General features: G+C 39.0%; 1 protein-coding gene across 1 annotated transcript; it reads left to right on the forward strand.

Moving 5' to 3' along the window:
- Positions 1 to 21819: 21819 nt before the first annotated feature.
- On the forward strand, positions 21820 to 45133 carry YWHAG (tyrosine 3-monooxygenase/tryptophan 5-monooxygenase activation protein gamma). Its single transcript, XM_026708521.2, has 2 exons — positions 21820 to 22259; positions 41660 to 45133. The coding sequence occupies exons 1-2, from the start codon at positions 22173 to 22175 to the stop codon at positions 42314 to 42316; spliced, it is 744 nt and encodes a 247-aa protein (XP_026564306.1). The 5' UTR covers positions 21820 to 22172; the 3' UTR covers positions 42317 to 45133.
- Positions 45134 to 72089: the final 26956 nt, after the last annotated feature.

Genomic DNA, 72089 nt, shown 5'->3' on the forward strand with positions numbered 1-72089 from the left:
AGCTAATAAAGGGTCTCCCACTGATTATCTGACTGTGTTGTCTTTGTGGCACACCCTGAGTCATCACACTATATTGCCGCCTATTCACCCATGATGACTCAAGGTGGCTTACAGAAATATTATAATTACTCCATGTATAATATATTCACAGATATGGAAAAGATGTAAAGACCAGGAACTCAAAGCTTAAAGAATTGGTGTATGTAGATTCTACAGAGAAAAGAGAAATATTTTTGTGGTAAGGTATTTCTTTGAACCTCGGTGAGAGAATTGGTGGCGCAATGGTTAGAGTGCTGTACTGCAAGCTACTTCTGCTGCAGCCAGCTGCCTGCAATTTGGCAGATTGAATCTCACCAGGCTCAAGGTTGACTCAGCCTTTCATCCTTCTGAGGTGGGTAAAATGAGGACCCAGATTGTTGGGGGCAATAGGCTGACTCTGTAAACTGCTTAGACAGAGCTGGAAAGCACTATAAAGGAGTATATAAGTCTAAGTGCTATTGCTATTGCTATCCTGCACAAATCTTTTAATTTATTTAATCTTGTAAGTTAGAACATACGTACGTACATACATACATACATACATACATTCCTCAAGTTACAGATAGGAGATAACTGAATCTGGAAAATATATTTCTTCTTTAATATTCCAAAGATACCTTTCTGATTTGTAGGTCAGTCTCTTACAATGTGATGGTATAAATGCTTACTGAAAAGTCAGAACCATTCAATGCATAGGACTTAAATTTAGTTGCATCAGATTTGATTGCTAGCTGCTAATGCAGTAGCTATACACTCAGCATTTTATCTAGCCCTCTAATGGAAAATGGCTCCATGAATAGCTTGCAGAATGAATAATAAAAACATTTCCTATCTTATGCCCTCAGTCTTAAAGTCAAGCAGGCACCACAACATTCAAGAAAAAGTCATTGGAATGGAAGAGGGGAAATAATGAGCTCAAGTTCCAGTTTTTGGATATGTTCTGATTTCTTTTTTCTAATTGCTTTTTCATGAACCATTGGATATGGCCAGATTGGGGCATCTTTAAGAAGAGTCCTTCTTTCCATGGTACTTACTTTCTTTTCTTATTCCTCTTGAAAGTGTCTGTAGGGGTTCATCTGATTTTGCAATGTCAAGCAAATGATTTGCCCATCACTAGCATCACTGCTATTGCTCTTATTCAAGTCTGTTTTCTTCATTTCTAAGCTTCCTCCTCCTCCTCCTCCTCCAGTGACTGTTGATGGGAGGCATTTGAACTTGGAGGATAAAATGGTGCACTAAGTTATGAACATGCTCTTTCATTGTGGTGTCAAAGGACCAGAGGTGGTATTCAGCAGGTTCTGATCAGTTCTGGAGAACGGGTAGCAGAAATTTTGAGTAGTTCAGAGAACCAGCAAATGCCACCTCTGACTGGCCTTGTCCCCATGTATTCTCTGCCTTCCAAGTCCCAGCTGATCGGCTGGGTCTTCTTTTGTTGCCCTGCACAGGAGAACAGAGCTGGAAAGCAGGTTAGTGGAATGGGGTGGAAATGGAAATTTTGCAGTATATCCTTCCCCTTAAGTGGGGTGGAAATGGGGATTTTACAGTATCTTTCCACTGCCATGTCCACCAAGCCACACCATGCCCACCAAGCCATGCCCACAGAACCAGAAGTAAAAAAAAATTGAATACCACCGCTGCAAAGGACATATTATGTCAGGAGGAAACGTGGTGTCAAACAGGTCAATCAAGATGCCAATTTACTTGATGACATGACTCATCAGCTCCTCTCAGGAGCAGACCTTGATAGAAAGGCATCTGGCATCATCCTTAGCCCATCCAGGAAGGAGAGATGAGAATGTGGTTTTCTAAATCCTGTTCAATTGCAGCTGCCAGTGGATCAGAAGTTGAGAGAGGCTGCTAATGCTCCTCTGTCATAATCTGATCACTCTCTGTTGTCCCTGGATTTCTCTGGTGCTCCCCCTGCTCTAGGCAGGCTGGACTTATTCAGTTGGGTGGCCCCGTAGGATCTAGAGAGCTCAGGATTGACCCTGAAAGTCTGGTGTTACGGTCTGACTAAGGACTTGGTCACTGTATGAAACAAGAGAGCAGTGGGAGCTATTTGGATTGTTTCCAATGGTGGGATTCAAATTTTTTTACTACCGGTTCTGTGGCCGTGGCTTCGTGGGCATGGCAGGGGAAAGATACTGTAAAATCTCCAGTCAGAAGTGGTACTTGCCGGTTCTCCAAACTACTCAAAATTTCCGCTACTGATTCTCCAGAACTGGTCAGAACCTGCTCAATACCACCTCTGGCATGGCAGGGGAAGGATACTGTACAGTCCCCATTCCCTCCCCACTCCACTAACCTGCTTTCCATCTCCTTCTCCTTTGCAGGGCAACAAAAGAAGACCCAGCTGATTAGCTGGGACTCGGGAGCCAGATAATACATGGAGGCAGGGCCAGTCAGATGTGGTATTTGCCAGTTCTCTGAACTACTCAAAATTTCCACAATGGATTCTCCAGAACTGGTTAGAATCTGCTGAATATTACCTCTGATTGTGTCCCTAAGGCCTCTCTTTGCTTTAAAAGCCTGAAACTCCCCTTGAATTACCAAGGAGTTGAGGGAAACAAAATACCTGGAATTCCACTGTAGGACAATGAGGAATGGACCTGACTGAGTAGAAGCTGTAGCTGCCATTAAGGACTAACTTACCATTGTAAGAATGGTGAAAGGCCAGTAATACTTTGCTTTTATTGCCTCTACAAATAGGCACCCAGCTGCCCTATTTAAAGTAATTTGGGCCCACCTAGGGAGGACTGATTTGTAGGTTTACTTGTGGGGCTGTCATGAGGAATATGCTTGGCATCTGTTGGATACAGTGGATTCAATTCAGGTTGGATTGTAGACTTGAAGCAGGTTTCCTGCAGGGGACAGTTCAGTCTAGCTTAATTATCTGAGAAGCATTTGATCCAGCTGTTCCTGATGAAGTAGATAGTTCAAGAAACTGCTAACTTAGCTGCTTGCTTATTGGACTCATGTCCCTCCTGGCTGACTACAGTACACTGGAAGTGACATGTGATTGAGTTCTGGCAGTGGTCAATTGTTTCTTGAGGAAAAGGGTAGCCCCTCTTCAGGAAGACTTTTCTGGACCCAACCATGCTGGACAGTATCTAATTTTTGTCCAGTATCTAATTTTCCCTTTTTAGGGAAGGAAGTTGAGATGGTTATAAAGCAATTCCAAAGAAATCTCAGAGTGGATTATGTGGACCTCTTCAAGTTGGTTTTTAGACTTGGCCATGAGACTGAAACAACTTTGATTGCACTAGTAGATTATCTCTGGTAGAAACAGAATTGAAGTGATGCACCCATTCCTGCTTTCTTTCATCTCAATAATTTGTGATATTATCACTCATGATGTCCTTCTGGACTTGTTTCAAGTTTGATAGTGGGTGGCACTGTGTTGTGCTGGATCTTTTCCTTCCTCTGGGGACAGTTAGGTGAGGTCTTTCCCATGGCCTTTTCCACTCCTTTTTAACATCTATATGAAGCCAACAGAACAGGGTGAGATATTATCAATTTGCTGATCACATTCAGCTTTGTAGCTCTGCCCTGGATCAGCCAAACAATGCTATTCAGGTTGTGTCTTGGTATCTGGAGGCTCTGGAACAACCTTATATCATGCTTTGGACACTATACCTCTGCTGGATGGTTTGTACCTTTATGACCCAATGTATGACTTCCTGGAATTACCTGTCATCAAGATTTGAGCCATAAAGCAGTGGTGGTAGGAAGAATCTTTAGCCCAGATAACAGATAATCAGAGTTGGAAGGGACCTTGTAGGTCATCTAGTCCAACCAAGTGGGAGACGCTACACCATTTTTGACAACTGGCAGTTCAATTTCTTCTTGAAAGTCTCAAGTGAAGATGCTCCCACAACTTCTGAGGGCAAGCTGCTCCATTGGTTGATTGTTCTCACTGTCAAAAAGTTTCTCCTTATTTCCAGGTTAAATCTCTCCTTGTTCAGTTTCCATCCATTGTTCCTTGTCTGGCCTACAGGCGCTTTAGAAAATAGCTTAACTTGACCTATATAGTCCAGGGGTCTCCAAACTTGGCAACTCCCAGAATTCCCCAGCCAGTATGACTAGCTGATGAATTCTGGGAGTTGAAGTCCTCAAATCAAGTTCAGAGACCCCTGTTTTAGCCGATGAATCAGAAATCTTGTCCAGTCTTCTCCCTTCTCTGCAAATGCCCTCCCATCTTTTTATTTCAGCTTTGTTTCTGGCATGGCTCATTGGGCATCTGTTTTTTTCCCTTGGAGATTGGTGCCATGTATTTTTAAAGCCTTTTGAGGATGATGAGTGACTTGGAGTTAGTGTCCTGAGGACAGGTGGCTGTTGCTTATTCAGTATGGTTCCCCACCTGCAATTTTACCACTCAAGCAGCTGCCAGATAGTCCAATTATCCTTATTTTCGACTCCCCGCTTGGCCCCTGCTTTATCAGTGCTCAGTCAATTGTAGAGTTTAACCTGGGATGTGCATGTGCATTTAAACCTGTAACTAAGCATCTGTGGATGTGATGAGATCATTCACAAGACCAATTGGAAGGGGCCATGATCTAAGGAAAATATTTTTAACACCCCTTGTTTGCTCTTTTGTTTGTTTTTATTGTTTGGTAAACATTCCCATCACCATTGATCATTGTCCAGCAAAATTATTATTAATTTATTTTTCTCTAGTAAGCAAGCAATTCCTCTGTACATGCATATTTTAAAGTGTACTTTTTCCTTTTCCTGGGCTCCTCAGTCTGTTCTGTTTCACGTACAGGTCAGGGAAATGAAAATTGCATGATTTCATTTGAAGCAAATAAACTTTTCTGCACTGCTTGATAGAAATGTCACCTGAAGCTTTTTTTCTAGGACAGGATAACATGGCGAAGCATTTAAACTCCCAAGGGTGGCAAAATCCACACCAGTTGCTAATTTGGGAGAAGGTATGTAAGAAACTCACTGTTGAGGACATTATAGCAGGTGAAGAGCTAGGTTAGTCTACAGTGGCAAAAAAATCAGGATGGATATGATGACGTGAGCTACAGTTCATGGAAAGCTTTTGCTTTTTAATAAAATGTATTGGTTGGAAACCATGCCACCAGATTCCTGATTTTTCCCCCATGCTGTTGGATCAAACTCCTTACTCTTCTATTACTGTTCTTAAGTCTTCAGTTGCCTCTTTCTTTGTCTCTATCCCTGACAAGGCGAGAAAGAAAGTACTTCTCCTTATTTCCTCGGAGGAGGCAAGTTAATAGTCATGGACAACAAAGAGCTTTGACAGGTTTAAACCAATTGGGACCTGGCAGGTGACTTTGATGCTAACATTAAAAGATAAGGAGACTCTTAAGGCTGGATTGGGGTTCCATAAACTCATAAACCCGGGCAATAGGAAGATGGTGTCTTCTCAGCTTACGTTGTATTACTTGTGATTCAGGAGGTAGCCCAGAATCACCAAGTAGAATTATCCATGAATTTCTTTGCTCTTCCGAAAAAGTGGCTGAGCTATGTACTGGATAACAAAATGCTTGCTTTTATTAGGTTTGAGTTTCCAGTCATTCACTTTAATGGGATGAGCCAAATCCCAACATTATTTATTTATGCCATTTATCCTCCACTTCAATCCAGATGGACTTTAGGCAGTTTATGCTTATAATAATACATACAGCATCAATAAAACAATATGAAAAAGTAAGGGGAAAATTATCCCAACTTTCTATAGCATGCATGGTTTTATCACGTTTTCACATTTTCACCAGTCTCACGTTTTCACTTACCTGTCTTTCAAGCCAAGCAACTCTAGATGATATATTGTGTTTCCCTGTGCAGAGTTGCTGTAAGTTGTCTAATTTATTTACCCTGTTTTCCAAATTTCCTAGCTCTATGTTTATGAGGTACAATGGGGTACTTACATGTATGGCATTCAGCTTTGTTCGGGTATTTTCCCATGTCATAGTAGTTGTGCTTTTAAAGTTGTAGCAACGTTTCAGCAGAATCTCATCTGCCATCATCAGGCTTCTGTATAGTGTTCATCTGTGATATATATATATATGCAGTTTTATCTTTAGCTTCTTCTCTAATGGTTACAATAATAAAATTTGCTTTGTTTTTTATAGCATTCCTCTTATTTGTATTCGCACAACAAACTTAACCTAATTTTTGCATAAACCCGTTTCCTAGGTTTATGCAATACATTGATCCATAAACTAACCAAACCTGGTTTACCCAGCACATTAGCACAACTCCTTTATGCCCATTAAACTTTGACCATTATGCAAAAATAGCCATTTGGTGTGTTTTTCTAACTAATGAGACTAAGCATGTTGTCTGGATATTGGGTTGATGTTTTCATTGATATTTTCATTATTACTCAAGATCTCTCAATCATTCATTGCCAGCTCAATCCATTAATGCAGATGAGATAGTCCTGGTCCAATTGTCAACAGAGACCATCATGGGCATCCAAAGGGGCAAATGAGAGGTGTGTCATGATGTCACAATGCAAATATCACAATGCGTGCATGTAAATGGGAAATCCTTACGTAATTATATACTGTAATTTGCATGATACAGGTTTCATTATTTTGACTCTATCAAATGGAACAGGCTGCCATATACTTAGATGATCATCTGTAAAAGATACTCTAGTGTATCCATTGATGTGACATATGAAAAAGGAATACTAAATAAATACTATCATGGTCATCCTCATATCACCCCACAAACGACATGAACTGTGTGATTTGTGCGGTGCATTATTTTGCTTTGGCTTCTACAGATTGCCAATGCAGCACAAGTGGCTAAAGCTGCTGCTTTTAATGTTCACCTTTTCCACAAATCATTGGATCCTTTGCTCTGGCTTTCTTTGGCCTTTAAACTTGAGGACTTTTGGACTTAATTATAAAGAAACAAGAGTGCCAATACATCTGGGACAAAGAGTGTAAACTACATTCTACCCTTAATAATGTTTATATATTCCAATCATAAGATCAAAATTGTCCACTCCGACTTTATAAAATTTGGCACAAATAATGGTGCTATGATCACAAGAAGCTGCCCAAATTTTAAACAAATGAATCTGATGTTATTAAAAGGGAGAGCGGGGGGACCTTTAAACTTTCTCAGAATTGGAGCCTGCAACTTATTCCCCTAACCGATTTTAGGGCTGCAGATGTTGCAAAGGGAAGGGGGGGGGTTGATATCAAAGGAAGGGACATAAGCAATTGTTTGTAAGGATGGCTTTGGGGGAGGGGGAGATTTGAGCCAGCAATCTAATTTCTTGTGATTCTTCCTTAATTTTAAAAGCCATTGGCAAAGCAGCTGTTGAGACTTCTAGGAACAAAGTGTTCCTCTCGGGACTATGTTGGGCAGTAAGAAGGGATGGGCAGGGAAGAGAGAAAGAGGAGATTTCACAGTCTTCTTGATTGGCCCTCTCTTTGAGCCTCGGTAGGTTAAAAATAAAGCTTCTCATGAATCAAGTTCAACTGCTAGTGAGCTTTGTGGATTCATCCATGTCGTTCTTCTGGCAGCAGGACAGAAGGGGGTTGCCCAGGCCGTCTTCACGGATCTTGTTTCAACTTCCCTTCAGTGCTGAGATTTCCTGATAATTAGGTGGTATGGAAAGCTATTCCCCACCTCCGAAGAATGAAATATTTTAGGAAATATTAAAAAGGCAGAATATTATATTTCCCTGGATGAGAAATTGAGAAACATGCTCTTGGAGACGGAAAGTAACCCCCACTTTTAAAATAGCCCCAGAGGTGGGATTCTACCAGTTCGTACCAGTTTGGTTGAACTGGATGTTAAAGTTACATCTGGTTCGCCAAACTGGTATTTCAACTGACCGGCTGCCCCCCCGCCTCTCCCAGGAGTTTCCACGTGATGCAGGTTAAGTGCAGGGTCCGCATGAAGGCTCTGGGAGGGGGAAAAATGGGCCTTCTAGAAGTCGTGAAACAGGCCGTCTGCAGTGGGCCTCCAGAGTCTGGGGAAGGCTGTTTTTGCCCTCCCAGAGGCCCAGGGAAGGCCTCTGAACCCTTGAGAGGGCAAAAAACAGCCCTCCCAGAAGTACCGGAAGTCGCAAAACGGGCCTGTTTCTGGCTTCTGGTGGGCTTCCAGAGTCCGGGGGAGGCTATTTTCGCCCTCCCACCATGGCCACGCCCACCCAGCAACTGGGCAGCAAACGGTTGCTGGGATTTTTGAATCCCACCCCTGAATAGCCCTCAGCAGATATTTTGTGCCCATTAGGAAAGACTGGGCCAGCCTATCTACAAAACAAAAGACCTTCAGCTCCGAAATGATAGTTTATCCTTCAGGGCAAGGCCATTTCAGACACAATAGGAATTGCCCAACAAACCCCTTCATTGCATCAGCAATCCAGGTTTCAACCAAACTTAACTCAGGGAACCTACAGAGTTAGCTATGACCCCTACAAGAGCCAAGAGAATACCTGTTCTTATACAGAAACAGGAAGTTCAAGTTGAAAGCCCAAGAGAAGGTATAAATACCCCCCCACCTCACCTCCATGGGTTCAGCTGCCCAGAATCATGTGCTTGGTGGTTCTGCCTCACCATTTTTCCAATCAGCCAAAGTTTCCAGTGTCTTTCTGTGGAAAGGGAACTTCACGAAGACAGTAGTGTCACAAAAACAGGAAAAGCCCAAGGGGAACATCAGGTCAGCCATAAAACAAACTTACATAGGAAAAGGAATCAAATAAAAAAGGTATTAAAGAATCCCTATAGACAAAAGCCTAAGTAATTAAGAAAACTAGACAAATAAGAAAAGGAAACAAAATGATAATTTAGAAAACCCTTACAGGACATACCAAATAAGCAAACAAACAGACAAAAGACACAAAATATAAATTACAAAAGGGACAGACAGGAGATTGCCACAGAACAAATATGAAAAACTATCTTAAAGCTAAAAAAGATTAGAGAAAACCAATAATACAATCTAGCCACCCCACGGAGTTTGCCTTCTGCACCCCGCAGAGTTTGCCTCCGGCGGGAATAAAGACAAACTCAAACAGGATTTGAAACATTAAGCACAAATACAAACATTCACACAAAATCAAGTTACAAAGGGAGAAAAGGGTATAAAAAACCAGGGACTTACCATAAGAAGCTAGCTAGCTCAGGAACGCAGACTTCTCGCTGTTCTCCGCCTTCTTGAAAAATAAAAAGATCCAGCTTTCAAGCAGTTGTCTGTATCCTTGCACCAGAGCTCTCCCAGCGGGAAAATCGAATCCTCGAAAGAAAGGCATTTTGACACCTTTCAACATTTTTCTCAGCTTGGATATTTCTTCCAACAGTGGATCTAATCCTCCTTCACTTTTTCAAAATCAGCCAAGGTTGACTAGATGCTACTATTTTTGGTAACCCTTCAAAAAATGTATCCCCTTCCTATTTTAAATACCCTGTTTCTCCAACAATATGGCCTCCCCCAATAGGAAGTCCCAGCATGTTTTATAGGCATGAAATGAAATTAAGCCCCTCCCCCCAAATTAAGCCCTATATTAAAACATGCGAAATGAGGGCAAAGGTGGGGGGGCTTGCCATTAGGAAGTACTTTTATTGCACACCCGGATATGGTGCTGCCTGCATTGACCCCGATATGAAGTACCCCACCAACGCCGAGGTCAACATCCAAGCCGTCGCCGCCCGCCCAAAGATGCAAGGGGAGGAAATTAAGTCACCCCTGAAGAGATGGCCTAGCCATTTTTTCAGGGCTCAAAAAAAAAAAAAAAAGGCCTTATTATATGAGAAACACGGTACTACAGTACTATAGGCAGTTGTGGAAATCTATCTCTGCAATAAAACCATCTATTAAAGAATCATAAAACAATGCAAGGGTTATGCCATGTGTGTAATTATATTGGCTACTAGACTATTGGGTTCCCATAGCTTCAGGAACTGAATATTGCAAACAACAACAAAAACAAGCCATGAATATATAGAATCAGAAAAAAAAAATCCAAAAGGCTGGAATGTTAAGTGTAGACTTAAAATCTTTAAAAAGCGGCAAAATGGTAATCAGATATGCAGCTGTTCACTGATATGCAAGAATCTCCCTTTAGCAATAATGGTTACAGTTGAAATGCACATAAACTAAGCATATTTTAAAAGGGTACTTTATGTCCAGGTGACTTATATCATTGCTTGGTTTGCTGAATAATTGGTAATCACCGATGGGCAAGATCAAAATTGTTGTTCTTTCTTAGACAGAGCCAGACAATGATGTTAAAAGTGCTATCCTCCATGCTTTGAGATACAGAAAAGTATGCCAGCAAAACATTTACTGCCCTGATTACCAAGCATTATTCTGCCAATGTATTAAACCAGAAACCTTTCCTGACATTATTGTTTTAAAAGAGAACAGGTCGAGAAGTTTTTTCCCTGTTTTAAAGTGGAACAAGAAAGAGATTGATGGATTTCCCCAGTTTTGTTTTCCCTCCCATCATTAATTTTACAGTGGGAGAACAACACTTGGCTTAATGCGGGGTGGACTGCAGTCAAGCAATTGCCTGCTTGGGCAGCATGTTTCAGCACCTATCAAATTGCCTAATAGGTTATAGATATGGAGACGGGGTTTAGCACACTTCAGAAGAGTCCTGTCTGTCTGTCTGTCTGTCTGTCGGTCTGTCTGAAAGGTTGCAAGTGCAGAGGAGGTGGAGTGAAGCAGGAGGAATGACAATAACATATGGGCTCCATCCTAGATCTAGGGAATTGCAATGCTGCTGTCTAGTCTAGTTCTGTCCTTGTAGTTGGCAGCAACCAGAAGTAGCCTGTTGATAGCTATGGTAACATAATGAAGCAGACAAAATGCGAACCTCCCCCCCCCGCGCCCAAGAATAAAAACAACAAAAAGTACAACCACATAAAGCACCTTGTAAGTAGCAGAAAATATAATGCATCCAATGATGACAGAATCATAATCCACAATTGGCAAAACGCACAGTATCTCTCTTTCCCACTTTAAATCCACCATCTGTGTAGCATAGGACTAGCACGCTCTCAAGACTGTTAAACCCATATAAGTGCTTCAGAAGGTGCCAGTCTGACATTATGGGCACTTCACTGCAGATGTCCAGATGCGTTTGCAGCCCTAATCAAAATAGCTATGTGGAAGGGGAGGGGGCAGTGTCCAGCCACAAGACTAGAGGCTATATGCCAACTGTAGTCTAAAATAACTGGGTGGAGCTAGGTAGAACCCAACCTTGACTGTCATCAGCCACATTATCAATGAAGCATCTGGGATTGCATCTGCAGTAGAAATTGTGTCAGAAGAAGAGGGAAAATACTACTAAATTACAGTACTACTGGGACTTTATGCTCCTTTGGCTTTGGGCTGAGGATAACAAGAGCAACCTCAGGAAGATATATCATATAAAAATGATTACTGGGACATGGCTATGCTGCAGTTAGAGCGCTTTTTCTTCCTAAGGAATGTCTGTATTCAAACAGGCCTAACCCGCAAAATTAAGTTTGTGGTCTAATAGATTGTCTAAGTCTAGATTCACATTTTACATTTTCTTATGCTGGGGCTTATTTATTTTGACTTAGCTTCTCCTGTGAAACCAGATACTGTGGCTTGCAAACCATAAACGGTCACAACAATGAGTGCTCCTAGCCAATTGTGTCTATTTTAGAAATCATAATTAAGCGAACCCTGGTTTAGAGCAGGGGTCTCCAACCTTGGCAATTTTTAGACTTGTGGACTTCAACTTTCAGAGTTCCTCAGCCAGCGAAGCTGAGGAACTCTGGGAGTTGAAGTCCACAAGTCTTACAGTTGCCAAGGTTGGAGACCCCTGGTTTAGAGTACAGGTAGGTCATTTTCTGGAATATTTTAATTTGATCTCATGAAGTACAGGGGGTGTAATCAATAATAGCACAATGTCATTGGAATTGGCAGGACCAAAATTTTAGGCTTGGTTTTTGTTTTAGGTCTGCAAATGAAGAAAAAACATATCCTATTTTGCTTTATTGGTGGGGGGGGGGATTTTAGGGAGAGCAATGGGAGCCTTAAACAAGGGCACCCGTGAATTTAAAAAAAATCAAGATAGTAGCCATGACTGTGTGATCAAAGTCCCCACTTGATCATTCTGACCTCCCCTTGCAGATAATCCTGACATTAAGTCTGGGTAATTTAAAGCCAGTTTGTACTCTTTCAGACATTTTTTAAAAAAAACACACAAAATGGACCCCCAAAATATGATCCTTGTCTACTTCAGGGAAGATCTGGGAAGTGCAAAATGGATGATAAAAGTCTAGGGTTGTCTTCCCCTGGGAGAAAAGGTGGTCAAGTGTGTAATCCCATCAATGCATGCTTGTTACCATTTTGGCATCAATGTGGTTTAAGGGAGACATCACTGATTGCTGGAGACCTAGGAAATGAGGCTCTGAATCATCTTTCTCTCTAATTGTGCTCCTTTAAGAGGCAGCGGCTTTTAAGAAGAATGCTTTCTTGGCCCTTTTCACTGAGAAGCTTTTAGCTGAAGATGCCGGAGATTGAACCAGTGACTTGCAGACAAGGCAGGCGTTCTTCAAAGCCCCTGTATAAAAGAATTAAAAAAGAGATCTAGTTTGATGTTTCATAGAACTTGTATGTTTTAATGTATCTTTGCCAGCGTTTGAGTTCCAAGATGGTTGACTGTTTTAATGCATATTTGTTACAGTCAGGAGAAAGTGGGATAAGAAGTAAATTTGCTAAGTCTGGAGTAGCAGGTGCCCACCCCTACTTTGCAGGTACTACGGAAAATTTAAATGGTAGCTCCAAACCACCAGGGAGTTTATGAGATTACATCTGTTCACTGTTACCAAGAGCTGTCAGGCCTGTCAAATTCTAGACATGCTCCAAAACCCTGAAAAGTAAAGCACTGATGTAAATCCTTCATCGCTTTTAGCTGCAATACTGGAGAACACCACGTTCTAACATGGAATTTTAATGAAATCCAATCCTTACTGAAAGCCATTAACAAGTACAGTTGTCTAGACGAAGCCACTAGTGTCATTAGAGTACCAAGGAACAGGAGAAACACCGATTCTTAATCTAGAGATTCTATCTAGACCAAGAAGACAGCAGAAAGTACAACTTCAGCAACAGAGTGGTCAATGCCTGGAATGCACTACCTGACTCTGTTGTTACATCCTCTAACCCCCACTCCTTTAACCTCAAACTATCCACTATTGACCTCTTTCCATTCCTAAGAGGTCTGTAAGGGGCGTGCATAAGTGCATCATCATGCCTACCGACCCTGTCCTATTGTCCCCATTTATTCGTACCTATTTCCTGTATTCTCATGTTTATACTTATACCTATTATCTTGTAAGTGATTAACAAGTAAAATAAATAAATAAATAAATAGAGGCAGGAAGAGGTGGAGCTTCTGACTCAAACCAAATGAGCCATTGCCAGGCAAACCGGGTTAACAAGTAGGCTAATTCCTTGATTCTTTTCCTATGAACAGGTTTGTAAGTAAGCCTTCAGAGTTGAAGCTACTCCTGGTATCAAGTGTGTTTATTGTATATTTGCTTTTTATGACTTGTTTCACATCTCTAAGGGCAGTCGGTATGTTCAGACGAGAAGAATTATCTGATGTTTCCTTGGGATTAATCTTGACCTTCCTGCTTTTCATTGGCACATTTTATCTATAGTCTTTGAATATTGTTCTAAAGTTCTTAGAAACGTGCTTCCATAATAACAGGGTAACATAGAATAAAAAAATCAGAAAATGGGACAAAAATGGGCAATTAAATGGCCTAACGGGTATTTCTATATACAGATGAGTGGCAGCTCTGAGATAAATTGGGAGCAGTGATAAAAAATGTAGACCATTCTGTAGAGACAGCCCTCTTCGTGTTATTTGAACAGTTCAAATAAGTTATTTGTTATTCAGTTATTTGTGAATACTAAAAGCATCAAGAGATTTTTCTAGAGTATATTTCCAAATGACATTGTGCACACCATCCATAGCTGATATAGGTAAGATTTCTGTAGGATTTTGTAAAGAGTGAGGAAAAATGGCCCTGATAGAGATATGCAGGGATTGTTGCCTAGATAAAAAGATCTGAAGCATTTTTTTCCCAGAACACCCAGATAACATTCAGAAGCAGCTCAGAACTTCCTACTTCACTGAACTATAAAAAGGTGGAGGAAATACAACATCATACAGGCTTGCAAAACTCCAATAGCCAATCTCAATAAAAGTAGTTTTAGCTTTCTTGTGGAGTTAATTTTCTAATTCAGTCCATCCAGATTAGTGGGGCAGACAGATTTGCATCCCTGTTAAGGGATTCTGATTGAATACAGGTATTTTATTTTCCTACTTATATATTGCCTTCTACAGAAGTATTTGAAAGATAACTAGCAATGAGAAGCATCTAGAAATATATCAATAAAAGAATAACAATCAACAGAAACAGTATTAACACAGCAAGCATTGCTACAAGACACAACATTGGGCCCTAGGAATAACAGAGTTGGAAGGGACCTTGGAGGTCTTTTAATCCAACCCCCCTGCTCAGGTGGGAAATTTATGCCATTTCAGTCAAGTGGTTGTCCAATCTCTTCTTAAAAGCCTCCAGTGTTGGAGCACCCATAATTCCTGGAGGCAACATGTTCCACTGATTAATTGTTCTGTCAGGAAATTTCACTTTAGTTCAAAGTTGCTTCTCTCCTTGAATACATGAAAAAACACATAGCCCACTACTAACCTGTCATAGAGATTGCTATCATGTATCCTCCTTGAATAAAGGCACTTCTCTTCCTAGGAGTGAAATCTAAATTTTGCATCTTCATTGGGGGTGGGGGTGGGATGAAAAAGTTCTCTTTCATACAGATAGGCTTCTAATTCCAGATCTTAAATCAGATTGGCACTATGTGTTTTACCTCAAGGGACAGAGCTGACTCACACAACTCATGTCTCATATAGTGCTCACCTCTCATGAATGTCATAAGAAGTCTTAATTGCTTTATTTCAGATGTTTGCTTTGTTGTGCTTACAGTAAGCTGATGGTAGTATTTTCCATCCAGACCTCAGTATACTGTAGCTCCTACTATTTGGCACAATGGCATCTCAGAATTTCCTGCCACGTTTCTAGCTTTATTATATCCATGGGTATTAATTAATCTTAGAGCTTAGGACTAGCAAGGTTTTCAGACTTCTATATGGCTTCTGTGTATAAATTTATTCCCTTCAAGGTCATCTTCAGATACTCTTCTTCAAGTAACTTTATCCTTTTAATATGGTAAATTATGACTTTCACTTCTTGAAACCTTTTTGCTTTGAACACATGAAAAAAATAGCTAGGATGAAAAAGTTCATGGGTTATTCATCCCCTGTCATTATGGCCAACTATTTTAATGAACATGGAAGTGGATTAAGTTTCCTGGCCAGTAAACATGAAGGTAAGTGCTGAAGTGCCCACTAATGACAACTCTGATAGATCTGTATTTAGTGTTTGTACTCTAAGTATTAAATATCATAGATATGTTTTAAGAAACATCTTCCTATTGCAAAACAACAGTAGTGGTCATATTTAACTAATATATGCATTTTTTCTGACCGCAGATTAATACTTTGCTCTGTTGTCTGGGTTATAATGCTGTTTTCCCTATTTGCTGATTGGTTTAACTGAACTGTGGATTGCATTGATTTTTGTGGGTGAGATGCCTTATATGGGTAAAACTGTTTGGAGACTTGCAATCATAATAAGTAGCTACAGCATGTAGATCTCAGAGGAGGAACGTATTTTCTACTGTTATCACATTTTCTTAAAAAAAATCTTTCCTTCCTTCCTTCCTTCCTTCCTTCCTTCCTTCCTTCCTCCTCCCTCTATGTTTTATATGGGCTCCTATTCAGTAGGCCTACCATATTTTGGACTGCACAAATCCTGATGCCCACTAGATGGCAGAAAGGAGACAAATAGTAATCTATGCTGCCATGTAGTGAGCATCTAGATTTTTGCAGCATATATCTGTTACCCCCTACATTCAGATATCTTTACTGTTAAATGCTGAAATCTGAGATTGAGACAAAATCCAGTGGTTTCAGATCCTTATAGCTTTATTTTATTCTAGTTCACCAGAATTAAATAGTGGTGACAAACTCACATATGAAGTAAAGCAGAAGTAATTGCCACTCTTCTCTCATAGCATTATTATTCCTCTATTACACGGACTAATACAGTTCTCTCAAATGAGATCTGAACTAAATATCGAAATTCATTATACTAGCAGACTTATAAACTCTTTTTCAGCAATATAGTTTCAATTTAGTTCTCTTTCTTTTTTTTAATTTAACAAAGTTTTATTTAGGTTTTCACACATGCAAAATACAAGTAAAACATCTTTTTGAAAATAGCATGGTCCCGGGTTGAACTTCTTTATACAGACACAAAACTCAATTTCATGCTCCTTTTTGTATTCTATCCCATATCTTATACTACTTTACATTTTCTATATAGTTTTTCCCCCTCTTTTAATTTTCTCAATTTTATTTTGATTATCTCATCTCAATTCAAATCATTATATTTATACTTTTGTCTGTTTCTGTTTCAATTTCATATTATCTTTTCTCATTAAACAAATTTTCTCCTGTAGTTACTAATTGGAGTATGACACCTTTATATCTTTTAATTACATCCATTCAACTCTTACTTAAACTTCAATATATACCTTAAGTTTATGACCTTCAATATACTACATAATACATAACTTCCAATCAAATTCTGCTTGGTACATTCTTATAATACACACTATATTCTTTAAAAAAAGAAAGAAAGATTGTAAATATATGTAATTATAAACCCTCATTCCATTCCATTCCAATTCAGTTCTATCATTAATAATCATTAAAATCTTAACATCTTTAACACTTCTATTCAATTAAATATCATACTTCCTTAAAAACACATATAATCTCCATAATTTTTTCCTTATTTCTCTTCACATATGTTTTATAAATTATTAAATATACCTTTTGTTACATTTATTTATTGACAAGTATTCCACTGAATTACGATAGCTATTTTATCAGACATTTTAATCATACATTGTTTCATATTTTCTAAAATTATTTCTACTTCTAATATAACCATACTATCTTATGTACCTTTGCAGAATCCCTTTTTCCATTAAGTTTTCACCCATTATCTCTAAATAGGCCCTGTTTCTCTATATTTTGCTTCTGTCCTTTATAACTTCTTTTCCTTTCTTTCTTCCCTCTCATCTTCTCCCTCCCCTTTTTTACCCCCTTGTCTCTCTAGTTCTAATTCTTTCTTCTGCATTTCCCTCTTCTGTTGCTTTCTGATTTTATACTTATTTTTCACTCTATTTTTTTTGGGGGGGGGGGAGTTGTTTTTCCCAATCTTAAACTTTCCATTCTCTTTCCCCCCTTTCCTTTTTTCCCCCGATCTAAGATTACTTGTTCATTAAAGATGGCTTCTTCTTTGTCGCAATCTTCTTGTTCTGCAGGCATTTCCTGTTGTTTCTCATAATTCCAAATCTCCATTTCTAAAAACTGAAATATGAAGCCAAAAGAACCTCTCCCTTCTTGCGCATCTTCTTTGTACTTTTTAAGTTCCATTTTCAGTTCTTCTAAAAGTGGAGCCATTTTAAACCGTTTTAAACAACCACCCAATTGATTTTAGTCATTCAAAACAATAACCAAGAATCCAGAAATCATCAAATAATCCGGATAGTCCCGAGTTATATCTTCTTATTTCTTTTTCGACTTTCTCTTCCTGGGGTTTTTGTTGCGATATTTCAGTGAGAATGTATCTTTTGGAAGTCTTGTTGAGATTTTGCTGTAAGTTCTTTTTTAATTCCAGGCAGTCTCCTCCCTTCCAGATCCTACCCTTTTATTCTTTTTCTCTCCTTTCCTGTTTTTAAAAGCTTTTAATTATCCAGAAATCTTTATTATCCCTTTGACTTTTTATTTTCAGCATTAAATGCCTATTGATGTCAAAGTGGATTTTTTTCCAATTTCTTGCTTAAGTCTCTTAGCTGTCAGTATAGGAAAAGGAGAAAACCAAATCTTTTCTCTTTTCTCTCTCCTTCGCAGCTTAAAAATCTTAGGGAACAATGTTATTGTTTTTTAACAGTTTCAATTCCAGGGTACCTTATTTGTTGCTTTTGCTGTTTGACCCGGTCAACCAAAACTTTCTCTTCTTATCTTCCTCCTACACATTCTTTTCTGGTCGAGTTCTTTTTTGTGGTGGCCATTTCTGACCACCACTGCTACTGCCTTTGGGAAAGGGAGTAATGGCCAGCTGGGGAGGAGAGATGTGGCTCTCCTCAACCCTGCTGGCAGTCTCCCCCCTCTTCACCACCTCTATGGGGTGGCTTAGCCCTGAAACCAGCCGGCTCAGGGTGCTCCAGCGTCGAGCACAGATCGAAGCCTCGCAGAGACGAGGCTTCGGTCTGTTGCTGAAGAAGCTCAAACTGAAAGTTCAAATTTAGTTCTCTTTCTTTGTTTGGTTTGTCATTTTGGTACTTTTAAAAAAATCTATTTTTAGTTGCTCTGTCAAGTGCTAAAGCAGCTAGTTTTGGACAGGAGGCCTTTCCCCTCTACTGAATTGAAATGTTTTCCATCCATTCCTTCAACCAGCAAAAAAAAAGCTACCTATTTCACTTGACATTTTGCTACTCTCATTGCTGATTCCCATTCAATCTCTTTTGCCGCTGTTTCCAGAAACTGACAGTTACCTGAGTTCCCTCCAATGTAATGGATGTCAAATTTTAGCAGCTTTTATACACCATGGGACTGCCTTAGAATGGAAGCAGAATAGGGATGAAAGTGCTTTTTTAATGGCTCTTCCTCACAGCCAAGTTAAAATGCTACCCACCAGTTGCTGGCAGAAAAATATAATGGAAAAAAATGGACTACGTGACCTACCAAGCCTTATCGTACCACAGGCACAATGGTGGTATGTCAGAGTTTGCAGCAATCCAACCAGCACACAAGTAAATAATTCAGCATGATTCAGTTATAGAAAAAACTTCTTTAAATATAATAATATACAGTATGATGCATGTATACAATACCCATGCAGCAGAAGTCAGAACCAGAACTCAGAATCCAGAAGTCATAATCACAGAAGCTACATTCACAGAAGCAAATTAACTCTCATATATAGAGCTAAGCGATGCCCAGGCTCTGAGCTGCCTGGCATGTTTCACAACAGGTGCCACTTCTTAGTCACTAACAGTTCCCATTGGCTGACTTGTTGTTATGGCTATCCCAGCTCATAATTTCTTATATACTGACATGCTAAAGGATTCTTGTTCTTATTGACTGAGTGTAGGGTGCAAGCAAAAAAAAATCAATTGCCAATATCCACCAATCATTTTCCTTAAGCCCAAGCTAGGACTGGGGCCAGGGCTCAAGTTGGGGATGAGGGGTATTGGCTGGTGGCTAAACCATCAAGCTTGGTCTGTTAAAATTGACTCTGGCTTTCTTGAGTATTTTATTTGCTCACATTCAAAATTTGAACTCTTCTTGGATAGTTTTCAGAAAAAGCTTCGATTCTGCTGCCACTGCTTGTTAGCTACTATTCAAAACTGATCCTGGTCTGTGAGCCAGGGGCCATTTAGAGAACTAGTAGTTATACAAGGATAGCTCGGATTAAAAGAAGCAAAGTCTCCTACTGTGCAAAGCAGGATGGTCCTGGAAACCAGGAATTAGTGTGCCCTCAACTATAGAAAGCGAGGCAGGTGACCTTGATGAAAAGAAGAACTATTATCTAGAAACAGGTGCTGAAATATCCTGTTGGAAGAAATATCCATCTTGTTCAGTTCCAAGCTGGGAAAAAGACACTGGAAACATAGAGGCTGTTTGGAAAGATGGTTTAATGGTGAAGCAGAAATACATGGGTGGTTCTAGGCAGCTGACCACATGGAGTTGATTGTGGGTGGCTTTTATACCTTCTCTTGGGCTTTGAACTTGAGCTTCCTGTTCCTGTGCAAGAACATGTATTCTATTGGCTGTTGTCAGACTCCCATGGGGCCATGTACAAATCCCAGGAGTTTGTCTGAGCTAAGTTTAGTTGAAGTTTGCTGAGTGATACAATGTCCTTAGGAGATTGCAATGCAGTGAGCTCTGTGTCTTCTGCTAAACGGTTCTATTATGTCTTGAAGGGCCATGTCTTAATCCCATTACCCTCGGGCTGAAGGTCTTTTGTCTTGTAGATAGGCTGGCCCAGTCCTGCTGAGTCTGCTTTCAAAGAGCATGTTTCTCCTTGATTGCTTATTGTACCCTATTACTATTATTAAGTGTTGTATCTTATGATTCTTGATGAATAGTATCTTTTATTTTATGTACACCAAGACCATTTGCCCCAAGACAAATTCCTTGTGTGTCCAATCACACTTGGCCAATAAAGAATTATATTCTATTCTTCTTTAGGGAAATATAATATTCTGCCTTTTTTAATATTTCCCAAAATATTTCATTCTTCTAGGAGAGGGATGGGTGCTAACTTTGTACAATTCCAAAGGTGCTTTTTCAGGAGGCAATTGAACTTTCTTGTTTTTTTCTTTTGAAGACATTTCATGGATGAGAAGCAAAATGTATACAAAAGAAAAAACAAGAAAGTCCAGTTGCTTCCTGAAAAAGCATCTTTTTTTAAAGAATAGAATAGAATTCTTTATTGGCCAAGTGTGATTGGACACACAAGGAATTTGTCTTGGTGCAAATACTCTCAGTTTACATAAAAGAAGAGATGCATTCGTCAAGAGTTGAGAATCGTAAGGTGAAAAAGCATCTTTAGGACAACCATGACCTGAAATGACTGAGATGACTGAGAATCTCTACAAAAGTGCTGAAATACTTTTTAAGCCCCAAGAAACAAGGTAATATTCAGAAATGGCTCAGGCAGACATCTCCCTAGTGTACTGGTGTATAAGATGGGTGAGTATGTATAGAATAATTAAATTTGCAAGATATTGAGATTTGAAATATAGCCAATCTCAGCAAAAGTAGTTTTAGCCTTCCTGTGAAGTTGGTCTGGTCTACTTAATAGAGGTACTACTTTACAATACAATACTAGCCACTACCAGTTTGGTCAAATGGTTAAGGTACCAAGCTAGAAAGAAAGTGATTGCGAGTTCTAGTCCCACCTTAGCCATGAAAGCCAGCTGGGTGATTTAGGCCAACTCACCTCAAAGGGTTGTTGTAGGGAAAATAAGAGAAGAAAGATATGTTATACAAATAGACCTAGTCCTTCAGTGAAAAGGCAGTTGCTATTTATCACTTCAGTATCATATCTTCAGTATCAGTTAACTGAGTTGGAAGGGACTTTAAAGGTCTTCTAGTCCAGAGGTCTCCAACCTTGGCAACTTGAGACCCCTGTTCTAGTCCAACCACCTGCTCAGGCAGGAGACCCTCTCCCCTTCCAAACAAAGGCTATCCAATCTCTTCTTGAAAATCTCCAGTGATGGAGCACCCACAACTTCTGGAAGCAAATTAATTGTTAGAATTTTAATGTGCTGCATTACAAGGATTAATTTTTTCCTTCATCTAAGAGACTGCAAAATACGAGACACGAATTTTACTCTTTGGAAAACGGGTGTTTCTCATCTGAGGCAACTTTCTCTCTGATCACATCCTCCCTCAAACTACAGCTCCCATGGTGCTTTTCATGGTTGCGTCATCTTGGAGTAACCCCGACCCTTGTGTGCAGTTTTGGCGCCCGTACGCAATTCTCTTTTTTACCTTAGCTAAGGAGGCGTGGCTTTAAAAGGGGCGGGGGCAAGGGGAAAGAGGAGGGCCTTGGCGGGGCAAGAGGATCCCCGCGAGGTAAAGAGGCGCATGCGTATATTTCTTGGGTGCAGCCGCCACTGCTACTACAGCTGCCGCCTTCTCCGTCGCCGCTGCCGTAAGAGCAGTAGCGGCGCGAGCGTGAAAGAGGCGAGTTGTCTCGCGCTCAGGGAAGCAAAACCGTTGAATCGCCTGCCTCGCACGCGACCCCGCTTCGGCCTGCCGGCCGACCAACCAATAGCCTGCTCTCTGGCTTTTTTTGTTTGTTTCTGTGTTTCTCTCTCTCTCTCTCTCTCTCTTTCTTTCTCTCTCTCTTTCTAGCCTCGGTCGGGAGCAGAACAAAAATATTTAAAGAAGCAAAACCTCCCAGCCTCCGAAAAACTCTGTAAAGATGGTCGACCGCGAGCAGCTGGTGCAGAAAGCCCGGCTGGCAGAGCAAGCCGAGAGATACGACGACATGGCGGCTGCCATGAAGAACGTAAGTCGCCCTTTTCTGCCCTCCGTTTCCCGCCGTAGCGGCAATAAAAGGGCCCTCCCGCCGCCTATTTTTGAGGGAAATTTTTCTTTTGGGGGCTTTTGTCTGGAGATTCTTTTTTGAAGTAGGAAGGAAAATATTTTCCACTTTTCTTTCCCAACATACACGAGGAGAAATAATTTTAAAAAGTGGCAGTAGATTTTCCGTCTCCCTCTCTCATTTGTTTGAGGAAATTAGGCTGACGTTCTGATGAAATAAACGTTAAAGAAGGGGAAATAATTACAATATGCAGAAATAAAGTGACAGACCGTTATTTTGCTCTCCCATGGTCCCATTGGGTAGGTTTTTTTTTCTTTTTTGGGGGAAACACTTTTTCTAATGCGGATGGGGAAAATACGCTGTATTCAAAGGAAAGGGAGGGGTTGATGAGAAAAGCCTTGTATTTTATCACCTGTCTTCTCCCCAAAAGGAATAGGAAAAAACGGTTCTTCAAAATGGTGTTAATACAATACTTTCTTCACTTTAATTTTTGAATGTTTCACTTTAAAGCCCACTCGCTATAGTGGCTGTAGAAAATGTCCCTCATGATGAATCATCGTTTTTGGGGGGTGGAGGGGGGGATTGGCAGTTATTTGGAAGAAATGTATGATAGGGATACAATATTTAAGGTTTTCTACACTCAACTTTCTATGCGGTCTTTGTGTATGTATACACACGCACACATTCTTGTCCCGTATAGAAAATACTTTGGGGCTGAGGTACTGTAATTTCTTATCTCACTTTTAAATAGTAGAAATGGCTTCAAGGAGCAAAGAGTGCTTTCTTTTCTTTCTGACTCTGCCACGCCTAGAGAAAAAGAGCTCCTTTCTTCCTGCACGTGTCTAAAGGAGATTATTCCACCTTGGGTTAGATCTCATTATTAGCATCCCCATTGCATCTAAATGTCTTCTGGCATGCAACCTTACTTTCTGCTGTATCTGTGTTTTGTGTGTCTTTAGAAAGTACTTGAAATAGCACATTACTAATACTGGTTAAGTGAGGACAAGAATCTTATTTCTTACAAACTTCCAGAGCAAATGCCCCACCCTGCTTAAGAGTGGGAAGGAGAGAACCATGTTCCTTTCTGTGCTGGAAAGGGAGCATACTCTTGCTGTCTCTTGGACTGAAATTTCCCACTATTTCTGTTCCTTATACAAAGAAGAGGATTTTTTTTTTCCTAGAGGGAATACCTCCCAAGTATTGTCTCCTCCATGCTGAAGAAATATCTCTTTCCTTTTAAGAAAAAAAATATGAGTACTCTGCTTTTGCTGTCATATTATGCAGTGCAATCTTAGGAAGTTCAAAGGCTAATTATTCCATTTTAGAGAAATGTGACCATCTTTGAAATAAATAGTATTTGGTTCCTCTAAACAGGCATTTTCAAATGCTGTTCTGAACTGAAGTTAATTTTTTCCCCTTTGTTTCGTAAAGTTGTTGGTGTGGCACAGGCAGCATTTGCAGTGATCCTTTATGTTTAATGGAGTTACATTATGATATTAGTTGTAATCACCTTCCTCTACAATTTTTGATTGTTCCTTGGTGGACTGATGAAACTGTTCTGTTTTGCCTCATCATTAGGCCTAGTTAAAGTAGTGTCTTTTCTGCATTGGGGTGGGGAGAGAAGGGGGGATTTGATGCTACTTACGTTTCAATACTTTGAGGATAAGCTATACCTTGCCCCTCCCTTTGTATCACCATATTGCAGAAATATGAGTAATCCTACGTTCTGTTGAGAGGGCATACCTAGTGGCATGGATGTTCTGTCTTTTTTCCCCTTTTGCTCCCCCTCTCTAGTGCTTGGGCGGTGCCACTCCCTAGTCTTTCCCAGTAATTCAGCTAGTATACCCACCCCCTAACTCCCACAAGCAGCCCCACCCACAATTGGCAACCAACTCATCCCTTAATCTGCTTCATGATAGTGAGCTAAGATTATGATTTTGATCAATAAAAGCGTATTCTTCTTTTGAACTGCAAATCTTTAAATATTTCATTTTTCTACCTAGCACTCTTTGGGGGAGATTTGGATAACATAGGGAGAATTGCCAATTGAAAATGATCTTTGTATACTAATTAATACTTAATTTCTTTCTTGGGGTATTTTTTATACATTATAGTGCATCCTTTTCTTAAGTTTCGGATGATAGTGTTCTTTTCTTTTGTGGAATAACCTTCATATTTATATAGGGTGTCTTCAGAAGTGTTTATTTGAAGATTTGTTCAGAATTAAGCTAAGATGGATTAATTTTAGTACAGTTAATAGGTCATTGTAGAACAGAGCTCTTAAATACTATAAACTGGAGGAATTTATTTCATTTTTTACAATCCAATAAATAAAAAAGAAATGTTTGATCTGATCTTGCAAACAAAGCAATCGTGGGAGGCAGTATCAAGTCATTCCAGAAGATTCTGCATTTGTCATATTGCAGAGAGGCTAGACTGGGTGGAGAGAGGGAGGGAGGGGTTGCTTTAAAGGGGAGAACAGTTCTTTATATTTGCCTTGTTAGTCAGGTCTGAGCCTTTAAGAGAAGCCAGCATGGCCTCTCACTGATGAATAGCAATACTGATCTAGACTAGAATTGTCGCAGTCTGCTCTTTATCTTATTGCACCATTTTGTCCTAACCTTGTGTTTGTCAAGGAAATAGAATTGCCAGAGCTTTTTTGAGAAGAGGAAGATTCAGCTAGCAATATAAATGAGATGGAGATCCATATGTGGCATAGCGGTTCTCTGTTAATTTTGGGCAGACCATTTCTGCAATGTGGCTTGATGCCAATCAGTGCATACAGAGGAATCTCACTTACAGCAGCTGAATGTGAGTCTTCAGTCCTAGGTTTTGCAACATATGCATTATATTTTCTGACTTGATGTCTGATTTCTCCAATAGCTTTCCAGATTTTTTTGTGTTTCCTGTGATTTCCTTAAGTACCAGCATTTTTGTGTGAAGTATACTTTGTGTAAAATAATGGAAATATAATATCTTACAGCATCTCACTGTTACAGAATTTCTTCAACAGTTAGCATCTAAATCTTTGAAAGTGCCTGCTTGTTGACCTCTATTAAGGCTAATATAAAAAAATGAGCTATTACACTTAGAAATGACATTACAGACCTAATAGCCATATCTCACATCATCCTTTCCCATTCCAGGTGTGTGCAAGACTTATGACCTTTCACTGATTTCCCATTGTAAGGCAATGATGTCACATAACAATAGAGGCTGCAGTGCACCCAGTTGGTGACTGACTGCATATATAGCATTTTGTCTCAATGCAGAAATAAGAATTACAATTAAACTGATATCTACAACCAAATACAATGTTTTAGACTGCATCCTAAATGTGACTTGTGGTTTATCTCTTAACCTAATGAACTTAGATACCTGTAGTAAAGTATATCGAAGACTGACAAAAGAGAAACTTCGCAATGGAGACATGCCAACATCATTAAACTATTAAGTGTAAAAAGAGATCTGCATCTGAGCAATGGCTAGCTTTTCAGTTCTTATGAAGAATAGTTGGACTAAGCAAGATATGAAGACAGTAATGCATTCTTCCTCTTCCAGACCATGTTGCATTCAGAGGTATACTGCCTCTAATTTTAGAGGTTAAATGTAACTGCTGAGGTGTGAAACCTTAAAATTCTTACATGTTGTGTATCAATATTCCTTTTCTGATTGTTCTATATGTAGCATGCACATAAGAGCGCATTGTCCTACAGAGCCTTGCTGCATCTTCACTTGGGTGAACTTGAAAGCCATGTATTAAAATAACGTGCTGAAATTAGGAGATTCCATGCAGGTAAAGTCCAACAGGATGTGCTGACAGCATCTCTGAAATGGATGCTTCAACTGGAACTTGTTGATCAACTTCATAGCTGTCATCCAACAACTTATGGTAGGATGTCTAGATCAGTAACCATTATAACAAAGATGGAGCCCTCCATCTGTTTGAAGATAAAAGTGCTTGCCAATTCTCAGTTCATAGGAACTGTATAGTGACTGGATTTTTTTGTGCAACACTTTTGGACCCCTGATTTATCAACTTCATCTTTATTATTTTGAATTTAGATTTCATATAGAAGAACATGGTAAGTTAAATAGTATTATTTTATTTTTGGCATCTATCTGTAATTTATTGGGCTTTCTGGAACTTGAAAACGTGTATCTTAAATCAGCATTGAATGTTCTTAGTTAACTTAAATCACCCAATATGTGTTTAACAAGACATTACATAATTATCTTGAACATTAATAGAAAAGCTGCTAACAAATAATTTTTTATTTCTCTTCTTTAAAATGGGAAATATCTTATAAACTTTTTTGAATGTTTTTCTGTATCTAAGGGTCCAAAACTTAATAATAGCATTAGGGCACAGTGTGATGTTACAGGTGACCTTTAATGTACTATTTACTGAAAAGGCTATCACTGTACAAAGATAGATTAGAAATCTGCCCTTTGCCATTACAGTGTTTCTGTTAGCTCAGGAACCAGTACGTGGTAAATGGTAAGCTCTGTTTGATTAGTATTTAGATATTGTCATAATTATTGTGGTGAGATAGTTTCTGACTTGAAAACTGTTAAATTTAATTAAAGACATGGAGGTAGTCAGCTATTACAGAACTTAAAGATAGCAGGAGCAAGAGATAATGTTGTTCTTCCATCATTTTTACCTGCCCCAAATCCATCAGATAGTATGTAGATGGCTCACTGACTGTTACTTGGCCAGATAATGTCTCCATATGAAAAAAAACAAAAAACAAATAGTGATGGACTTTGAGATTTACTCCCCAGATTGCCTATCTCTGAGTTAATACACAATAGACAATGTTAGAAGATAGATGTGAACTCTGATGAAAATGCACATTGCAAAATCAAATGGACTTTTATATGGCTTTTAAAAGGACCTTAGATTAATATTGAGCTCCTTTTTTAGAAGCTAAGCAAGGGCACATCGCTGAGAGGGTTTGGATCTAAGGAATTAAACACAGGGTGGGTTATTTTGCTTTTTAGTGTTGAATGATACTTTGCACGTTGGTATATTAGAATAATGATATTGTGTGCTGTATGCCATTAAACCATTAATTAGTGTTGGTTGCCTTAAGCAGTTCTTAATCAAGGTATAATACAGTCCTATGTATTTTTCTCAGAACTAACCTTTATTGAGCTATGATCTTTACTTCCAATTTCAGGTAAGTATATAGGATTAAATCCTTAATTTTCTAATTGCTTCCTTGTTTGTAAAGATTAATAACATACTGTTTTTTTCTTATAATAGGGACAGGTGTTCCATTTGGTGGGAGAAATAGCTTTAAATTATACTGTACAAGATCAGTTGAAATTGGCATTTTCAGCCAATATGATGCTGTGGCTATATAATTGTATCTAATTTATTGCTGGCACTTGGCATAGATCCTGTTTATGGTTGACAGTGGTAAATAAGATCAGATTTTTTCATAATTGTACCTCTCTGGTATCTAGACCTGTGCTGTAGATGTGTAGATTGTGGTATTTCGGTTTTTAAGATAATAGGTCATCCACATTTCTGACAACATGTGAAGATAAGGAAACTCAGCTTTTGCTTACGTTTATATGTTGTGATATTTAATTTTCTATTTTGTCATCCTCTAAAAAGAGGAAGAAGAAATGTTAGTATGTTAACTCGGGATTTCCAAGGTGAATGAGTTGGCTTGTACATAATTACTATATGCCTGCCAGAAAGTGAGAGATGTCAGTGTAGAAGCTTTACATGCTCCCTAGAACTTGTATGCTTTAGGGATTTTTTTAATGGAAGAAAATATTTACTTCTAAGACCTTCTTCAATTTACATGTTTTCCTTTTTTCCTGATGACACTGCAGCAATGTAAGAATGTACATTTTTAGCTGATGATAAATAATGTGCTATAAGGATGTGAACAAAATGGAAACATAGCTTGTTACAAAACCTGAACAAATTATTGCTGTCTAAAAGTTGTGCTCCACCATTTTGGTTCAGCAGAAATAAACTAGAAAAACAACAGTTCTCTTGTTTTGGGCTTCAACTAAAATAATATCCCTGGATTATGGAGTAAGTAGGCAAGGCTAATGTGAGTTGCCTCATCTCTTCTCCTTTCCCTGCTCATTAGTTGCCACCAAATCCCTGTTTATCTGGCCTTCCCACCCTGACTGTTGCTGTTGTTGCACACACTATCTTTTCCATTTTGACTTCCACTTATACTTGTAAAATTGAATTTTGTACAGTATATGGAATAAAATGTTCTGTTTCATTCCATATGTGAACAAAAACTTACCTGTTTCAGTTTAAGCATATGTCACCAAATCCCACTGTTACATGCAATGGACATTTTGCACTTTCCTTATGTATTGCAACAAGGTAAACTCCTCGGTTCCCATATGAGAATTGGTGAGACTCTGATTTGTCAAATTTTTATCCCACAGAAGTTAAACTCACATGGTAATGGGATATTTATATAACATGGTTTCATGTGTTTTATTTTTTAAATTAATAAGAACTTAGATTGTAGGTTCATGGTTTACTGATACAGTCACAAATAATTGATAGAAGCTGCTATCAAAACAAATGGCTTTCGGAATTGGCTTGTATTCTGGGAGTGATATTTCTTCAATTTTGGCCATGTCAATTTAGGTAATGACAGTCTTTTTGAACAGCTGACTGAGGCAGCTGCAGTAATATTGAATTAGGTGCAGATATCTGAAATTTGCCTAGTTATGGAGATGCAGATTAGTTTTCAATTAAGGCTCAGATTTGCTCACAGCTAGTCAATTACTAGGCGAATATTCATCAGTTGCAAATATTTTAGGTCACTAAAATATACTCACATGGTAATGGGACATTTATATAACATGGTTTCATATGTTTTATTTTTTAAATTAATAAGAACTTAGATTGTAGATTCATTGTTTACTGATACAGTCAAATAATTGATAGAAGCTGCTATCAAAACAAATGGCTTTCGGAATTGGCTTGTATTCTGGGAGTGATATTTCTTCAAATTTGGCCATGTCAATTTAGGTAATGACAATCTTTTCAAACAGCTGACTGAGGCAGCTGCAGTAATATTGAATTAGGTGCAGATATCTGAAATTTGCTTAGTTATGGAGATACAGATTAGTTTTCAATTAAAACTCAGATTTGCTCACAGCTAGTCAATTACTAGGCGAATATTCATCAGTTGCAGATATTTTAGGTCACTAAATGTGAGAACTTTGGTGGGGAATATTCTTTCGTCTCCATAGCAACAGTACTGCGTAGGTTACAGCTTGAACCAAATATGTTGCTGCATTTCATCTTTACCTCTTTTCCATCACAGCACATCTTTTTCTTCGGTGCTTGCTAAAGATGTGTTTTCCAGCAAATGTTCCTAAGCAAATAATTCAGATTAGAATGTTCATCTCAGTATTCATTGTTGATGCTAGTATTTGGGCTGCATTACAAGGTATAAAAAATTAAATTGGTCTATTTTAGAGTTTTGCTTTTTAAGAAACTAACCATTTTTGATATCGGGAAATGTATATTTTATGGAATATTGGAAATGGTGTTTTCTATTTAGAAATACAATATTCAGCTGTGGTATACTTTTAATGTATATTTTTTTACACAGTCTGAAAAGCAAATGTTAATACAATTTTAAAATGAGCAACCATGCTTAGAGGTGAAAAAAAATCCATATAATTTTTTGACCTTATAGAAATTTCTGGTCCACTTTTCTGGGTGCTCATGTGTTTTGATTTTTTTTTCTCCAGAAACATTGTCTATTGGGTAGATTACGTGAGAAAAGTGATGGGTTTTTGACCCATAGTTATTTGTGAATATTTTTACTAAAGCTAGTAAGAATTTATACATAGAATATATGGATAAATGTTTTTGCAACATGGTGTTCAGATTCTTTGCTAATAACTGTTCCACTTTAATAATTAATTCCTTGGAGCTTTTGGAAAGTCCTTTTCTCCTGGAGAATTAGTTTTCTACTTCCTGTGATTTCAGTATAGCTAAAATAGGTTACAAGAAGCAGAGCTATTTCAGCAGGGTCTAAAATGCATCTGCTTTGGTCCCATGGCATTGCAAAGATGATTATATCTATTGCCATAGAGAAACCATGTAAAACTTTGTATGGATTGTGCATTATTATTACTGTATACTTCTTGCATCCACCATCCACTCTTGTGAGGAATAAGAGGCATCTCCTCCATTACTAGAGGAATAATGTACGCTATATATTTCTGGTGAAGGAAAGATAAGCCAACTTACGTATTAGTGGAGTGGAGATCTTGTAAAAATAAGTTGCATTTAGCTGGTAGTGCTTGAATGATAGGGATATTGCAGTTTGCTTCCATTGTTTGTTAGTTTATTTATTTATTGATTTGATTTGATTTGATTTGTCAATTGCTTACAACGGGGGTGTCCAACCTTGGCAACTTTAAGACTTGTGGACTTCAACTCCCAGAATTCCTCAGCCAGCAAAGCTGGCTGAGGAATTCTGGGAGTTGAAGTCCACAAGTCTTAAAGTTGCCAAGGTTGGACACCCCTGGCTTACAAGATAATAGGTATAAGGATAAACATAGTTATGAATGCATGAAATGGGTACATATAAGAAAAATAAAAGAAACAATAGGACAGGGACGGTAGGCACTTTGGTGCATTTATGCATGCCCCCTACAGACCTCTTAGGAAAGGGGTGAGGTCAATAGTAGAAAGTCTAAGGTTAAAGTTTTTGGGGTTTGGGAAAGAAACCAGAGTCAGGAAGAGTAATCCAGAAATTGACCACTCTGTTGCTGAAGTCGTATTTCTTGAAATCAAGTTTGGTGTGGTTAACTTTGAGTTTGTATCTATTGTTTGCTCTTGTGTTGTTATGGTTGAAGCTGAAGTATTCATTGACAGGTAGCACATTACAATGTATGATTTTATATACTATACTTAGATCGGACCGAAGGCGGCATACTTCTAAGTTTTCTAGGTCTAGAATTTCGAGTCTGGTGGCATAAGGTATTCTGCAACGAGTTTCTCAACTGTGTTAATATCAGATATGTAATGTGGGTTCCAGACTGATGAGCTGTATTCAAGTATTGGTCTGGCAAATGTTTTGTATCCCCTAGTTAGTAGTGTGATATTACCAGAGAAAAACCTACGTAGGATTAGGTTAACAACTCTTAATACCTTTTTGGCTATGTAGTTACAGTGGGCTCTAGCACTTAGGTCATTAGAGATGAGTACTCCAAGATCCTTGACAGAGTTTGGCTCATCAACAAGGTCTTGACTATTCAGCTTGTTTTTTATTTTTTGATTTTTTTTGCCAATATGTAGGACAGAGCATTTATTTGTTGAGATTTGAAGTTGCCATTTGTTTGACCATTCTGATACATAGTCGAGGCCTTTTTGAAGGGTAGCAGTATTGTCTGTGGTGTTGAATAGCTTTACATCATCAGTGAAGAGAATGCAGTTGCTCTTAATATGATCGCATTGCATTGGATGGACATTACATATTGGATGCCTTAAAATAACTTCAAATGAAGGTTTGGGAAATTTTCCAATTGTATTAAAGTTACACTGAATTCAAATATTTGAAATAATTATATCCATCTTTTAGTTAAAACTTGGGATCTTAAGGTTAATTATAAAGCCCAATGATGTTATGCTGTAATGATGCAACACCTAGAAATACATAGTTTAAAATATTAGAAGCCAGAATATTGCATGACAATTGGCTATATATTTGACTATAGTTCTTTAGTATACATAAATGTACATCATTATATCCTACTTGATTAAATTGATCTGTATAATAGCAAATGATTAAAAGAAATTATAGAGGAACAGTTGTGAAACTGGTGAAAAATGGAGAAAAGAGTTATCAGGACACTGGGCTTCCGTACCTTACACAAGCTTTAGACACGTGAATTTCATGTACATTATTACCATCATGACTAGAAATGTGGGAGGAGGGGGAACAGCATGATTGAGTAAAAGCTGGAATAGTTTAGTAAGCCCAATGAATTTTTCAGCTAATAGCAAATTGCTTGCCAAGCTATTATCATTTACTTTATGTTTAAATATTTTGTCTTTCACATTACTCAACCTTTCATAAATCTGATAAATATTCTTACTATCATTTTTCTGGAAAGTAGTAATTCGCCATAAACGAACACTCAAAGCTTTCCACAAAGTCATGTAACAATCTGAAAAGATTGGTAGTGGGATACGATCAAATGCCAAGTATTGTTTTGTAAGGCAGTAAGTTTAGATAATTAACTGACTTCATAAAGAAAGCTTGCTAGATGGGGACTTGATAAACATTGTAGAATTGGTATGTATTGTCATAATACAATATAAGAGCTAAGGTATCTCACAAAATTGCTCAGCTTCCAAAATATGTATATCAGGCTCCACTAATAGCCTTGTCTAATGCCTGAGGGAAAAGCCAGGTTTTCATGGCCTTCCAGAAGACTCACATGATTGATGCCATCTAAATCTCAGGGAGAAGGCTGTTTCATATGGCAGGTGTAGAGATAGAAAACTTCTCATAAACCACTCTGTGGCCTTTAATAAATATCATCATCTGGCTCCTGCAAGATGACTCTGTTTCATAGAAAGGATCTAGAGCCTACCCTCGTGTGAGATTTAGTGGGTTAGTCAGAAACTGTTGGAGAGTCCTTTGTAAATGATGTAGATTTTTAAAATGTTGCTATTCTCAGTAATGTATTGTTTAACTATTTTGTTACATTACTTTTGCTGGCTTTATTTTGTGTAATACAAATAATCTTTGACTTACCACAGTTCATTTAGTGACCATTCAAAGTTACAAGGGCACTAAAAAAGAGACTTATGACTATTTTTCAGTTACAACCATTGCAGCATCCCCATGATCGTACAGGTGAAGCTCGAAAAATTAGAATATCGTGCAAAAGTTCATTTATTTCAGTAATGCAACTTAAAAGGTGAACCTAATATATGAGATAGACTCACTTCATGCAAAGCAAGATAGTTCAAGCCATGATGTATCATAATTGAGATAATTATGGTTTACAACTCATGAAAACCCCAAATCCACAATCTCAGAAAATTAGGATATTGTGAAAAGGTTCAATATTCTAGGCTCAAAGTCTCACTCTAATCAGCTAATTAAGCCATAACACCTGCAAAGGGTTCCTGAGCCTTTAAATGGTCTCTCAGTCTGGTTCAGTAGGAATCACAATCATGGGAAAGAGTGCTGACCTGACAGTTGTGCAGAAAACCATCATTGACACCTTCCATAAGGAGGGAAAGCCTCAAAAGGTAATTGCAAAAGAAGTTGGATGTTCCCAAAGTGCTGTATCAAAGCACATTAATAGAAAGTTATGTGGAAGGGAAAAGTGTGGAAGAAAAAGGTGCACAAGGAGCAGGGATGACCGCAGCCTGGAGAGGATTGTCAGGAAAAGGTTATTCAAAAGTGTTGGGAATTTTCACAAGGAGTGGACTGAGGCTGGAGTCAGTGCATCAAGAGCCACCACACACAGACGGATCCCGGACATGGGCTTCAAATGTTGTATTCTTCTTGTCAAGCCGCTCCTGAACAACAAACAACGTCAGAAGCGTCTTACCTGGGCTAAAGAAAAACAGAACTGGTCTGTTGCTCAGTGGTCCAAAGTCCTCTTTTCTGATGAGAGCAACCTTTGCATTTTATTTGGAAACCAAGGACCCAGAGTCTGGAGGAAGAATGGAGAGGCATACACTGCAAGATGCTTGAAGTCCAGTGTGAAGTTTCCATGGTCGGTGTTGATTTGGGGAGCCATGTCATCTGCTGGTGTTGGTCCACTGTGCTTCCTTAAGTCCAGGGTCAACACAGCCATCTATCAGGAGCACTTCATGCTTCCTTCCGCAGACAAGCTTTATGGGGATGCTGACTTCATTTTCCAGCAGGACTTGGCTGCCCAAAGCACCAAAACCACACTGCCCAAAGCACTAAAACCTGGTTCAATGACCATGGGATTACTGTGCTTGATTGGCCAGCAAAATTGCCTTACCTGAACCCCATAGAGAATCTATGGGGCATTGCCAAGAGAAAGATAAGAGACATGAGACCGAACAATGCAGAAGAGCTGAAGGCCACTATTGAAGCATCCTGGTCTTCCATAACACCTCAGCAGTGCCACAGGCTGATAGCTTCCATGCCACGACGCACTGAGGCAGTAATTGCTGCAAAAGGGGCCCAAAACAAGTACTGAGTACATAAGCATGCTTATACTTTTCAGAGGTCCGATATTCTATGTACAATCCTTTTTTATTGATTGCATGTAATATTCTAATTTTCTGAGATTGTGGATTTGTGGTTTTCATGAGCTGTCAGCCATAATCATCACAATTATGACAAATCATGGCTTGAACTATCTTACTTTGCATGTAATGAATCTATCTCATATATTAGTTTCACCTTTTAAGTTGCATTACTGAAATAAATGAACTTTTCTATGATATTCTAATTTTTCAAATTTCACCTATATGTTCAAAATTCAGATGCTTGGCAATTGGTTCATTCTTATGACTACTGCTGTTTCCCAAGGTCATGTGATCCCCTTTTGTAACCTTAACAACCATGTTACTAACTTATTAACTGCTGTGATTCACTTAACTGGTGTCAAGAAAAGTTATAAAATGGGGCAAAGTTCACTTAACAAATGTCTCACTTAACAACAGAAATTTTGGGCTCAATTGTGGTCATAAGTAGAGGACTACATGTATATTTTAACATTTGAAATCGAATCATTTTCTCTCAAAGGCCAGTAACCTAGATAGAACAATTAATTGGCTGTATTCTGTGGGAAATAGAATTATCTGAATTTGGTGGTAGTGACTAAGGTAGAAATCACAATTCAGGGGAGATATTTTCCTGTAGGAAGGAAGTTTCAGGTCAGCATTTTTTTTTTCACTAAAACCTGAAAGAGAGATTTCAATCTGGGTCTCCTGTTGTCAGAGTAGATACTACAGGGTTAGAAGGGTGGTGGTCCGTTGTAAGATGATAATTATTGAGAGGAAGCTGCTGGGCCATTGAAGTATCTCAAATCATACAATCATATCTTCAGTCCAATTGTTACAGAATTTGTTTAAAGTAGTTTGTTTAGAAGTATTTATATTGTATAAAGATGCCCATTAAAGGAGGGGACAAAGTACATGTTCCTGTAAGCCAGAATTGTGGTAATTGATCCAACGCATTCAGGGGTCAACAGGCTTGGGAAGGCTAATTTTGCTGATAGGATAGTATGAAAATAATTTATTGGGATTGTTGGTTGATAAGGTCATATTTATCTGACTGTTGCCATTCTAGGAAGAAAGCTTAGCAACATCATTTACGGAACCTTAAAAGGTTCCTTTAAAAGTGATGACTGATCTTTAAAGGTGTGCTTTGGGCAAAAATAAGATATGTTCTGATCAGGGAGAGGAATTTTAAGTTCTGCCTCTCCGTTCTTCCCCTCTGATATGTGCAAGTACATCATTGCATTGCCAAGGATTTTTTAATGCTTGCCTGCTTCATGATAGCTAACTAGGTGTGGAAATGTTTCCCTTTGATTCTGTTGCAGCTTAGCACGCTAGGATGGTGCACAGTTGTCTCCAGTTTTGAAATTTAGATGATGTTATTCATTAATAAAACGGAGGCTGCAGCTATCTTTATGAAGACATTATATGGTACTGAAAATTTGGGAAGAAGTCCAGAAGTTTTATTGCTACATTTTGATATAAATAAATATAAATGGAATGTAGGTAATTAATATTCTTTATGGTTCCTGTACTTGATCTGGAAATGCTTCCAAAATTCCAGGATTACTTTCTTGCACAATATTGATTTGTGTTCAATGTGAATGTTATAGAACTAAGTAGTCCTTGACTTAACAATTGGTCACTTAGCAACTGGTTGAAGTTATGGCAGATCCCATTTTTAAAGTTACAACATTCCCAAACATGAATACACTCTGCATGCTTGGTATCTGGCCTACATATGTGGCCATTTGCAGTGCAAGTGTAGACACATGATCATGATTTAAGGCATTTTTGGCAGAAAATGGCATTTACATCCTGTTTGTGGCAAAAAGTGCTCCATAGCAAACAATGAGTTTGCTTCATGGTTGTGATATTTGGGTTACAACTTCCACAAAGGTCATAAAATTGGGTCAGGTCATATGACCCGCATTGCAACCATCATTACTTGGACCTTATTTGCAGGGCTCAATTATGGTCAAAACTTGATGAAATAGAGAGAGAAAATAGGGCAGGGAATGGAATTTAAATAATTTTTATAAGTGATTTGTATATCTGTATATCAATGATGTCAGGGTTCAGGCAATTGCCCTAATTAAATCATGAGCCTGGAGCCAAGCTTTAAAAAAATCAAAAGATTTATTATATGAGTTATATTTTGGAATGAAATAATTTCCTATTTTTGAACCATTTCTTTGCCCCAGTCATGCTAATTGCAACAGCAATTCTGCAGATTGAAAACTTGTATTAAGAAGAAAGTCAGCCTCTATAAAGTTTCCTACCTGAAAGGTCTCAAATACACATTCTTGTATTAGCTATAGTTCACATGTTACACAGCAGCTATATGTTGACTTTATAATAATTTTCATATAAATCTGCATTCACTTTGGATTCATTTCCCACTCTCCTGGCACAAACAAAATACAAGATGTTTGGATTGTCTTCCAATAATTTATGGAATTGCAGGAGAGCAATAATATAAACAATTTCTGCATTTTACCTAGTAGCTGATACACATGATATTATTAACAGTAGCTTAGGGATGGGACTTTAAGGTTTGGATTTTTTCCTTTAACCCCCCCAAATTAAGCTTTTGGAGCCCAACGGAAAAGACTCACAATTGAAAATAAAGCACAGTTCTGCTTTAGAATGTAAGGAAATATTAATTCTTAATTACTGTAAATTTCATTGATAAATACAAGTCAACTGTTCCTTTTACTACTACTGTACAGTTAAAGTTGTATATGTAGTTACATGTGCATACAAGCCTGTTCATTCTGCTCAAAGAGAATCTTGATAAATGAGACTTTCCAAATTTGAGTTTAATACTATCTGTAATCAAAATTATCTATTTGCTGAAGATAATGCTTTGAAATCAAGTGGTCTTTGATAGTTGTTCTGAAAAAGCACTTTCTGAAGTAACTGATGAATTAAAGTTTGTTGCTATTTAAAACAAAATGTCATGAGCATCCTTGGTCCTGTTACTATACAAGACTGTAATCAGAATAGTAGGCCCAGAGAAGCCTTTGCCTTATGATGAGGATTTTATTCCCTAGTAACAGCAATATATCTAAATTGTGAGGAAATAAATTTTGAGGAAAACTGGTGACTGCAGAGAGCAGTAACATACAGAATACTGTACTGAATGTCTTCCCATCTACAAATATTTACCTTCAGTTAAACAAGTATATCCCATTCTTTTAAGTACCAGCCTTTCTGAGTATATAATATGAAATGAATTATAAATACAATGTTGGTGATGTAAAAGTATACAAAAAGCAGAAAACAATGCATATCTAAAAAGAGATTCTTGTCTTTTTGTATTAAGCTATATGTCAAATTAGTTTCATTGACATACATATCTACATAAATGAAGCTATGTTCTAACCTGTTTACAATGGTGAAGTTTAACTTGTGTTAGACTTGTACAATTTTCAAAAGAAAAATACAGAATTGTACAGTCCATTTTACTCTTTGACTCCAGCTTGTTAAACTGATCTGTAACATTTGGCTACACTGAGAAAATTAATGCATCTTGAAAGCTGGGCTGTTTTGTCATAAAAACTGTATATCATAAAAACTGTATACTTTGGTGGCAAACCCTTCCCCCCCCCCCTCCCAAATACCTTCGGTTACATCATTAAAATGTTAAAAATCAGCAAATATACTGGAATTCAACTTTGCTGGCAATAAATGTGCAAGTTGTATGTTAGGTTGTATGTTGGTTTAGTAATTTCTAGCAGTTAGTAGTTAAGATAAATGTAATGTGGCGCTGCTTGAAGGTTTGTTTTTACAAATAGTAAAAACTAGTATCTATAATAATTGATTTACAACCTTAAATAAATGGTATTTGTGTACCTATTGATCATATTGGTCAAGGCTGATACAGTTCAAAACATTTGGAGAGTTCTGGGAAGAGGCTGGTCTAGAATAAAGTTAAGGTTGTATAGATTTATAAGATTATAGAGTTTATAAAAGTCATACATTTTTCATCACAGAGCTTTGCACAAACTTACCCATAGTGTTTAATTCCTGTTTTACCTAAATTTCTAACATGCTGCAGATAAGTAACACTAGTTGGGGATACTGGTTGTTTCTTTTTTAAACAAAGGAACAAATCACGTCCGTGTGTAAGCTTGTAATATATACAATATTATAGGTGTATAACTGTGGCAGCTACCTCAGGAGTGCTTCTCTGCTAGGAGATGTTTCAGATCTGCTTTGGTCTTTCATAATGTTCCAGAATATCAAGAATCTGTGGATCTGTCATAAATTAAAAGGATTACTTGATATACTTTACAACAAGGGTGGGATGCTACCGGTTCGGCCTGGTTCTATAGAACCTATAGCTGCAAAGAGCAGCTGACACTGAACTGGTTCAGTGTTTGGCCCACCCGCCTGCCCAGGCTCTAAGCTGTCCTTTATTCCCGCTTTTCCCTCCTCAGCTGCTTTGCACGGCACAGTTGAAGTTGAAAAAGCAGGAAATGAGGATTTTCAAATGCTGCGCACCGGAGCACAGCGCTTGTCAGCTGTCCAGGCAGCACAGCTAATGATTTCTTGAAAACACTGCACACACGATTGTCCACGATTCGGAGAACCAGCAAATCGCTCCACTGGCTGGCCCTGCCCCACCCACTCACTCCTTAACCTGGCATGTGAGCCAACTTGCCTGGTTTGGTAAGTTGCTATTCCACCCCCCACCGCCCCCCGACCATTAGCTGTTCTAATGCCTCTGACAGGAGATTTAGATTAGCTAGAAAGCAGGAAATCCTTGGATTTCTTGCTTTCTAGCTAATCTAAAAGCAGAGCCGAATCTCCCTTAGGACGGAAGCTATGCAGTGCATACTCAGGTAGCCAATTGCAAATAGATAGATCTCCTTGGGAATCTGATTCTGTGAGCAACTCAATCTGCCTGCCTGCTTTGCCTGCTTTTGGGTAAAAGTTGCTCTTTTTTAAATTAAAAAAAAAAATCAATGTTTACATAAATATTTATAATATTTACATACAAGCCATGCCCGCCCAGTCACATGTCCACCAAGCCACACCCACAAATTAGGCCACACCCACATAACCGGTTGTGAAGAAATTTGAATCCCACCCCTGCTCTACAATGCTGTCCATCTAAAGTGTAAAACCTTTTCCAGGTTTGTAAACTTCTTAGATGCCGGGTTTACTTCTCAGCAGATCCCAAATTTCAGGAAAATTGTTAGATATGATTAAGAATGATTAAATGTAGCTAAAATAAGCCTGTCAAGCTTTAAATAGCTTTCTAGCATTTTATAAAACAAAATTTAAAAAAATATTCTGTGGCCTAAAATAGAAAAATGCTGTGTAGGTGGCAGAATGGCATTCTTAAATATGATACCCATTTGCCTTGCTGTCACTAAGATCCCATCTTGATGCTCTTGCTGGGGGCCGCTACATGCCTGCTTTTGCTGAGTCTGTCCTTCGTTAGAAAAAGTAAATACAACTCTGACATTTTGGTGCCAAGTTAATTGATGTTGCTGATTAAATGCTTCTGAAATTAATGTATTAGAAAATAAAAGCTCTATTTGTGCAGATAGTTTGTTCTCTTAGTTTGGTAGTATTTCTGTAAGAAGTATAACCATGGTTTATTTTTTTATTATTGCCAGTGTGCCAAATACAGATATTCCCACTTGGTTGGATTTGATAGATGCTGAGTTCCTGAGTTGGCAAGATACAGGCATTTTTGTGGTAATTGTGACACCATTACTTAGGACTGCAAACAACTAACTTTGGGTACTTGCTTGCCAAAATTAAGCATAGTGGTCATGCTAAATTTAGCATAAAAATGTCATTAGAGCATACAAGAAGATTTTGACTTCTAGGATCAGATTCTTTTTTTAGGAATACTTTCCAAGTCTTGTAGACCATGAAAAGTAACATGAAAATCAGGGGCCTAAAATCTCAGTAGTATTCTGAGTTTCAAATTTCTCAATTTGTCTTACCTGTATAGTAATTTGTGTCTCTCATTAACATCTTATTTTCAACCTTGCTGCCTGGCTTGCTTCCTATATATATATATATTTTATGATCACTCTGACTTTGATTTCAAACTACTGCCTTTCAGGCTTGACTTCTCCTATAGTTCTGTGATTTCAGCTTCTAAAGAACCCCCTTTTAAAATAGTGTTCATCAAATTTTGAGAAGCAAAACATATTTTGTTTTTTTATATCCCAATAAATCTTTAAAACCTAATATAGTTTTGGAATTACCTCTCTGTATCGCTAGCCAAAAATTTTTAAAACAAAATTTACTTCTAGTGGTGATGTTCCTAGTAGAAGTAGTCCTCGAATACCACTGTAATGGAGGCTGCCTATCACAGTTGTAACTCATAATGATAATAAAATCAGTCACATGACTGACTCAATTTCATAATCTTTTTTGTGGCTGTCGTTAAATCTATTATTGTTAACTGCTATACTCATTAAGCAAACCAATGGTTTGCTATGGCAATAGTACTTAGATTTATATACTGCCTCATAGTGCTTTACAGCCCTAAGTGTTTTACAGTGTCAGCATATTACTCCCCAAAAATCTGGGTCCTCATTTTCCCACCTTGGAAGGATGGAAGGTTGAGTCAACCTTGAGCCAGTCAGGATCGAACTCCTGGCAGTGGGCAAAGTTAGCCTGCAATATTACATTCTAACCACTGCACCACCATGGCACCATTTGCTATGATAGGGTTTTACTGAAAAATGGAACACAGGTAACAATGAGATGATACAAATGATGGGGGAGGGCTTTGTAACTTTGAATTTGGGACATAAATACCCTCCCTCCAAGGGACTGGTTGAACGAACTGGTTGTAACTCTGAGGCCAGCTGTATTAATTTTAATTATGGCAGTAACTTTCTTTGGTCTGGACCATACTTTTTAACCTTCATAACTCTTAAACTGCCCAATTTTTGCATGATATATTATTTTAAGTCAGGAATGGTGTAAAAAAGTTATGATGATGTATTTAAGAAAAGAGCCTTCTGACTTCTACTGTAGTGGGTTGGTGAGAAACATTACACTGAATTAAATTTAAAAGTGGCATGGTTTCGAGTGAAAAAGCAAAACTATTAATTAAATATATTTTGTCATCCTTTGTCTCATATAGGTAACAGAGCTGAATGAGCCACTCTCTAATGAAGAAAGAAATCTCTTGTCTGTAGCTTACAAGAATGTAGTTGGGGCCCGACGCTCCTCTTGGCGAGTTATTAGTAGCATTGAGCAGAAGACCTCTGCTGATGGCAATGAGAAGAAAATAGAGATGGTGCGGGCTTATCGTGAGAAGATTGAGAAGGAATTGGAAGCTGTGTGCCAGGATGTACTCAGTCTCCTAGACAACTACCTGATCAAGAACTGCAGTGAGACCCAATATGAGAGCAAAGTCTTCTACTTGAAGATGAAAGGGGACTATTATCGCTATCTTGCTGAAGTGGCCACAGGGGAGAAGAGAGCAACTGTGGTGGAATCTTCTGAGAAGGCATACAATGAAGCTCATGAAATTAGCAAGGAACACATGCAGCCAACTCATCCCATCCGACTTGGCCTGGCCCTTAACTACTCTGTTTTCTACTATGAGATCCAGAATGCCCCTGAACAGGCATGCCACCTGGCCAAGACGGCTTTTGATGATGCCATTGCTGAGCTGGACACCCTCAATGAGGATTCCTACAAGGACTCAACACTCATCATGCAGCTGCTCCGTGATAACCTAACGCTCTGGACAAGCGACCAGCAAGATGATGACGGTGGTGAAGGCAACAACTAGAACCTTCGGATGGACTGGCAGCCGCACGCCGATGCTACTACTGCAGTCTTTATTTTTTTTCCCACAAGTGAAAAGTGGGGGGGAGGGGGTCAGGGGTGGGGTAGGGGAAAAGGAGGTGTGATCTTCCAGGGAGGCTCCCCGCAACCTGTCTTTGATTGCCTCTGTGACACTTTTGCCAAAACACCACTAGTGGAAAATCAGGCTGGCTGTGGTGGTATGAAGTAGAATAGCAGCCTCACAATGGCATATGGACTGTTCAGTTGATTATTAATTCAAGGGGAGCTGTCTTTAAGTTATCTTAATTGCTAGGCATACATGAAGTTAATGATGACTAACTTGAATGGAATGGCCCTCTCTCTTTTTTTCTCTTGGTTTGATTTCTTTTTTTTTTGTTTCGTTTGTTTATTTGAGAAGCTGTTCTGTGGTTCCAGTAAGGTTTCCCAGTCATTCTCTTCTCAGTGAAATGTCACACTATGTTAAGATAAAGTTTTTGTCTTTTGTCTCTACTGTCCACCTCCAATTTTGGAAGATTTGAGTTCCCATTTATTGTGGCATAATTTTAAAAAGATCCCAAGATTCTAAAATCATAAGCATTGGAGTTTAGATGCTGAAAGTAGCCTGCAGTATTAACGTTACATTACAGTTTACAGTATTTCTACACAACAGCCATATTTTACACCAAACTTTTTGAGTTTAAACTTACTTTTTCTTTCTGGCTTAATGTTCTGTAGTTTGCATCTGGGAAGCAGTTTTCCAGATGTCTGAATACTACATTGAAAACAATCCATCTTGTTCTGATTCCTTTGCCATATTTTAATAGATGCTTAGCAAACAGCTATATGAAGTACAGAAATTCCTAGCAAAGAATTCAGAATTTAAATTGGACAAGAGAAGTTCTTAAAAAATAATGCTATTTGACTATGGCATGATTAACAATGATTATTGTTAATTCAGACCTGTATTTTTCTCATTCAGTGTCTGGACTTTTCCAAGGCCATATCTTCTTTTTCAAAGGAAGAGGAAAGGTGTTATAGTCCATCCTCAGGGATCCTGCTGCCAGTTTGCTCATAATCTTATGTTTCTCCTAGTATAATTAAAAGATTCTCAGCAGATCTCCTCTGCCTCTTTTTCCCATGCTTCAGACCTTTCCTTTGTTGCCCATATTGAAGGCAGGGCCTTTCTGTATTGCAAGCCTGTGATTATAAGTGAATTTATCGGGATAGAAACATCCATAAAGAAAAGTATCTGATGCCAGTGTCCTATTTAACAAATAATAAGATTTAACAAATCTTAGCCTATTTCAAACATGTACAGAAAATTCTGTTCATTTGTGATACTTCATATGCTGGGAATGGGGGGAAATTACAGTTGATCAGGAATTTTTTGTCATCCATTTTTGGAAATCATAGCAGTTGGAAATTCATTGCTTTTTTCCTTCATAAATTACAGGGTTTTTATTTTAAATATAGCTTTTGTTAGTCAAAAGCACCTTAGAAGGAAACAGGGCTCTAATGACTCCCATTGTACAAATAATTTATTTTCCTCTGTGGAAAGGAATATCTTGTTTCTCATGGTGGTCTAGACTTTTTTCTGTTTCATTTGCTACAATGCACCTGGATAGTAGGGCAAGTCTTATTGACAGTCTGCAATTCCAAAGAAAGTAAAAGTTTAAGATGGATGGATATTGCAAAAAGCTGGCAAATCAGCTTCAATGCATCTAGTTCAGATACATTTCTTAAAAAACCAAACATAAATTGCACTTTGTTGCAGTGTGGTAATATACATTCAGTGACTTTCCCTTCAGGGCCACTTCAGTAAAATGCCACGCCAGTAGCCTGTTTTGTGCATCCCGTTGGCTCTACTAAGGAGGAGTGGCTCGCAACTTGAGTGACTAAGTGAAACCTCTAAGAAATATTGTGGACTGGAAGAACATTTTAAGGCTTCTCTTTAATTTGCAGTCATGTGTGAGCAGTGCGTATCTCTGGCTTTGATTTGGAAGTGATTTACTGGAATTACAAAACCTTTCTTGATTTTTTTTCCAGCTTCTAGCTCTGGCTGCTTTAGAAAAACTTTATGCAGGGGAAAAAGATCGCACAAGAGGGCTAAATATGGAGTGGGGGGGCAGGGGGTTGGGGGATGCGAGCAGCTTGAATGGTTTCTTTCAATTTTTTGTTAAAGAAATGCACTTGCCTATGATAACTGTTTCTTCAGTGAAATGAATAACTGCTCCATTATTCTATTGATACAATATTGTGCATGCTGGTGTTGTATTTCTATAAAGTAGCTTGAAATTTATTAACTTATACTGTAGATGTTATGTATTCCTATGACAATAGTCTTCAACAATTTTTTAATTTTTTTTAATTTATTTTATTTTTCCTTTTTCGGGGGTAAAGTTTGCTCTACCAAATAGTGATCGTAACAAAACTGATCTGTTATGGATGTTGCTATAGTGACATGCAATTATATATGATTTTTTTAAAAAAAAGGAAAGCAAAGAAAACACCAGTGTTAGCTTAATCTTAATGTCTGGTGTTCGTCATGGTGAAATTATAACTATTACAGTGTAGGAGAAAAATGACTATGTTCTTTGAATGAGCCTTTGTTTGTGCTTTTCTGTCATGTTATGCAGTGAACTCTTTTTAAGGTCTAATCAGTGATTATTTTTCCAACTCCGTGTTTCTGTAAGGAATTATTTCACACACGGACCATTCTTAGCAGTTTTCCTCAGTGATGGAATATCATGAATGTGAGTCATTATGTAGCCGTCGTACATTGATCAAATAAACTTACAGATCTGATGTCCATGCTACTCCACTATGGTCTTGTGTTGGATTCTGCTTTATTTTTGGTAGCTATGAGCAGGGGGTCGGGGAATGTGCCTGGCTGCCATTGTGTCCTCTGGTGCAAGCTTTGCTAATGCCAGCAGTCCTGGAGTTCTGGCTAAAGTACTTCAGGAAAGGAGAGAGGGAGTGTTATATGAAGATGATGACTAACGGCTCTTTAGTTAATGCCATTCCCCAAGGGTTTGGGAGGGGATTAGTTATTGGACCCTATTTTAGGGATAATTTGTACCCAAGTCTGTTTTCTGACAAAGGGTTGTATAGCCTTTTTCCACTGACATTCTCTCAAGGAAAACTTTGGAGGGGAAACTTAAAACAAAAAAAAAGTTTTAGTAATATTTAAAAACATTTCAATCAGCGCTTCTTGAAAAACTTCAGATTAATCTTGTAGAGACTTTGGGTAGATTTAAGAGATTTATATTGATCATCTGAGGATTCTGGAAAGAGACATCAGAGATCATAAACAGTATGTTCACTTCCAGAGTCTCACATATGTCTTTGTTGAAAGGCAGGTAATGTCTGAAAATGTCACATGATGCACACTTGCTATATGTAAACATGCTACACTTTATCATCAGATGCCTCTTTTCTGAAGCCTTGTGAAATTTCAGCTCTTGCTAGAAAGCTAAATAAAAAAATGCAGTTTAGCAAATAGGAGTCTCATTTTGATTCACTGTTAACTGCCATCTAAATTTATAAGACAAAGAGACCCTAGAAAGTCTATTAACAGATGACTCTAATCTTGTGTTACTTAGATGCATCGGTCTCTAACTTTGAGAATTCTCAACACACAAAGTGGTGACTGGGAATTGTAGTCTAACATCTTGAAAACATCAGTTTGAAGAAGCTGGTATGGTTATTTTTGTCACATGTTTTGAATCTTGCATTGTTTTCTCTGGTGATCACCAAGAGACTAGCCCAGTTCATAGAAAACTCAACTTTTTAACTGGGGCTGAGGATTTTATATTCTTGAGTCCTGCCTGAATCCAGTGGTCAGCAAACCCCCATGCCTTCCAGACTCTACCATCATGGCCTGTCTATTATGCATAAACTTGTTGAGAGCTTAGACTTGTTTGATGTAAGGTTGTAAGAGGTTAACATTATTTTTAGATGTTTACTGAATTCTGTGCTTTTCTGAACTATTTTTTGAGTTGAATTGTAGGGAGTAGTATCTCCTCAAACTGTTTTCCTGGGGCTTAGTTTGGGGTGAAGAACAAAAATGCTTTTTTCTTGAACTGTGTTCTCTGATGTTGGCTTAGGATTTTATATATAAAAAGAAAATAGTAGTTTCTTATATAATCAATATAGAGCTCCATCTGAGAAGAAATGGATAGCAGACCAAAGTATCTGATAAGCACAGCCAAAATTCTGCATAATTTCATGGTCTCCATCCATTGTTCTGATGTGTTGGCAAAACCCATGGAGTCATGGAAGATAGTAGCATCTAGGTCACCTTAAGGGTGAGTTGTGGTTGGTACTTGGGTGAGAGACCATAAGGAAATTCTCAGATTTTAAATTAAATTAGCAGTTTATAGTGCTTAAAGGCATAGGACTAGAATCTAGGATATAGTACTAATTCTGCGATGGTGGAGGAGCCACCTGGATCACTTTGGGCAAGTCTTTCTCAGTCCTAGAAAGAAAGCAAGGGCAAACCACATTGCAAGGAATTGAAGGCTTTTCTCATGTAGTCACCGGGATCTAAGACTGCCTTAAAGGCACAGGATAAACTCTTAAGTAAACAAACTATAAAAGATAATGAAAAACCACTTGTTACCAAGCAATCAATCAAGACACCGAGGTAGTCAGCAGGAGTCAAGCCAAGGAACTTCCTTCAACCAATGATCAGTTTGTGCTGCATGGTTCCTAAGGGAAGCAGACTACTTTTAGTATGCCCTCTATCTGTCAAGATTGATACAAAGCTGTTACACACAAAAGCGCTCTCTTCCAAATGCTAATGAGGCATCATCCACTAAAGTGTCAGGTTATCTAAATATCCAGTCTTATTCATGCTGTCACACTTGTACTTTGTTTCTTTGGCCATTATTGCTTGCTCTGTATCAAGCTCATAGAATAAAAAAATCATTTTTCTATATTACACACACTAACCTCTGCTACCCCAAAACTGGGGAGTTTCTTTCCAAGGTTATAATTGTGTAGTGACTCTTCTAAAACATGGATCATACAGAAGTGGAATTCTGGGAGTAACCTAAAGATTTCAGAATAATGTATGAGTTTTCAAGTTTATAGGAGCATAACATCTGGATGATTAAAATTCTTGAAAAAATTGGGAAGGGAAGAGTGAAAGTAGGTTACAACTTTAAATAATGCTAAGTAGTTTCTAAATGTGTAAATTGGTTCCTATCAGATGCAGAGCTGTATTAAATTGTACAAAGCATTTGTTAGGAAGAAGCAGCCAGCAAGCAAAGGTTGGATTTTGTTTTTTAGGAGTAGAAATTTTTGCTAAAGTCAAAACTAAGCATGTATCCAACTATTGTAGATTAAAAAGTCAAGAATTAAAATCAGACTGATATGGGCATGAAACCTCAATTTAGATGAATGTATTTCTTGTGTAAAGTGACTTTATTAACTGTTCCTCTTTCCTAATGCAGAGAAGGTGCCTTTTAAAAATATTCTCTCAATCAAGGCAACCTATTTTTTGTATCCTGCTTTTGGGAAGAGAATTGTGTGACTGGGGCATGGCAGCTCATCAGAATTTGTGAAGGTACTTCACAATATTTCTGTATTTCTGCTTTTGGCCTGGAGGAGGTTTGGGTGTTTTAAGGGAGTATAGGATGTAAGACTTTAAAGCATCCACTTTGATTCTTAAGTCTGGTTTTTGGAGGGAGGCTTTAAGCATGTGATGAGTGTTGGCCCGCTACGGGGCTGTGACCTATTTGGAATTGGGATAGATGAGTGGCTGGCTGAAGCATGTGTGCTTGCAACTCAACTTGCATGAGCAGTGGGCTGGTGGGCAGTTGAGCTCTGGCCTGCCACTTATGCAAATTGAGCTGCGCAAATGTACACTGATTCACACATGCAAGGACTGTGTATGCACATGTGCTGGCCCACGCGGCCCAATTCCCCCTTCCATCCCCCGGGCCATCAAGCTGCAATGGTTAGGGACTTCTGCTCTAAACCCTTAATTCGGGGTAGAGTCGGGGCAACTGGATAGAAGTGAACATTTACTGGCCGGATGCCCTTTCTGATGCCACGTGGAGTTTGCAGCAGATTTTTTTTTTCTTTGCACTCTAGGAGTGAAATATCTGCTCCTACCTAGGATTGAACTCTCAACTTTCTGAATAAGTGAGCCAAAATGTTTGATGCCACTCCCAGTAGACTCTGGACTCTGCAAATGAGATCTGGTTGCTCATGACATCAACCTTGCTGTAAGTACAATAAAGAGGTCAAAGGCTAGAAGAGTATGAAGTTATGTGCCATCATGTGATTTGGAAGACTTGCTCTCTATATTTTTAGGAATATAATCCAAAAGTGAGAACTATAGAGTCCCCTTTAGGGAGAGATGGACAGCTGTGTAAGTTTGATTAATAAATGAATGAATAAAATCTATGTAGGCAATCTCAATCTGGCATTTATTTCAAGTTCTGTGCTGTGCAGTTAGTCCTTGACTTATGACTGATTGCTTAGCAACTGTTTGAAATTACGACAAACTTCCCAAAAGGGGCTTATGACCTAGTTTTGAAGTTCTGGGATTGTCCTTACTGTCATGTAATCACATTTTGGGTGCTTGCCAACTAGCTCACAAATACGGCTGTTTACTCCTGATCTAGCAAAAACCCCGGTCCATAGCAATGTATTCCTATGGAAGGGTTGCCAGAAACAGGTGAAAAATGCTGAAACAGGCAAAAAATCTTGCAAATTATGGCCAAGAGACTGAACAACATTTCAACTACTGTACAGATGAGCCCATTGCCAAGCGTCCAAAATGGTCTGTGTGTAGCCATCGGAACTGCAACCAGTTCATAAGTAGCTTTTGGGGAGAGGGGTCAATTGTTACTTCAAACAGTTGCTAAGAGATCAGTCGTTAAGTGGGGACTACCTGTAAACCAATCTGACACTCCATTTGCAACGGAGTTGCAAACAGTTCAAAGAGGGAAAATTTCTCCTACCATGAGCCATGGAGTACAAAGCAAAGTTTTAACCTACATAGCATCCTTTTATGTATCCGAAGGATGCTATTGTGTCTGCCTTCAGGCTAAACATTTCCAGGTTTCTCTGTCTCACTTCATAGAACTTGGTGTCTCATTCTGAAACCATCTCTACTGCCTCTCTCTAAATGTTCACACGAGATATTCATGTTCTGTCCTCTGTCAGCATTAATCTGATATCTGTAAAAAAAAAATGACAGTGATACCTTGGTACTCATTGTTAATTGGTTCCAGGATGTGCATTGAGTACCAAAAATGATGAGTACCAACAAATTGTTCCCATAAGGAATAATGTGAGTTACAAGGCAGCTGATATCAACAAGTTCTAGTTTGTATGTTGAGTATCAAATTTATTGGGACACAATTTTCACGGCAAAATGCATTGGTACCAATACCAAGGTACCATTGTATTTGATTTTAAATATCTGGTTCTGATGTTTTCTTCCAAGTTATCACCTTTCTAAATGACATGTATTCTAAATTTGCCCTAAACTAGTAGGTATATCCTACACTTGGAAAAGAGTCTGTTTCCTTGCTCTCTGGAAGAATTCAGTTTAAAGCATCCCAGACAGATGACTGTCTAGTATCCTCAAACATACCCACAAAGGGAACGTGACTAATTAGCTCCACTGCTGAACTGAACTTACTGTTAAGAGAATTTTCCCCCCTCAACATCCAACTGGAATCTCCCTTGCTATTGCTTAAATTCATTCTTCCATGTCTGGCACTCAGACTACAAGAAAATGGCTTGCTTTCAGGGGTTTGAAAATTGCTAGAAGTTTATCTTAAGGTGAGGATCCCAGCCCTTATCTTAGCACAGTGTTTGTCAAACTTGCAACTTTTAAGATGTATGCATTCCCAGAATTCCCCAGCCAGCATTACATTCTATATCTGAATGTTACTTTATGTATGATGGGAATAATATATGACACCCAGCTTAGCTAAGGTTCAATGGACTACATTGACTGAATCCAGGCAGTTGTGTTAATTCAGAAAATCACAGCTCTAAACCATAAGCCTTTCCGTCACCTGGCTAAGTTGGTTTGCAAAATAAATTTTAAAAAATGACTCAGCTGCAATGCCAAAGGGCTTTCTGGAATCCTACAGGCATTCACTACTCTCACTCCACCTTCCCCTTTGATCAGGTAGATGAAGTTTCCAGTCCACATTTTGCATATACTCATCACAGGTGCCACCTTCAGGGTGCTGCTGGTATTGCGTCCAAGAAAGCATCCTCCTTGAACTCTTCTCATCTTTCCCCCTTCTTTGAAAACTTGGCTGTTAAAAGAACAAAGCAATTGTGCCTTTCCTGCTTTGCACAGGGACTGCAATTAATACCCACAATCCTAGAAATAAATATGGAGCTTGCGGGGACTTTTGGAGTTTATTCTGAATACTTTTTTTGCAGCTCAGAAAAACCCACTTCTTGGTCTTTAGCAGAAATTTAAAAATATATGAACCAGCATATATAATGACTATTTTTAACGACATGATTACAACATATGGGTGGTCCTCAACTTAGAACCATTCGACTGTTCAAAATTACAACAGCGCTGAAAAAAATGACTTACAATTGGTGGTCGCACTTACGACTGTCATAGCATCCCCATAGTCTAGTGAGCGAAATTTGGGTGCCTAATCACTGGCATGTATTCATGACAGTGGCAGCATCAGGTGATCACCATTTCTGATCTTCCCAGTTGGCTTCTGATAAGCAAAGCCAATGTGGGAAGTGGGATTTGCTTAATGACTGTGATCCGCTTAACAACTGCTGTGATTCACTTAACTCTGGCAACAAAAGATCATAAAATTGGGTGACAATTCATGTAACTACTGCCTTGGTTACCAACAGAAATTCTGATCCCAATTGCCATAAATCAAGAACTACCTATAAGCAATGAAAATGGAAAGGTTTTATGTGCTGAATATCTCTTGGAACTGAATGCATTTGGGACAATTGCTTAATTATCTTGGCATACCAGCAATTACCAAAGTCTGGGAGTTTTACCATAGCCCCCACTTTAAAACCAAGACACAAATACCGTAGAAAAGATTTTCAAAAATGGTTAAAATAGCAAAAGAAAACAAAAACAGCTAAAAATTCATCATTCAATTTAAAACTTTGGTCTTTGAAAAGCTAGTGAAGAATTACACTGAAAAGAAAAATGGGATTCCAAATGGCTGTCAGGGGAACTTGTAGGTGAAACCTGTCTGAGCATCACAGTAAGCTTCAAGGTTAGTATGGAAAGAGATGTTTTCTCAGCCAAGCCTGGACAGAAGCTGGGTAAGACTTTAAAGAGAACATTCAGCACCTTGAATTTTGCTTGGAAATGAACGGACAACCATGTAATGTTTTATTCTCATGAATGTATTTGCTGCCTCAGTCACAGATTATGGGAAGCAAACCACAATGGGAAGGAAAGCATAATACCATTGGGTCATAAAAACTATATATAAAATCAGTTAGGCTGAAACTCTACCACAAGACCTTAGCTACAGTGTGGAGTTCTGCACAAATTACTATTTCTAGAACAATGTTATTAATGCATGCCCTGCAGTTTTGAAGACATACTCTTGCGGTTGGCATCTCAGCCAAAGCTGATAATATATACTCCTGGCTATTGCCTTAATCTGGAAAATAGAAGAGAAACAACCCCAGACTGTTTACCTGTTTCTTCTGCAAAATTCTAATCTTATTGTGACTGGTAGATCTACCTCTGTCTGGAATTAGATCCCCTCGCAACGAGCACCACTGCCTTGTCAGCATTCAATTTCAGTTTATCATTCCTCATCCAGGCTATTACTAACTGGGCAGAGATTCAAGAGAGTCCCACCATTTCTTGAAGATGTCACAGAGGAACTAGATCTGGGTGTCACCAACAAAGTGGTAGCCCCTGGTTCCAAACCTCCCAATGGTCTCCCAGGGGTTTCAAGTAGATTTTGAAAAACAAAATCACTGCAAAGAAATTATCATTTATTCCTAAATCTCTCTGGCAATCCAGAAACTCTAGTATTTGATTGTATCAAAAGCTTAAGAGCAAACTATCTTTCATTAGGTCACCAAAAATCATCATTTACTTATTTACTTACTAAATTGGTTTGATGCTCATCTTGTTTCAAGGTAACTGGATGGCTTGCAAACATGAAAAGCCAATCAAACCTTTCACAATAAATGTTCCTATTAAGAGTAATACATTACAATTACAAAGATGGGGAGGAGGAGAGCAGGATGCACACAAGGGGAGGTGGGGTCTTAATCCATCAATCACCTCCAGGGTGATATATCTCCATTTGGGTCCCAGGCCAATTAGCAGAGAGCCAGGTCTTTCAGACTCTTATGGAAGGTCAGCAGGCTGGGAGCAGATGTTCCAAAGGACAGGCTCCACAACAGAAAAGTCTCATCTGGACCCCACCAGCCAACATTCATGGACTGACAGGGCCCGCAGCATGCTCCTTCTGCTGGTACAGGTGGGGCAGGCCAGTCCTATTTGGTTGAGATGGTTCCTCAGATAGCCTGGACCCATGCCATGGAGGGCTTTAAAGGTGATGACCAACTCCTTCAATTGCACCTGGAAGTAAGCCAGCAGCCAGTGCAGCTGTGGACCAGTGGTGTAACGTGCCACTCTAGGGGGCCCAAGAACTGCCTGGGCCGTCACACTCTGCACCATTATAGCCTCCAAATGTTCTTCAAAGGTAGCCCCATGCAGAGTGCATTGCAACAATCCCAAGTGTGAGATGAGAAGAACTTGGGTGGTTGAGTGCCGAGACTCCTGATCCAGGGAAGGATGCAATCTTTACACTAGTTTGCTCTGAAGTTAGTCTAGAGTGAATCATGATACTCTGCTTCTTTTAGTGTTGCTTATAAAGCCACCACTTTCTCAATCATTTTATCTAATTTTGGGAGGCTGTATGTTCTAGTGTCTCCTTGGGCGTGAAGTCAGTGAGGTAACCTTGGACCAGTCACTCACTCTCAGCCCTAGAAAGGAGGCTATGGCAAACTACTTCTGAAAAACCAAGAAAACTGCTGGGTCGCTCTAGGTAATCATCAAGAGTTAACACTGAGTTGAAGGCAAACCCCCCACCACAAATCCTTGAAAGCTTAATTAAACATCCTGCCTGAAAATCATGAATAATTGCAGCATTAAAATTATTCTCAACTCTTCACAAACATTATCAGGCTTCTCAGGATGAAGGCTACATCCTGCGTGAAGTCACACGTTAATGGGTAGCAGGAAGCATATTAAATATCTTGGAAAGCTAGAGAATGGCTAATAATTGGCACAGGCAGTTAACAAACCCTTTACCAAAAGAAAGGGAATTAGGACCATTTGATAATATTCTTCACTTTGCCTCCTTCTTCTCTCCTTGTCAAAAGTACAGGCATTCTCTAAATGTGCAGTTAATAAAGATAAATGTACTTTGTTTCTTAGGAAGGATAAATAATAAGAGCAAAATGATCTCTTCTAAATACATTTGGCAAGGACAGGTGTATTTCAATAATTAAGTCACTGTCCTCTTGCTCTGAACATGTGTCCAATTGATATTAGAATGGAAGCAACGAAGAGTCTGCCTCACATGCAGCGTATATCTTTTAGGACTGATAAACTCTGTTAAACATTGATTACAACAATCATCCAGAGCTTTACTGAAAAATCAAATCACTAGAAGTGCAAGCGAAGCCAGGAATATTATCATTGAACAAATTATCAGAGGAGTAATACTGGATATAGTAATTATCAACATATTTAGAAGCTCAACTTTCTTTTTCCTCTCTCTAACAAAAATAACAATAATGCTGGAATGTTCACTACTAGAAACTGAGAGGAAAGAATTACAAACTGATGGATTCACAGAGCATACATAGGGATTAGGAACCAAATTACATTGGCAATCCTGACATTTATAATCATACAGTGGTTGCCAAAATTATGAAGTGATTTCCTTCTATTTCTGTTGCCCAAATTTGGGATAATTTGCTAGAACAAATAAGAGAAACTGTTTGGATAGCCAAGAGGGCTTTTGTTCTAACAGAAAAGGCATTTTGCAATTAAACTATAACCTGTAAATGAAAATGAGAAACTTCTAGTTTCTACAAAGAGTACTCACTGAGAACACAAGGTCACACTTCTTTTCACATTAACAGAAGAGAGGGATGAAGCCTCTATTACAGACTTAAATAAATATGGAAAATTCTGTGTTATGTTGATTTCAAGGTGCTGTTATATTAATTCCTGAAACCACAAGTGTTCTTGATTATTATATCAGATTTCATTGATTACTGACATTATTTCTAGTACATCTTAATTATAATGTAAGCCTTCAGGTAGTCCTTGAGTTACAACCATAATAGAGCCTGCCCATCATACTTGTAACTTGCAGTGGTTGTATCGAGCCGGTCATGTAACGGATCCAATTTTACGATCTTTTTGCTGTGATGGTAAAGTGACTGCTATGTTGGTATGCTAGGTGCTGGTTTTGATGAAAAATGAAAATAAATACTAGTTTTGGGCAGAATCATTGTAAAGTGCAGTAACATGACTGCGGAACATTGCCAATGGCCATAAATGTGGCCCAGTTGCTGAGTGCCCTAAGGGTGTTCATGTAAGTGGGGGGTGGGTGACTGTTGGACCTTTGCATCATAAGTACTCCCTGGTAAGTGGAACTTTGAGCGGTTGCTAAATGATCGATCACAAGTCAAGGACTACCTATAGAACATTCATGAAGATTGTCAGAAAGTGCTTACAGGAAGCTGAAGAATGGGCCAAGAACGGAATTATGGAGAAACGTTTTTCAGTTTGCAAACTGAAAATCACTTGAGATTTGCAGGACAGAGCTAATAGGAATACAGAGATCTTTTGGAGAAAGATGTGTGGTTTGCAGTCTAAAGAATGTACTAAAAGTTGTCGAAGATTTATGATATAAGCAGCTGCTATATGAATCTCAAGAAAGAAACCAACTAAAACCAAAGGAGACTTTCAAGACCTTGTGTGCCCTGTCATAGCGCCAACTTCTGAAGCAGCTTTTTTCAAACTTCCACTACGATGTGAGGACTTCAACTCTCACAATTCCCAAGTTAGCACATCTTAAATTTGCCAGGTATAACATCGTTCTAAAGAAATCCACCTTATAGTACTTTCAAGGAAGATACTCTGAATGTATTTTGTGACAGTTTCAGTAGAAATATAACTGGTTTCTTTAAGAAAAAATGGCTAAAGTTTAGGTTTCTTCAGAAGTGTCTCCAGTGCTGCCCTTTTGTACTTGAGTTGCAGCGTTACAGATGGCAATTACATAAGGGATGGAGTTTGCATTGTGATGTTGCAACCCACATTTTGTCACTTGTTCCTTCTTCCCTGTAGTTATCCATGAACCTCATGCTCATCATCAGTTAATATTCCTCTACGAATCAGGAGTCTCCTCAGAGTATGGTAAAAAAAAAATCAACATGATGCCAATACGGTATGATTGACACTCCATCTGTTTTTCAACCAGGCAGAGCCTTGATTGCATTGTGCCATCTGCCATTTTTTTGTTTTTGCCATACCCTGGCAAAAAAGGAGACTAAGATCTGCGAAACGATATAGTGATTTAACACACAAAGGCAATAGGTGATAACCCACAATCACAAAAGTCAAGAGCTGCTAATTGGGATCATTGGAAATGGACTCTACCAAACTCCCAATGGGTAAATATCTAGTAGTTATTCACACCCACACAATGAGTTCACATCTGGTCTTTGATACAGTCCAGGGTGCAAATCCAATGGCTCTGACTTTTCTGCACCTGATGAGGTACTGACCACCAGGGGGCAGTAGGGTGTAGTTCTCTCAGGTTGCTAAACTGAGGTTCTACCTTTCTTGTGTTAGTGTAGAGCAGATGCTCTTTGGATTCTCCAGGTGGAACTTAGGCACTAGGCCTCTTTAACTATGTATCTATCTTTGTTTGACAGTAGTTATAAAACCTGCTTCAGTATTAATCAGATTAGGAACTACTCTCAGGATGCTCACAAAAATGCAGTTTCAACCTCCAATCTAACAGATACCCCACATGAAACCAGTGGCTGAAATGGAATTGTGTTGCAGCTGGGAAGAAGTATTTTTGCATTGGACCTTCCCCCACCCCTCCAAAAAAGTGCTACGGCTAGGTCAGGTGAGGGGTTTTACCTCCCCACAATTGTCCCAACTCTGTCTTCACTCCTGATCAGTTTGCAAACACCAAAAGTTATTATCTTCATCATTATCGTTCTAGCCTGACTTTTTTTTTTTTGGGGGGGGGGGATATCTAGAGCTCTGAAGCCAGCTTTGACCTGATTAAAATGCATTGGGTGGACAAGCCACTGGACTTACACCAGGCCATTCTATTTTTCCCCGGAGTTTTTTTTTTTAATTACTGTATTATTTGTGCGTGTGTGCAAGCTGCATCCTGCTTATTCATCTCTCTGTGCAATAATGGACAAAGAGCGGACTCTCCTTCCGTAGGATATCGTACTACCCAGTACTACATCACCGCAACACGCTACCTCCCTCCCACACACCCTCTGTCCCCGACCTGATGCAACTCCCAGGGTGTGTGTGCGCGCGCGCCCGCGCCCACACAGCCACCCACCCGCCCACAAAACGCTCGGCCAATCCCTGACCACCCTTCGCAGCCAATGAGGCAGAGGAAAATGCAACGGGCTGCCAAATCCCCGGCCTGTTGCTAAGGCCAAAGCAAAAGTGAGGGGGCGGATCTTCCCCCAGCTGGGCGCGTGGCGGTGGGGGACGGGGTGGGGGGTGGGGTAGAGGGAAGCGTTTCCTGCGGGCGCCGCTCTGCTCATGAGCGCTTTTTGCAAAGCCGGCGGGCCCGGCTCGGCTTCTGCTTCTCGTAACCTCTGGGGAAAATAATGATAATAATAATGTATATATATTTAAAAAGACCGGGATGTTCGTATCTGGGAGACCGAGCATCGGGAAGTTGCGGGTTTCGCCAGACCTGCGTTTTATTGCTGAGCATTTGCAATGCTGCTGCGTCATTGCTCGAGCGGGGCCTCTGAGCATGAGCCAAGGGCCGCCTGCGGCTGAAATGAGAAAGACACCTCTGAGGTGTTTGCAGTGTGGTGGGTTTGGCATAAGGTTGCAATGATTATAGCATTGATCCTATGCTCAGTTGTAATAAAGGTGCTATAAAAAGGCGGGGGGAGGAAGAATTATCAGTATCATCAAATTCCTTGTGTGTCCAGTCACACTTGACCAATAATTCTATTCTATTCATCCAGGTAAGGTGTAAGAAACTTGCTAGCCAAGGCCAGAATGACCCTTTGAGAGCTGTGTGCCACGAAATTTCACTTTAATGTATGCTGATTAGTGTACATTCAAAGTGACAAAGTTATTCTGTGTCTAATGGAGAAGGAGAAGATCATTTCTGCACCAGCAGAAGACCCGCTGGAGGTTGGGAGACAGCCAGCACCAGCCCAGAATAGTCCGTTCCCCCAAGGGCCCATCAACGGTGCTTCTATTCCAAAGTGTGTCAGCTTTGGCATATGTTGGAACTGTCATATGATGCAGCTGACTTAAGGGGGGAAAAAACCATTCACCAACGGAACAACTAAGGACAACCTGAGCCTGTTTTTAGGGACGGGCTGTGGAGGAGTTGAAGACGCGAGGACTCATCAAAAGAAAGATGAGCAGCATGAGGAAGAAGATTCTATCCATGTAAAGAGGGGGCAGAAAACAAAAGAGGAAGCTGGAGGGGGAGAGAGAGAGAGAGAGAGAAGGCTGGCAAAAGAGAGGAGGAAGGAAAACGACCTTAGAACTTAAGAAGAAAACGAAGAAGGGACCCAAGGTTACAGCTCTGCTACTACTTGATCCTAGATTGTTTTTTTAAAAAAAACCTCTTGCTTTAATGGAGGCCTGTCTTAGACAGGGTTGAGCAACTTGTATGACCTGTGAACTTCAGCTCCCAGAATTCCTGAGCCAATTCCAAGGAATTCTGGGAGTTGAATTTCATAGCTCATAGAGTTGCCATAGAGGCTGCTCTTAGGGCTGCTTTTGGCATTTCCTTCGTGGCAAGCATGCATCGGAGCTCTTGGATAGTTGTAAGAAACACAACACCCCTGTGACCGAGGCACATTGATTCTCGCCCAACTTTGGTTTGACTGGGGAGTTAGAAGTCAGAAAACCAGGGGAATCTGCATGGTACAGTTAAAAAGTTAGAAGTCCAGACTGGCTGCACCATTACAAGCACCATTTTGACTTTTTTGACCACATCCTGCAGATTTCCCTGCAGTAAATCCTGAAGCATGAGAAATGTGAACTGCAGGTAAAGTTTAAAGGTGGGGAGAAAAGTGATTGATTGGATAAGTATTTGTGTATTTGTTTTTGCTGAATGTAAAAAGGATATCTTCTTTTGACTCCAATTTTTCCAAAATGTGACATTAAGTAGAGCACCAAACTGGGATAATGAAGGTTTATACTTCATTAGAGCCACAGCAAAGAGGCACAGTGTAATTTCTGTGTCGCCTTTGTTGCTCATCAGGTTCCAGCTGTTTCTAATTTTGATAGAAAGCTACTATGCTGCAAAGCCAAAGCACCAGATTTGGGCTACCAGATATACTCCTGTAATATAGGTAGTGCTAGTTGACCGTTCAAAGTTACAATGGCACTGAAAAATGTGGCGTGACTATTTTTCACAGTTATGACCTTTACAGTATCCCCATGATCATGTGATCAAAATTCAGATGCTTGGCAACTGGTTCGTATTTATGACCGTTGCTGTGTCCCAAGGTCAGGTGATCCCATCTTGCGACCTTTTAACGAGTGAAGTGAATAAGGAAGCCAGATTCACTTAAAAACTAAGTTACTAATTTATTAACAGTGCAGTGGTTCATTTAACAACTGGCAAGAAAGGGCATAAAATGGGGCAAAATTCACTTAACAAATGTCTCACTTAACAGAAATTTTGGTTCAGTTGTAAGTCGAGGACTACCTATATGCAAAAGATAGTTATGTTTTTGAACTTTTGTGTTGTTGATTATTTCGCATTAATTATCGCTTGGCATTGCTTTATATGTAGGAAGTAAGGTGAAGGATTAGGAACAAAAATGGTAACTTGACAGTGGTTCAGGCTTCAGCTATTACAAAAGCCTATAGGCCTTTGTTACACTTAGTTTATTTTCTCAATTTAGCTTAGCAAGTGTAATCTGCATTTATGCAAATCTAAGTTGAAAAATAACTTCAAAAGTGGGAGGAAAATAAAAAATAACAATTTATCAGAACCTGTTAGAGGAACGAGAAGTGATGGATTGGAATAATTGTGACCAAGTAGAAAGATCTAGAACTTTATCAGGATGGACACAGATACTACCAGTGGACTGAAGATTGATCAATCACAAGCTAGAGTCATGACAACAGATCATGTACTCTATAGGCCTTGACCAGTCAGAAGTGGAAGTATACAGTACTTTAATCTGATAGAATATTTGTAGTTCAGGGTTGAACTGTGTCCTTGGTGCTCTCTGACACTTGGTTGCTTTCTTGCAGAAGCTTCATTACCAAAAAGAAGGAACCAAGATTATTCCCACCAACACAGGGCAAGCCACTAGTATATAAAATGAGAGCAAACCCCATTCCCTACCAGCACTGATGATATCACCTAGTTTGGTGAGGAAATGTCTACAGGAAAACAAGGTGAGAGAGTACCAAGGACCCTGTAATACTTTACACTCTTGACCAATCAGTCAAGATGGGTAGGCAGGACCCACAAGAACTCAAAAGAAGACATCGAGCTCCAATTTAAGGGACCTCAATCTTGGGATGGGGGACATCAATGCTGAACCTGGGTTTTGACCTTCTTATTGCTTTGCCTGCCTTAGGTTCTTCAGCTTTTTGGCCAGACTATCTGGTTAGAACCTATAATTCATGGATGAAGATTCTTCTTAAAATTTAAAACATTTATTCTGAATACTTTAGCATAAGTACTTGGCTTGGCTTCTCTCTCTTTCCCTGTTGCTTGCCCTCTTTGATTTATGAACAATAGTATAGATACTTTGAAGATTGTGGTTTTTCTTGTGGTTGCTAAAACCATGCAGAGAAGACTTGCTGCAACACAGGAAAGTTGCTAAATTTCAGGCAGTTGTTGAAATGGGGAAAAAATAGAAATATTGTTTTCCTAAAGGTTAAATTGCCTTTTCCTAAACTGTAAGCCCATTCAAAACCCCAGCATCTCTGGAGAGTTCTGTGAATGCTCTTCAGCCTAATTCCAGATAGCACACCTAGTCACAGTAATAAATTGTGTTGAGAATATCTATGCTTCTGTGGAAATGTAATTCTTGAAGACTTATCTTTGGCCGCATATCTGGAGTTTGGCATGACCAACCTGGAATTGTGGCATTAAAAAAATAATGGTGATCAGTCAAAAAGCAATAGGTCCTAGAAATTGTGGTTAAAACCAAAATACCCGAATAGAATGTGCGGAGTCTTTGTTTGTATAAACAGGCATAGAATAAAAATCACATGAAGTATTAGTACTGCTTTATCAAACCGTAGTAAGACCATACTTTGAATTCAGCATCCAGTTTTGATCACCACATTACAGAAAAGATGTTGAGACTTTGGAAAAAATGCGGTGAAGAGCAACTGAGGTGACGAAAGGCCTGGAGACTAAAACATTTGAAAAACAATTGCAGGAACAGGGTACGGTAGACTAGAGAAAAGAAGGACTAGGGGTGACATGATAGCAGTATTCCAGTATTTGAGGTGCTGCTACAAAGATGAGGGGATCAACTTATTTTCCAAAGCACCAGAAGGCAAGGCAAGACACAATGGATGGAAACTAATCAAGGAGAGAACCAACCTAGAACTAAGGAGAAATTTCCTGACAATGAAAACAATTAACCAGTGGAATAGCTTTCCTTCAGAAGTTGTGGATGCTCCATCATGGGAGGTTTTTAAGAAGAGACTGGACAGATATTTGTCTGAAATTGTATAGGGACTGCTGCTTGAGCAGGGGGTTTGACTAGAAGACCTCCAAGGTCCCTTCCAGCTCTATTCTGATTGATTGGGTCCGTTGGATCTTGTGAGAGGCTCTGCCTATGCTACAGATAAAGAGCTTCAACATATAACACATACAGGCATTCTTTATAAAATTATCACATTCAGGAATAACGTAGTAGATATGCCATTCAGAGCTTTAAATGGGAGTGGATCCTCGTGATTAGAAAAATGAGAAAGACAAGATGGAGATGATGGGGAGCAGTTGGGGACCAGGGAGTTGCAGGAGTAGAAAAAGTGAAAGAGACATCTCACCAATTTGCCTTTTGGGAAATGGGTTCTTCATGCTTGGCTGTGCTCAGCCATCATTCTGGCAGCCATTTTGTGGGCAGACCCAAAGCACTTGTAAACACCAAAGCGATCCACCACCCAAAAGAGAATGACTGCCCCTTGTACAAAAGAGGAATGTATGTTCTCACCAATCCTTCATTGTCTGTGTTTGAAATATGTTAGTACTGCAGAGAAGTCTGTTTTTGCAAGAACAGATTGATGGAGGGCGGAAAGAGGCGAGCAAACTGAAAGCTGAATCTGGTGAGATTGCTGTAGTTATTCTGGCCCTTCAGAGCATTAATTTCTCCATGGAGGAGACAGCTTCTACAGCTCCTGGTCTGGACCATCTGGAAACATTTGGTCTGCATTAATTAAGCCATTAAGTAACTAAGCGCCTAAGATTTTAGTACGACAAATAGCTTATTAGTAATTCTCCCAGCTTCCATCCTGACAAAGCTGTATGAATTCTTGTATCTCATCTCTAGGTGTTGAGATCTCAGCCCCTGTTCTATGATATCTTGGTTATAGGATGTGAAATCTGCTCTCAATAATTTTAGGACTTATCTTTATACAACAGGCTATAACCATAGCAAAAACCATGTTAATTTTCAAAATTAACTAATTGGTTAGATTTCATAATATACTGAATCAAAATCTAATCATACTAGCTGTATTCACATGACATCCTGAGCCACAAAGTATCCTATTATATTGCACAAACACATCTTTATTGTGTTGTCCCTACTTCTCTAATGCTATAAAAAGAGACCCCAGAATGGCACAGATACAGATTTAAATTTTTTGAAATACAGATCATTTTCATGTAGGGTGACCTGCATGGATTTTTTACTAAGCTGATGGATTTCAATCATTCAAAGCTTGTGCCAAAGAGTAGATTGAGGCCACAATATATTGTTGCAGAGAAAATGCATTCCTTTGCAGTTGCTGTAAACTCAGAAACTCAGAGACAAAAGAAAACAAATGGAACAAATGGAAAACGAGGTCATTGTCCTAGTTTATGAAGTATTTTTTCCTTCAGTTGCACCAGTGCTTCATTTACAGCATATTTTTTCCAAAACACAGCAGCTACAAGATATGAATCAGAAATCTTACCTACTGCAAGAGGATAGGGAACAGCAGATCTCACAAGAATATGGGTATGGCAGGTACAACCATTTGTTTAGTGGCTTCAAAGATATAAGGGCACTAAAAAAAGTGACTTGATACCATTGATGCATCCCCATGATCAGGTGGTCAAAATTTGGATTCTGGGCATCTGAGCATGTGTTTATAATGGTTGCAGTTCTCCAGGATCATGTGATTATCACCTTTTGGGACCTGACAAGCAAAGTCAATGGGGAAGCCAAATTCACTTAACAACCATGTTACTAACTTAACAACTCTGTTGATTCATTTAACAACTGAGGCAAGAAAGGTCGTAAAATAAGCCAAAACCTACGTTCCATTGTGGTTGTAAGTCAAGGACTCCCTGTATTTGGGGGGGAGGGGAAGCATGGAACAGTCGTTTGCAGCAAATAAATAAATCAGTAATATGAAATGGCTGCAAAAAATACAATTTTAGGTTGCATCAACAGACGGTAGTCTTCAACTTACAACCATTTGTTTAGTGACCAAAGTTACAACTGGCATTAAAAAAAAGACAACCAGTCCTTGCACTTACATCATCGAGGTATCTCCATGGTCACATTATCAAAATTTGGGCCCTTAGCAACCAATCTTTAGCAGTTGCAGCATCTCAGGGTCATGGGAATCACCATTTGTGACCTTCCCAGCAGGCTTTCAACAAGTAATGTCAGTGGGGGAAGCTAGATTTGCTGAACCATCACTTGATTGACTTAACTACCATGATTTGCTTAACAACTGTGGAAAGAAAGGGTGTGAAATTTGCCGCAACTCACTTAATGATCACCTTGCCTTGCATAGTTATGGAAATTCTGGTCCTAATTGTGGATGACCTGTGGTATCCATATACAGTGATACAGTGGAGCCTTGGGTTGCAACTGTAATCCGTTCCAGGATTTTGGCCGCAACCTGATTTGGTCGTGATTGGGAGCACGACCGTCTGCATGTGTGGACCAAAAAAATGGCATCGATGGGGAAATTGGCGTGGAAAGGGAATCTTTCCACGCCTATTTGTTTGCCATCCGATTTTTAAATCGTGACCTGATTCAAATTGCTACCCGATTTGGTCGTGAACAGAAGCATTCATGATCCACATTCCACCGTATTCTATGTTGTTAAGACATGACCTTGACCATTATTGCAGACATTAGATTTTAAGAAGGATTCTGACAAACACAAAAGTGAAGGAATTGGGACTATTTTGCCTTCTGAAGAGAAGATTCAAGGGTGGTATGAAAACAGTCTTCAAAGGTCATGGGGAAATGGTTAAAATCTCTATTCAGTACAGGACATCCAATAATAAATTTAAGTCATAGGAAGGGAGCCCGTGTGAGTGCTAAGGAAAACATCTTACTAATTACTACGGTTGTGCAGTGGAGATAGTTACCAGAGAGATGGTGTGCTCTTCCCCTTCACTTCATGTCTTCAACAGAAGCTAAACACTTAATGCTCAGTCTGAATGAAGCTGGATCTGTTCAGTCTTCCATTTTCATTCATGATCATTTCCTAACAGTCTTCTGCCCACTGATCAAGGACCATTCATTTCAAGTCCTCGGAACTTATCAGTGTCACCAAATGCAAATTATCTCACATAGTCATACTGTAGCCATCCAAATTAAGGCCCTTTAGGTTTTTCTTTGCACGTGGACCAGTTTATTTTCCACTGTTTGTTTGCTTAAAGGTCAGTGGAGGAATTGATTTCTGTATGAAGCTTATACAGTAAATCTTTACAAAACAAATCATCTTTACAAACAAATCATCTAAAGTCTGAAAAGTAATCATAAAATTCAGCACTGATATAAGGACGGAAGAAAAAATGGAGAAGAGACAGAAAGTCAACTGAAGTAGCCCAGAGAGGAACTAAAACCATGAGTACTAATACCATCTTTTCTGTAAGATTAAAGTCTGAAAGTATTCCACCCCCCGGCCTTTATATTCCAGAGAATTAGGGAGGGTCCAATCTGAAGATTACTTCTTTACCCCGATCTCTCCTTTGGAATCAGATGTTTATCAGACTGTTTGTCTAGGCTGAATTCTTTCTCCTGTCTCCCAAGGTTATTTTCACAGACTATTACACAGAAGCAGAGCAGGGGAAAAGTCTCTGTAAGATTGCTCAGATTTATTCAAATAATTTCACCATCTGTTGCAGAATCTCTGAATCTTTTTTCAGTGGGTCAGATGGAAATTGGGTTCTGGAAAAAATAGGAAGCAATAGAATAATCCAACCTAGCAGGTGATGCTGAATCTTCTCCCTCCCCTTTTCTATAGACACCTCCTCTTTTCAAATAATGTATCTCCATCCATCTCTCCCTCATTTTTTTACCACATTTTTCCATAAACAATCCTTGACTCACAACCATTTGTTTAGCAACTATTAGAAGTTACAACAGGACTGAAAAAATTGACTTGCAATTAGTCCCTGCACTTTTGACTGTCGCAGGATCCCTATGATTTGTGTGCTTGGGAATCAGCATGTATTTATTATGGTTACAGCATTCTATGATCATGGGTACCACCATCTGTATTCTTCTCAGCCAGCTTCCAACAAGCAAAGCCAGTAAGGGAAGCTGGATTTGCTAACAACTGCCTGATTCACTTAACAACTACAGTGATTTGCTTAACAATTGCAGCAAAAAAGATCATAAAACTGGGCACAACTCATTGAACAACTTTAACAAAACCTGAAAGAAGGTTTGAAGAGGAAAGTAGCATGGATCAAGGAAGACAGTCCTATATTTTAAGAAAATACATTTTTACAGAAGTTTATGGCAGTTCTTAGTTCAGCAGGTCATGGATGTCCCAAAGGTGCTTTTTCAAAAGGCAACTGGACTGGACTTTGTTTTTCCTTGAAGATGTTTTGTTTCTCATCCAAGAAGAAGTTGAACTGGACTTGTACAGAAGAAATTATATCAAAGCAAAATAAGAATCAGTGCATCTGGGTACTTTATAATATGAAGAAAATGATCTGTCAGAGATATTTTAAACTGGTTCCTACATTGAAAAGGTTGCTGAACCTGATGGCCTTAAAATAAAATCAAACTATTCGATTTGATGATTTTGAAAGAAAAACATTCAAGCCAGCTTTGCTCAACAAGGATACCAGAAACTAATACATTATAATTAGTATTCAATAAACACTGACACAATCTGGTTGTCTTTCTGAGGAAAGTGGCACCCCAAATACATCAGGAATTCTATTCACAACATAATTGCTGTTTATTGGCTTTGCCTTATAAAGGTTTCTTGTTCTTGCTTACACAAGGCATCTTACATAATTTGAACCTTGTTTGTTAGGGGTGGAAATGTACAAAGCCATGCTGGCTTTTCTCACAGACTGCAAAAGCTGATACCGTCCAGACCTTTTTCCTACTTGTTTGCATCTTTCTTCTGAATCAGCTTGAAAGACAGAATGAAAAGCCAGCTGTGGGAATAATAAGCATGCTGCAGTAAAAGAAATGCACGTGCAGCCATGCGTAAGAGCACTTGGCCTCTCTTCCTTCCTGCACAAAACAATTACTCATTCTGAATGGCTGCAGCAAGACTAAAAGAGCAAAAAAGAAAGGGGAATTAATTTGTCTCTCTCTGGCTGTGTTCACACAACATGATTAACCCAGTTAATCATATTATGGGTTTGCACAATACATTGAAAAGTAAACGAATTAAATAGGTTGGGTTTCCAACCAGGATACACCCCAAGAGAAGAATAAAACATTAACCAACGGGATTTACAAATGAATTTGCTTGGTCTTTCACTACTACTGACCTGGTAAAGGACATATTCTCTTGTTTTCACTGCTCTTGGGTAGCTTTTGTTCAAGAAAGAACAAAATTAACTCATTTGTGGATTGGATCCAGTGGCCCGGTCCATCTGTCATGTTTCCTTCTTCAGGATCAGTGCAGAGAGTGAGCAACCTGTGATCTTGGGACCATATGTAGGTCTTGGCTTAATTTATTGTGCCTTGCTCCTTCCCAGATCTCTGATAGGAATAATTAACTCTTTGGCCAGCAGCCTCCCATTTAAGAGAAAAGGAAGAAAGAAGTTGGTGTCCAGAGGAATTGAAAAGGGATGGTGGTGTCTGATACTTTGGTATTGTTCTCTACCAGTTGCTTACCTGCTTCCCATTACCAAGGGAGGTGGCTTATCAATATATTTTCTTATGAGAATGGAGCTTTTTTATGGCAAAAAGGCGATTCATTAATGAAAATGGATTGTCAGGTAATAGGCAAGATTGAGTTACTGGGGTAGTTTTGGGTCAAGAGCTTGAAATGAGGGAGTGTTAGTTCAAATCTTTTTGAGCAGAGAAACTAAATAATCAAGAATCAGCCTAATTAGCAGGCAAAAAGCATACAGTACAGATAGTCCTTAACTTTGGGACCAGAATTTCTGTTGTTAAGTAAGGCAGTTGTTAAGTGAGTCACAGCCAATTTTACAACCTGTTTTGCCATGGTTGCTAAGTGAATCTGGATTCCCCCATTGACTTTGCTTGTTGGCAGATGGCTGAGAAGGTTGCAAATGGCAATCATGTGATCCCAGGATCTAGAAATACATTGTAAATATATAAATGTATCATAAATGTATGCCGGTTGCCAATCAACATCGTGGGGATGCTACGACAGTTGAAGGTGCGAGGACCAGTTGTAAGTGATTTTTTAGGTCACTAAATGAATGGTTGTAAGTTGAGGACTGCCTGTAGTCTCATCACTCAGGCTCAAATCCGATGGACGTGGAAAGAGTGTAACACTTGTTTTCAACTGCCTGTCTTCAGATTTGCAGATCCAGTGGCTGCTATACTGGGTCAAAAGGGCTACACAAGGAGCAGATTGCTTCCTGAAGAGAGCTGGTTCTGTTGTGTCCACTTAGAAGGTTCGTCACCTCTTGCCTTGGGAGTGGTCATTTCACCATGTACCCTCTGGCTTGATTGAATGAATTGGACTCATCTGATGGGTCCTTGGTGACTCCAAAGAGAGGGTCTTGGCGGAGTTTCTCCAGCTGATGTCTAATCTCAGCTCTCCCTTAGAAGGCTAGAAGAGGTGAAGATCTCAAGTGGGCGTGGGAGAGGAACTGCGATGAATCATTATCTTGGTAACATGGCTGTATTTAACCATTTTTGCAAATGCAAGAAAGGAGGAGAGACATGCAGAATGTCTTGACACAGATTTGCTTGGAGCTGAGGGGCAAGGATTTAACTGTTTCTCCTCAGGCTAATAATATTTCTCAATTTCCCAGAAGACGGAACTGTTACCTAGCAACCAGCAAGGTAGAGGTTCCTTTCTCTGGGCCTAGTTAAGAGGCCTGGCCCTGCTTTGTGGTCAAGATGAGAAAGTTGCTTTATTGTAGAGAAAGAGGGAAAAAACCCAATGGGATGAGGGAAGGGCAATAGAAACCTAATCTGTGATATTGCTATGGTTCTTATTGGAAGATGTATTCTGGAGTAGACCACCTTTTTGACATGAATAAAATACACAGGTGCAAAAATGAGTTTATTTCTTACAATCCTTATATATTGAAATAATAACAGTGAATGAAGCACAGCATTCAATCACCCAGATATGGATCTTTTTTGTTTCTTTTATCTTTCTGAGAAATTAGCTGAGAAAAGATCAGAAAGACTTCTATGGGGCTACCTTCAAAAAGTATTGGCCCACTGTTGCTACTCTTCATCAGTTTAAAAGCTTTCCTCAGGGACCCATGGAGCAGCAGAGCTAAGGTTCAGATGCATTAACGTGACTGCAATTTGCCCTTTGGATAAATAAATAAAACTTTGAAGCTGGCAAGAGAGACAACAAATGTGCAGAGAAATACAAAAGCAGGCAAGGTCTGTATGAATGGAACTAGATCTTTGGGAGGCATCTTCTGTCACATTTTTAAAGCTAAGCAGCAAAACCTAGTAACCTTTTACCTTATAGTTATTGTCAGCTAGTAAAGAAGCTATACAGTTTAAGGAATAAAATAGGCAATAATATTGTCCCTATGACTGGCTATAGAAGTGAAAGTTAGAGCAGGATAGAAAAAGTGTCGATGCTTTTGACTTTGGTGTTGGTGAAGACTCTTGAGAATATCACGGACAACCAGGAAAACTAACCAATGGATCATTGAATACAAATTACCAGGTTGAGATTATCCTATTTTAGACACATTATGTGAAGACTTAGCTCTCTGGAGAAGGTTCTAATGTTAGGAAAGGTGGAAAGAAAGAAGACAGCAGCAAAGTAGGTAGGCTCAATTACAGATTGATAGCTACATCACTGGAAAATTTGAAGGATCAGGTTTGGGACAATTGTGCTGGAGAAAATCTAAATACTATCAGGTTGCTAAGATTCAGCACCAACTTGATGGCACCTAAGGAATCAATCAATCAATCAGTCAAAGGAAGACTACACAGCAGTTATCTGACTGCTCTGGAATTGTTGCTAGAAAAGGAAGAATTAAATTTTGGCATGAACCCAAATAAAAATTGTGCTGTAGTAACTCAGACAGATTAGATTTAGATAAGACAGATGATTGATTCAGTGTAACCTGCACAACAAAACCAACATTCTGTGTTTGCAAATATCTCCAGCTATATTTTCCAGGATCTTTTATAAACTGGAAAGAGGAGAGTTGGGGACTGCAGTGCAAGACAGAAATTATCCAAGTCAAAGTAACATATAAATGAACGTGCTAATGGTGAAGTACATGCTAGATGGGCAGGACTTGACTTTTGCAAGCATATATGTTGCTCACATACGTATCCAATCAATGCTAACAATAGTCACCATCTGCCATATTGTGGGGCATGGTACTATAAATTACAAATGTGGTAAGCATGTTACCCTGAAAGATTTATAGCACTTCTTAATTATATTCTCAGGATGCACCCAAATGCTCTTAAATTGAGTAGGCTGTCCTTTCTGATTATCTCCACTGCCTGAAATTCTCTACATTGCCCAGCTTCTGATGTACCTTGCAACCTTGACCATATAAGGAGGCATTGCTCTGGGCTGAATTCTCTCTCTCTCTCTCTCTCTCTCTCTCCCACTGTGCCCTGGTCAACACTGGAGTTTAGAGAATCGCCTGCAATCTGATCCCATCCACGGTGTTGGTTTGGTATGCTTAATGTTAAGGCTTCTAATGTTCGCAAGAGAAAAAGCTTTCACGATTTTCTGTTCTGCTGCTGGTGTAACAATGCGGTTAAAAATGAGTGCGTATTCAAAAAAAAAATCAATTGATGGCTGTAGTGGGAATGTAGATCTTACTTACAAAGAAAGTGGTTGAGCTGAAATGCATTTTGCTGCCCTTTTGAAGTCTGTAAGTTTCGTCAGGGCAGCCAAATGCATTTTACTGTCTTTCGTATAGAACTGAGGATGGGTTTGTGCTCATTTTTAAGCATTCTTCCTTCTATGGAAGCATAATGGGAAAACTGTGCTTCACGGTCATCTCCCTTTCTCATCTCTTGGAAAGCATTATGGAGAAAAGGCATAGGAGAGAAAAAACAGGAGGCTGGACTGGAACCAAGCTTAGCTGGGCCAATTTATTTTTACTGATAAGCCTGTTTTTTTTTTCTTTTTATTCCTAACTGGAGCCATTGCTGGTGTGAGGACAAATTTGTCTGGAGGAAAGTTGGAGAAGGTTTTAAAATTCCTTCTTCCCCTTTCAATCAATGAAGCACCCCACTGAATGTTTGTTTGTATGATGCCTTTATTATTTTTAGAAGAGTGGCAAAAACATCCAACACACCCTCCTCCTATTTTTAAGAAGAGATTGGATAGCCATTTGTCTGAAGTGGTGTAGGGTTTCCTGCCTAAGCAGGGGGTTGGACTAGAAGACCTCCAAGGTCTCTTCCAACTCTGTTATTCTATTCTATTTTCCCTGCAACAACAACCCTACGAGGTGAGTAGGGTTGAGAGAGAGGGACTGACCCAAGGTCACCAACCTGGCTTTCATGCCTAAAATGGGACTAGAACTCACGGTCTCTCACTTTCTAGCCTGGTGCCTTAACCAATAGAACAAACCAGCTCTCTTTCTACCAAAATTCTTGCTATTTATCTTTTAATTTCTACCAAATTGTATGCAGCCCCTGGATTGCAAAAGTTTAAGATAAAGCCATTGGGGTCTACCTATTTCACAAAGCATACTATGAAAATGAAACCAAGCCCTTAGGAGTACTTAGAGAAAGATGTTTAAGTTGCAGATTCAAGAGGTCGTGAGTGATGTTTAGTCAGGAAATATGTTTTGATTCATATTTATATATCCTTTTTAAATATATTTATTTCCCCCCTTTCTCTACCTTTTTTCCTCTTTGTACTTTTCCATATTTTTATTAATTTATTTTAATTTTTTATCTTTGTATTTTTAAACTTCACTGAAGTTATTACTAAAGAAAGGAAATATGTTTTGATCAAATTCATGCTCGAACTAGGAGGGACTGACCATCTTGTCACGTCTTGTTGCCACATCCTTAACAAAGAATATTAGAGGCTAAAACGTGACAAATGGTTGCAGGAATTGGGTGTATCTAGTCTAATGAAAAGAAGGAGTAGGGATGACACAATACTAATGTTCTAATATTTGAGGGGCTGTCACAAAGAAGAGGGATTCAGCCGATTCTCCAAAGCACCAGAAGGCAGGACAGAAATGATGGATGGAAACTAATCACGGAGAAACAACCAAAACTAAGGAGCAATTTCCTGACAGTCAGAACAATAAACCGGTGGAACGGGATCCCCAAATCCCTTCCAAAATCCCTTTTCTACTTTGGCTCCAATTTGCCCGCACAGATGCAGAGTAACAGTGACATCATTAAGCAGACTTTGCAATTACCTCTTGCATCCCAGGATCTGATGCAAGTATGTAGATTACAGTGTTCGCATGATGACTTTGTCATCCATGTATAGCCATTTTCCTCATTCCGCCTCCCTTTCCTGGAAAAAGACACGTGAGCTCTACCCTCCACCTATTCTGAAATTGGCAGAAGTTTCAATCGTTCGTTTAGTGACAGTTCAGAGTTACAACAGCACACTGAAAAATGTAACTTATGACCATTTTTCACACAACCGTTGCAGTATTCTCATGATCACACAATCGAAATTCAGATGCTTGGCAAGTGGTTCATGTTTATGACGGTTGCAGTGTCCCAGGATCTTGTGATCAGCTTTTGCGACCTTCTGACAAGCACAATCAATGGGGAATTCAGATTCACTTAACAATCGTTTTACAAACTGAACAGATCTAATGATTCACTTAACAACTCTGGCAAGAAAAATCGTAAAATGGGTCAAACTCACTTAACAAATATTTCACTTAGCAACATAAATTTTGGGTTCAGTTGTGGTCGTAACTTGAGGACTA

The sequence above is a fragment of the Pseudonaja textilis genome, chromosome 1 (assembly GCF_049901715.1).
Source record: "Pseudonaja textilis isolate UNSWEBS1 chromosome 1, rPseTex1.2, whole genome shotgun sequence".
Taxonomy (NCBI): domain Eukaryota; kingdom Metazoa; phylum Chordata; class Lepidosauria; order Squamata; family Elapidae; genus Pseudonaja; species Pseudonaja textilis.

Bases quoted from the DNA above. Each gene is read 5' to 3' on its own strand.
- YWHAG (XM_026708521.2), top strand. From the start codon at position 22,173: ATGGTCGACCGCGAGCAGCTGGTGCAGAAAGCCCGGCTGGCAGAGCAA. The intron at 22,260-41,659 runs GTAAGTCGCCCT...TGTCTCATATAG, and splicing joins TGGCGGCTGCCATGAAGAAC to GTAACAGAGCTGAATGAGCC.